Here is a 72,089-nt window from a genome sequence, read left to right as displayed (position 1 = left end):
GACAACATAGACAACAGATAATGGACTCCTCTTTTATGCATAAGCATGTAACAACAATTAATAATTTTCTCATATGAGATTGAGGATATTGTCCAAAACTGAAACTTCCACCATGGATCATGGCTTTAGTTAGCGGCCCAATGTTCTTCTCTAACAATATGCATGCTTAATCATAAAGTGGTAGATCTCTCTTACTTCAGACAAGACGAACATGCATAGCAACTCACATGAAATTCAACAAAGAGTAGTTGATGGCGTCCCCAGTGAACATGGTTATCGCACAACAAGCAACTTAATAAGAGATAAAGTGCATAAGTACATATTCAATACCACAATAGTTTTTAAGCTATTTGTCCCATGAGCTATATATTGCAAAGGTGAATGATGGAATTTTAAAGGTAGCACTCAAGCAATTTACTTTGGAATGGCGGAAAATACCATGTAGTAGGTAGGTATGGTGGACACAAATGGCATAGTAGTTGGCTCAAGTATTTTGGATGCATGAGAGGTATTCCCTCTCGACACAAGGTTTAGGCTAGCAAGGCTTATTTGAAACAAACACAAGGATGAACCGGTGCAGCAAAACTCACATAAAAGACATATTGAAAACATTATAAGACTCTACACCGTCTTCCTTGTTGTTCAAACTCAATACTAGAAATTATCTAGACCTTAGAGAAACCAAATATGCAAACCAAATTTTAGCATGCTCTATGTATTTCTTCATTAATGGGTGCAAAGCATATGATGCAAGAGCTTAAACATGAGCACAACAATTGCCAAGTATCACATTACCCAAGACATTTATAGCAATTACTACATGTATCATTTTCCAATTCCAACCATATAACAATTTAACGAAGGAGAAACTTCGCCATGAATACTATGAGTAGAAACCAAGGACATACTTGTCCATATGCTACAGCGGAGCGTGTATCTCTCCCATAAAGTGAATGCTAGGATCCATTTTATTCAAACAAAACAAAAAACAAAAACAAACCGACGCTCCAAGAAAAAGCACATAAGATGTGATGGAATAAAAATATAGTTTCAGGGGAGGAACCCGATAATGTTGTCGATGAAGAAGGGGATGCCTTGGGCATCCCCAAGCTTAGACGCTTGAGTCTTCTTGATATATGCAGGGGTGAACCACCGGGTGCATCCCCAAGCTTAGAGCTTTCACTCTCCTTAATCATGTTGCATCATACTCCTCTCTTGATCCTTGAAAACTTCCTCCACACCAAACTCGAAACAACTCATTAGAGGGTTAGTGCACAATATAAATTGACATATTCAGAGGTGACACAATCATTCTTAACACTTCTGGACATTGCATAATGCTACTGGACATTAGTGGATCAAAGAAATTCATCCAACATAGCGAAAGAGGCAATGCGAAATAAAAGGCAGAATCTGTCAAAACAGAACAGTTCGTATTGACGAATTTTAAAATGGCACCAGACTTGCTCAAATGAAAATGCTCAAATTGAATGAAAGTTGCGTACATATCTGAGGATCATGCACGTAAATTGGCATAATTTTCTGAGCTACCTACAGGGAGGTGGACCCAGATTCGTGACAGCAAAGAAATCTGGAACTGCGCAGTAATCCAAATCTAGTACTTACTTTTCTATCAACGGCTTAACTTGGCACAACAAAACACGAAACTAAGATAAGGAGAGGTTGCTACAGTAGTAAACAACTTCCAAGACACAAAATAAAAAAAAAGTACTGTAGGTAAAAACATGGGTTGTCTCCCATAAGCGCTTTTCTTTAACGCCTTTCAGCTAGGCGCAGAAAGTGTAACTCAAGTATTATCGAAGGATGGTGCGTCAACCTTACCTTGGGCTTTACCCTTACCTTTCTTACTCTTTGGTCTAGGGAATACATGCCCGCATCCGGGTGTAGAGGTAAAATTTAGAGTGCCTTTCCCAACATCTATGACCGCTCCCATGAGTTTTAGCGAGAGATCTTCCAAACGTGATTTGTCCTGTCCCTACACATTCAATAACGAGATAATCGATGGATACCGTCCTTCCAAGAAAGGTTGTGAAAACACCTTCAGCTATACCCTTAGGAATTACAACAGAGTTATCCGCAAGAGTTATTTCTTCTCCTCCTTCGGTGAGTTCCCATAGTGTCAAAGATTTATAAATATTTTCAGGCATAAGGCAAAACTCGGACATAATATCACAACGAGCATAAAAAATTTCACCACCAATAGTAGTTTTAATGGTGGGCACCCACATTGAAGGTCCGAAGCTTAATGGAACATAATCATAGTATTCGCGAATTCGGTTATACACTTCTTTTAAGCAAGATATATCTCGTTTCAATAGTGTTTAATTTATTATGCATACTAGCATGGGATGGATCAAAATTATTATCGAGTTAAATGATGTAATCAATTTCCTTATAGCATTAAAAGCTTGATCCCCATCACAATGAAGGAAATCTCCTCCCACTACGAGCATCTAAGGCATATCTATAACGAAGAATAAGTCCAAAGTAGAAATTACTAAGGAGCAAGCTTAAGGTCATTTTAGGTTCAGTTTTACTATAAGAATCAAAAATTCTAGACCATGCTTCTTTGAAATTCTCTTCACCTCCTTGTTTAAAAGTGAAGATTGATTCCTCAGGTGATAGAGTACCAACTACGGGGCTAGACATGGTAACAAAAGTAACTAAATTTTTTTTGTATTTTTAATATTGAGTACAAGACAAATAAGCAAACTAGATAAAGTAAATGCAAGTAAACTAATTTTTTTGTGTTTTCGATATAGCAAATAAGATAGCAAATAAAGTAAAGCTAGCAACTAATTTTTTTGTATTTTAATTTAGTGCAGCAAACAAAGTAGTAAATAAAACTAAGCAAGACAAAAACAAAGTAAAGAGATTGAGAAGTGGAGACTCCCCTTGCAGCGTGTCTTGATCTCCCCGGCAACGGCGCCGTGAAAATATGCTTGATGGCGTGTATTTCACACGTTCGTTGGGCAACCCCAAGAGGAAGGTATGATGCGCACAGCAGCAAGTTTTCCCTCGGAAAGAAACCAAGGTTTATCGAACCAGGAGGAGCCAAGAAGCACGTTGAAGGTTGATGGCGGCGAGATGTAGTGCGGCGCAACACCAGGGATTCCGCGCCAACGTGGAACCTCGCACAACACAACCAAAGTACTTTGCCCCAACGAAACAGTGAGGTTGTCAATCTCACCGGCTTGCTGTAACAAAGGATTAACCGTATTGTGTGGAAGATGATTGTTTGCAGAGAAAATAGTAGAACAAGTATTGCAGTAGATTTGTATTTCAGTATTAAAGAATTGGACCGGGGTCCACAGTTCACTAGAGGTGTCTCTCCCATAAGACGAACAGCATGTTGGGTGAACAAATTACAGTTGGGCAATTGACAAATAAAGAGAGCATGACAATGCACATACATATCATGATGAGTATAGTGAGATTTAATTGGGCATTACGACAAAGTACATAGACCGCCATCCAACTGCATCTATGCCTAAAAAGTCCACCTTCGAGGTTATCATCCGAACCCCTCCAGTATTAAGTTGCAAGCAACAGACAATTGCATTAAGTATGGTGCGTAATGTAATCAACAACTACATCCTTAGACATAGCATCAATGTTTTATCCCTAGTGGCAACAAGCACAACACAACCTTAGGGGTTTCGTCACTCCCCAGGTGTCAATGCGGGCATGAACCCACTATCGAGCATAAGTACTCCCTCTTGGAGTTACAAGCATCTACTTGGCCAGAGCATCTACTAGTAACGGAGAGCATGCAAGATCATAAACAACACATAAGCATAACTTTGATAATCAACATAACAAGTATTCTCTATTCATCGGATCCCGACAAACACAACATATAGAATTACAGATATATGATCTTGATCATGTTAGGCAGCTCACAAGATCCGACAATGATAGCACAATGGGGAGAAGACAACCATCTAGCTACTGCTATGGACCCATAGTCCAGGGGTAGACTACTCACACATCACACCGGAGGCGACCATGGCGGCGTAGAGTCCTCCGGGGGATGATTCCCCTCTCCGGCAGGGTGCCGGAGGCGATCTCCTGGATCCCCCGAGATGGGATCGGCGGCGACGGCGTCTCTGGAAGGTTTTCCGTATCGTGGTTCTCGGTACTGGGGGTTTCGTCACGGAGGCTTTAAGTAGGCGGAAGGGCAAGTCAAGAGGCGGCACGGGGGCCCACACCATAGGCCGGCGCGGCCGGGGGTGGGGCCGCGCCGCCCTAGGGTTTGGCCACCCCGTGGCCCCTCTTCGTCTCGTCTTCGGACTTCCGGAAGCTTCGTGGAAAAATAGGCCCCCGGGCTTTGATTTCGTCCAATTCCGAGAATATTTCCTTACTAGGATTTCGAAACCAAAAACAGCAGAAAACAAAGAATCGGCACTTCGGCATCTTGTTAATAGGTTAGTTCCAGAAAATGCACGAATATGACATAAAGTGTGCATAAAACATGTAGATAACATCAATAATGTGGCATGGAACATAAGAAATTATCGATACGTCGGAGACGTATCACTTCCCACCATGGATGTGCATGGATCAATCGAATTACATGATGGCATTGCTAATCCCCGGAAAGTATTCCCCAGGGAAAGATTTTCATGTATTTATGCAGCCACTGATAAAAGATATGATGAAGCTATGGAGTGGTGTGCAGACATTTGATGCATGCACAGAGGAATATTTCCCATTGCATGCTGCGTTTCTTTGGTCTATTCATGATTATCCTGGATATGCCACTATGTCAGGCCGAAGCACAAGAGGATTTCATGCGTGTGTGCATTGCGATGAGAATCCTTGCTATGAATCTTTGAAAAACAAAATTGGATATATTGGGCATCGGCGATTTCTTGATAAAGGTCACCCATACAGGAAAAGTAGACTTTTCAATGGTAAAGCTGAGCCTAGAGATCCACCAAGGAAGTACACACCCAAAGAGGTAGCTGAGAAGGTAGAAAGGGTTAAGGATTTTCAACATGGGAAAAATCCAATAAGTAGAAAGCGGAAGCGTGCAATCGTACCCGGTGAACCAACATGGCACTCGAAAGTCAGCTTATATCATCTACCGTATCGGCCGAACTTAAGTTGGCTCACAACTTAGATGTGATGCATATTGAGAAGAACATATGTGACAATATTGTTGGTACACTACTTGAACTTGAGGGCAGGAATAAGGACACTGTTAGTGCTAGAATTGATTTGAAGAAATTCAAAATCTGGGAGAAGTATTGGTTGAAGAAAATTGTGAAGGATGATGATGATGCAGCAGTAACTTATGCGAAGCCCCCTGCACCGTGGACGCTTTCGAAGGAACAAAAGAGGCATTTGTGTAGGTATTTGGCAAACACTAGGTTCCCAGATGGTTATTGCGCAAACTGGGGAAGATGTGTGAATATTGATGGTTGTAAGGTTACCGGTATGAAGACGCATGATTGCCACATACTTCGCAGCGAGTGTTGCCGACTGGGCTCAAGGGAATTGCATCTAAGGAAATGTATGTGGCTATTGCAGAGCTAGGAAGATTTTTTAGGGAGCTGTGTGCCAAAACCCTGAAAGTTGATGTGTTGAATCGATTGAAGGTTGAAATTGTTGTGATCCTATGCAAACTTGAGAAGCTCTTCTCCCAGCTTTTTTTGATGTAATGGTGCACTTAGCTATTCATCTTCCTGAGGAGGCTCTTTTGAGGGGTCCTGTTCATTATGGTTGGATGTATCCAGTTGAGAGAAGATTAGGTTATCTAAAGTCTACGGTCCGTAACAAAGCAAGGCCGGAAGGTTCTATCGCAGAGGGCTACATTGTTGATGAGTGTTTGATTTTTTGCTCTAGATTTTTCAAGGATGGCACGAAACAAGATTTAACAAAGATGATAGGAACCAAGACATACGGAGAAAACCTGATCGTGACGAGATGGAAGTATTTTCAGTTGGAGCTAAAGGTCTTGGGAAATCCATTTTGAAACATTTTGACAAGGAATTTGACAAAATGGTTTGGTATGTGCTGAACAACTGTGACGATGTAGAACGTTATATCAAGTAAGTAGTTAGCTTCACTTTAATAACTACTTCTCAATGTTGCAAACATAATTGTCCTGTATTTCATATGTGTTTTTCTATGTTTCAGTGAATTCCGACAAGAATTGGGAGGTAGGGGTGTGCGTGACATCGAGGAGACGGTTCAGAGAGAGTTTGCAGGTTGGTTTGCAAACCATGTGAGACAGTTGGACAATGCATCAGAAGATTTGAAGTCTCTGGCTGCTGGGCCAGACCGGCGTATAGTAGTATACGCTGGTTGCAACGTAAAGGGTGCGAGGTTTCGCACACTTACTCGGGATAAAGACCTGAAGACTCAAAATTCGGGCGTAGCGACTAAGGGATCTTTTGGTGATGCAGATGAGACCGAGTTCTATGGTGTTCTGCAAGAAGTTCTTGAACTGCAGTACGGGACTAACAAGCACGGTGACAGGTCCGTGTACTTGTTTCGTTGCGACTGGTTCGACCTTGAGGGCAGGGGTTCCAAGATAAAAGATGATGGTTATTTTAAAAGCATTAACACTTATGTCCTATGGTTCAAGAATTCACCATTCATATTGGCCAGTCAAGCTGAAACATGCTTCTATTTGGAGGATACAAAGTTTGGTGATCCGTGGAAAGTGGTGCAGAAGTTCAGCCATAGACACGTGTACGACGTTCCAGAATTAGAAGATGGTAACGATGATGCATTTGTACGGAATCAAGACGCATACCAGGAGGATGAAGGTTCGATCGACCATACATTTCATGATGTTGTCGACCTAGACGAGGAAGCGAGAGGTGGAAGCAGAGGAGGATGATCATCGTGCTGATGAAGTTGTACATATTCATGATGCTCGTACAATTCGTGAACTAGAGAATGAGGAAGATAGTCCCAATGTTGACATGGATATGAGCGAAGATGAAGTAGAGAATGAGGAAGATAGTCTCATATTGGAAGAGAACATACATGATGACGAGGGAAAAACTTCAGAAGAAGATAGTGATGTAGATTGATAGAAACATGTAATGCATACAACTATATGTTTTGTTCCAAACATTTGAAATGTTCTTATTTAGATGTTTACGATCTCGAACTTGTCATTGAATTATCCGGAAGGGTTTAAGAGCAAATTAATATAAGCTAAAATATGGACAGATATAAGAAAAGCCAACATGTCGGTAACATAACTTTGACAATGGTTTTAATTAATCGACACTTGACACGATTACAAACAACGAGCACGATATGACTAAATATTGTTTTAACACAAGCAAAATCGACAATCGCATAAAGAGTCTTACAACTTAATTTAAACCTAAAGGGGCTGCATAGTTGGACACACGGGCACCATGAATCACTGACTAGCTACTCTAGATCGATTTCAGGCACATGGGTAGCAAACAAGTAAACCCCTGCATTTCCCAGGTAAAGCAAGAACAGCATCTTGTCACCCATCTGAAGGTGCTTTTCCTTGTCCATGAACTCCTTCCACCCACTGACGCGGAGACGACCATCGTCAGAAGAAATTGCGTAGGACGCACGCACCAAAGTACTGGGATGGCACACAATACTGATTGCACCATATTGTTCCATATCTTTAGGAACCAAACGGCTAGGGATTGGGGCAAGATTTGGCACCCTTGTGCACATTGTGATATGACATCTTGGTTGCTATGGGTTTTGATTTTTCGGAGTTGGTGTCATGGTGTCCCCATGGTGGAGATGTGTCGAAAGAGGGTTTTTCGGACGAAAAGAGGGGGAAATGGCCAAAAAATGACCAAACCACGATGGATTGGGGCAAGATTTGGCACCCTTGTGCACATTGTGATATGACACCTTGGTTGCTATGGGTTTTGATTTTTCGGAGTTGGTGTCATGGTGTCCCCATGGTGGAGATGTGTCGAAAGAGGGGTTTTCGGACGAAAAGAGGGGGGAATGGCCAAAAAATGACCAAACCACCATGGATTGGGGCAAGAGTTGGCACCCTTGTGCACATTGTGATATGACACCTTGGTTTCTATGGGTTTTGATTTTTCGGAGTTGGTGGCATGGTGTCCCCATGGTGGAGATGTGTCGAAAGAGGGTTTTCGGACGAAAAGAGGGGAAAATGGCCAAAAAATGACTAAACCACCATGGATTGGGGCAAGATTTGGCACCCTTGTGCACATTGTGATATGACACCTTGGTTGCTATGGGTTTTGATTTTTTGGAGTTGGTGGCATGGTGTCCCTGATACGTCTCCGACGTATCGATAATTTCTTATGTTCCATGCCACATTATTGATGATATCTACATGTTTTATGCATACTTTATGTCATATTTATGCATTTTCTGGCACTAACCTATTAACGAGATGCCGAAGAGCCAGTTGCTGTTTTCTGCTGTTTTTGGTTTCAGAAATCCTACAAAGGAAATATTCTCGGAATTGGACGAAATCAACGCCCAGGGTCCTATTTTGCCACGAAGCTTCCAGAAGACCGAAAGGGATACGAAGTGAGGCGACGAGGCGGCGACACGCCAGGGCGGCGCGGCCCACCTCCCGGCCGCGCGGCCCTGTTGTGTGGGCCCCTCGCGTCGCCTCCCGACCTGCCCTTCCGCCTACTTAAAGCCTCCGTCGCGAAACCCCCGATACCGAGAGCCACGATACGGAAAACCTTCCGGAGACGCCGCCGCCGCCAATCCCATCTCGGGGGATTCGGGAGATCGCCTCCGGCACCCTGCCGGAGAGGGGAATCATCTCCCGGAGGACTCTTCACCGTCATGGTCGCCTCCGGAGTGATGAGTGAGTAGTTCACCCCTGGACTATGGGTCCATAGCAGTAGCTAGATGGTTGTCTTCTCCTTATGTGCTTCATTGTTGGATCTTGTGAGCTGCCTAACATGATCAAGATCATCTATCTGTAATGCTATATGTTGTGTTTGTCGGGATCCGATGGATAGAGAATACTATGTTATGTTGATTATCAATCTATTACCTACGTGTTGTTTATGATCTTGCATGCTCTCAGTTATTAGTAGAGGCTCGGCCAAGTTTTTACTCTTAACTCCAAGAGGGAGTATTTATGCTCGATAGTGGGTTCATGCCTCCATTAAATCTGGGACAGTGACGTGAAAGTTCTAAGGTTGTGGATGTGCTTGTTGCCACTAGGGATAAAACATTGATGCTATGTCCGAGGATGTAGTTATTGATTACATTACGCACCATACTTAATGCAATTGTCTGTTGTTTGCAACTTAATACTGGAAGGGGTTCGGATGATAACCTGAAGGTGGACTTTTTAGGCATAGATGCATGCTGGATCAAGACACGCCATCAAGCTCTTTTTCTGGCGCCGTTGCCGGGGAGATCAAGACACGCTGCAAGGGGAGTCTCCACAATCCAATCTCTTTACTTTGTTTTTGTCTTGCTTTATTTTATTTACTTTGTTTGCTGCATTATATCAAAACACAAAAAAAATTGTTGCTAGCTTTACTTTATTTACTGTCTTGCACTCTATATCAAAAACACAAAAAAATTTAGTTACTTGCATTCGCTTTACTTATTTCAACATGTTTCCTTTTAATTTTACTGTAAAAGATATACCTGTGGAACAAGGGTCTATAATTGGAAGAGATAATATAGAAGAATTTTTCACCCATGTTAGTATGCATGAAGATCTTAAAGATATACCCCTTGCAAAAGCTGTCCCTACTTATAAAGATGCCTCTCGTTTGTTTGGTACGCATGATGGAAGCTAGATTTATTAGTCTCAACCCCATGATACAACACATGTTTCTTACACTTTCCGATATGGAGCGGGGAGAGAAGAGAGATTTTGTTCTAAAAGTCTTAGTGCGAGAATTTGCGGATATAGCTAAAGAAGCTAGAAAAGTTTTTAGTAAGCATGAGAGGCTTGGTACGATCACCGATTTTAAAAGAACACTTGAAAAAATGGATATGGATAGAATTAAGTACACTAATAGTGTTAATAATGGTGGGGAGATTAAAGCACCAATACCATGTAAGCTCCTAGCGATGCATGAAGCTCTAGATGATAATTATGCTTGGCTTGTTCCTGAAAATTTGTTTGATGAGAGTAGCAAGCCCAAGACTAATGAAAAGGGAGCGGCTGAAACTTATGTATCCAAAATACTATGCATGGTTGAGAAAACTCCAAACCCCGCTGTTGATGCTTCATCTCTTGATAACACTTGATACACACTTTCTGCGCCTAGCTGAAAGGCGTTAAAGAAAAGCGCTTATGGGAGACAACCCATGTTTTTACTACAGTACCTTTATTTTATATTTGAGTCTTGGAAGTTGTTTACTACTGTAGCAACCTCTCCTTATCTTAGTTTTGTGCATTGTTGTGCCAAGTAAAGTCGTTGATAGTAAGGTTCATACTAGATTTGGATTACTGCGTAGAAACAGATTTCTTTGCTGTCACGAATCTGAGCCTAATTCTCTGTAGGTAACTCAGAAAATTATGCCAATTTACGTGAGTGATCCTCAGATATGTACGCAACTTTCATTCAATTTGGGAATTTTCATTTGAGCAAGTCTGGTGCCACTTTAAAATTCGTCTTTACGAACTGTTCTGTTTTGACAGATTCTGCCTTTTATTTCGCATTGCCTCTTTTGCTATGTTGGATGAATTTCTTTGATCCATTAATGTCCAGTAGCTTTGTGCAATGTCCAGAAGTGTTAAGAATGATTATGTCACCTCTGAACATGTAAATTTTTTATTGTGCACTAACCCTCTAATGAATTGTTTTGAGTTTGGTGTGGAGGAAGTTTTCAAGGATCAAGAGAGGGAAATGATGCAATATGATCAAGGAGAGTGAAAGCTCTAAGTTTGGGGATGCCCCGGTGGTTCACCCCTGCATATTCTAAGAAGACTCAAGCGTCTAAGCTTGGGGATGCCCAAGGCATCCCCTTCTTCATCGACAACATTATCAGGTTCCTCCCCTGAAACTATATTTTTATTCCATCACATCTTATGTGCTTTGCTTGGAGCGTCGGTTTGTTTTTATTTTTGTTTTTGTTTGAATAAAATGGATCCTAGCATTCATTGTGTGGGAGAGAGACACGCTCCGCTGTTGCATATGGACAAATATGTCCTTAGGCTTTACTCATAGTATTCATGGCGAAGGTTGAATCTTCTTCGTTAAATTGTTATATGGTTGAAATCGGGAAATGCTACATGTAGTAATTCTAAAATGTCTTGAATAATTTGATACTTGGAAATTGTTGTGCTCATGTTTAAGCTCTTGCATCATATACTTTGCACCTATTAATGAAGAAATACATAGAGCTTGCTAAAATTTAGTTTGCATATTTGGTCTCTCTAAAGTCTAGATAATTTCTAGTATTGAGTTTTGAACAACAAGGAAGACGGTGTAGAGTCTTATAATGTTTACAATATGTCTTTTATGTGAGTTTTGCTGCACCGGTTCATCCTTGTGTTTGTTTCAAATAACCTTGCTAGCCTAAACCTTGTATCGAGAGGGAATACTTCTCATGCATCCAAAACCCTTGAGCCAACCACTATGCCATTTGTGTCCACCATACCTACCTACTACATGGTATTTCTCCGCCATTCCAAAGTAAATTGCTTGAGTGCTACCTTTAAATTTCCATCATTCGCCTTTGCAATATATAGCTCATGGGACAAAATAGCCTTAAAAACTATTGTGGTATTGAATATGTACTTATGCACTTTATCTCTTATTAAGTTGCTTGTTGTGCGATAACCATGCTCCTGGGGACGCCATCAACTCTTTGTTGAATATCATGTGAGTTGCTATGCATGTTCGTCTTGTCTGAAGTAAGGGAGATTTACCACTCATTTAATGGTTAGAGCATGCATAATGTTAGAGAAGAACATTGGGCCGCTAACTAAAGCCATGAATCATGGTGGAAGTTTCAGTTTTGGACATATATCCTCAATCTCATATGAGAACATTAATTGTTGCTACATGCTTATGCATTAAAGAGGAGTCCATTATCTGTTGTCTATGTTGTCCCGGTATGGATGTCTAAGTTGAGAATAATCAAAAGCGAGAAATCCAAAGGGAGCTTTCTCCTTAGACCTTTGTACAGGCGGCATAGAGGTACCCCTTTGTGACACTTGGTTGAAACATGTGTATTGCGATGATAATCCTGGTAATCCAAGCTAATTAGGACAAGGTGCGGGCACTACTAGTATACTATGCATGAGGCTTGCAACTTGTAAGATATAATTTACATGATACATATGCTTTATTACTACCGTTGACAAAATTGTTTCATGTTTTCAAAATAAAAGCTCTAGCACAAATATAGCAATCGATGCTTTCCTCTTTGAAGGACCTTTCTTTTACTTTTATGTTGAGTCAGTTCACCTATTTCTCTCCACCTCAAGAAACAAACACTTGTCTGAACTGTGCATTGATTCCTACATACTTGCATATTGCACTTGTTATATTACTTTACATTGACACTATCCATGAGATATACATGTTATAAGTTGAAAGCAACCGCTGAAACTTAATCTTCCTTTGTGTTGCTTCAATACCTTTACTTTGATTTATTGCTTTATGAGTTAACTCTTATGCAAGACTTATTGATGCTTGTCTTGAAGTACTATTCATGAAAAGTCTTTGCTTTATGATTCAGTTGTTTACTCATGTCATTACCATTGTTTTGATTGCTGCATTCATTACATATGCTTACAATAGTATGATCAAGGTTATGAGGGCATGTCACTCCAGAAATTATCTTTGTTATCGTTTACCTGCTCGGGACGAGCAGGAACTAAGCTTGGGGATGCTGATACGTCTCCGACGTATCGATAATTTCTTATGTTCCATGCCACATTATTGATGATATCTACATGTTTTATGCATACTTTATGTCATATTTATGCATTTTCCGGCACTAACCTATTAACGAGATGCCGAAGAGCCGATTCTTGTTTTCTGCTGTTTTTGGTTTCAGAAATCCTACAAAGGAAATATTCTCGGAATTGGACGAAATCAACGCCCAGGTTCCTATTTTGCCACGAAGCTTCCAGAAGACCGAAAGGGATACGAAGTGAGGCGACGAGGCGGCGACACGCCAGGGCGGCGCGGCCCACCTCCTGGCCGCGCGGCCCTGTTGTGTGGGCCCCTCGCGTCGCCTCCTGACCTGCCCTTCCGCCTACTTAAAGCCTCCGTCGCGAAACCCCCAGTACCGAGAGCCACGATACGGAAAACCTTCCAGAGACGCCGCCGCCGCCACTCCCATCTCGGGGGATTCGGGAGATCGCCTCCGGCACCCTGCCGGAGAGGGGAATCATCTCCCGGAGGACTCTTCACCGTCATGGTCGCCTCCGGAGTGATGAGTGAGTAGTTCACCCCTGGACTATGGGTCCATAGCAGTAGCTAGATGGTTGTCTTCTCCTTCTGTGCTTCATTGTTGGATCTTGTGAGCTGCTAACATGATCAAGATCATCTATCTGTAATGCTATATGTTGTGTTTGTCGGGATCCGATGGATAGAGAATACTATGTTATGTTGATTATCAATCTATTACCTACGTGTTGTTTATGATCTTGCATGCTCTCAGTTATTAGTAGAGGCTCTGGCCAAGTTTTTACTCTTAACTCCAAGAGGGAGTATTTATGCTCGATAGTGGGTTCATGCCTCCATTAAATGCGGGACGATGACGGAAAGTTCTAAGGTTGTGGATGTGCTGTTGCCACTAGGGATAAAACATTGATGCTATGTCCGAGGATGTAGTTATTGATTACATTACGCACCATACTTAATGCAATTGATCGTTGTTTGCAACTTAATACTGGAAGGGGTTCGGATGATAACCCTGAAGGTGGACTTTTTAGGCATAGATGCATGCTGGATAGCGGTCTATGTACTTTGTCGTAATGCCCAATTAAGTCTCACTATACTTATCATATCATGTATGTGCATTGTCATGCCCTCTCTATTTGTCAATTGCTCGACTATAATTTGTTCACCCAACATGCTATTTATCTTATGGGAGAGACACCTCTAGTGAACTGTGGACCCCGGTCCATTCTTTTACATCGAATACAATCTACTGCAATACTTGTTCTACTGTTTTCTCGCAAACAATCATCATCCACACTATACATCTAATCCTTTGTTACAGCAAGCCGGTGAGATTGACAACCTCACTATTTCGTTGGGGCAAAGTACTTTGGTTGTGTTGTGCAGGTTCCACGTTGGCGCCGGAATCCCCGGTGTTGCGCCGCACTACATCTCGCCGCCATCAACCTTCAACGTGCTTCTTGGCTCCTCCTGGTTCGATAAACCTTGGTTTCTTTCTGAGGGAAAACTTGCTACTGTGTGCAACATACCTTCCTCTTGGGGTTCCCAACGAACGTGTGTGTTACACGCCATCAGTCCCCATGGTGGAGATGTGTCGAAAGAGGGGTTTTCGGACGAAAAGAGGGGGGAATGGCCAAAAAATGACCAAACCACCATGGATTGGGGCAAGATTTGGCACCCTTGTGCACATTGTGATATGACACCTTGGTTGCTATGGGTTTTGATTTTTCGGAGTTGGTGTCATGGTGTCCCCATGGTGGAGATGTGTCGAAAGAGGGTTTTTCGGACGAAAAGAGGGGGAAATGGCCAAAAAATGACCAAACCACCATGGATTGGGGCAAGATTTGGCACCCTTGTGCACATTGTGATATGACACCTTGGTTGCTATGGGTTTTGATTTTTTGGAGTTGGTTGCGTGGTGTCCCCATGGTGGAGATGTGTCGAAAGAGGGGTTTTCGGACGAAAAGAGGGGGGAATGGCCAAAAAATGACCAAACCACCATGGATTGGGGCAAGATTTGGCACCCTTGTGCACATTGTGATATGACACCTTGGTTGCTATGGGTTTTGATTTTTTTGGAGTTGGTGGCATGGTGTCCCCATGGTGGAGATGTGTCGAAAGAGGGGTTTTCGGACGAAAAGAGGGGGGAATGGCCAAAAACTGACCAAACCACGATGGATTGGGGCAAGATTAGGCACCCTTGTGCACATTGTGATATGACACCTTGGTTGCTATGGGTTTTGATTTTTCGGAGTTGGTGTCATGGTGTCCCCATGGTGGAGATGTGTCGAAAGAGGGTTTTTCGGACGAAAAGAGGGGAAATGGCCAAAAAATGACCAAACCACCATGGATTGGGGCAAGATTTGGCACCCTTGTGCACATTGTGATATGACACCTTGGTTGCTATGGGTTTTGATTTTTTGGAGTTGGTGGCATGGTGTCCCCATGGTGGAGATGTGTCGAAAGAGGGGTTTTCGGACGAAAAGAGGGGGGAATGGCCAAAAACTGACCAAACCACCATGGATTGGGGCAAATGCAGCGTGCATCAACATGAAAAAAGAGATAACATGTGCAGCAGTAATGCTTCTGCAATAGCAAACAACATATAAACATGACATAGTCTTAAACAACTGGGTATGATTGCCCAGCTTCCAAATAACAAAAGTAGAACATCGTCTTTGAAACATGACATAGTTTAACCATGAACCTCCAGGGGAACAACTAAACAGAAACTAAATTTAGTGGAGAACATGAGGGCCAACAGCTGGACCGACGAGCGGGATGAGGCCGGTCCCGACGTAGTCCCCGAGGAACTTGCCAAAGTCGGCGTGCTTCGCCTTGCTAGCAGCCTTGTGCTTGTGCGCGCTACCTTGTCCAACTCCCGTCGCGTGCTTGGATCGGACACTCAATATCGTTCGGGAAAACCCTGCCGCAGAATGGGCAATTAGGCTTTCCGTTCCGACGGAAAGGGATCCGGCCGATCTTCGGCTTCTTCGAACGAAGCGGCTCTTCCGGTCCCGGTCCTCCTTGTCGCTGTCAACGTCCTCAGAGTCTTCCTGCGATTTTGAAAGTAAAGAAGAAGTGAGAGAAGGAAATTAACTGAAATACAATTCAAGCATTAAATATTTTTGTATGAACATTATTAAGAATTAATCATCATGTACAATCAACATTTATGATCCAGATCCAACCATAGATAATTACTTCACTAATATAAATAAGCACCAATTTAAACTGTTGTCACAAATAGTTCATGGGTAGTCCAATCATTATTTGAGTAATATAACTAAGCACCAATTTAAGAGAAAATGGTGATTATAAATTTCATGGATCAGGGATCAATCATTTGTTCCCTGAAGATGTACTGATTCATAAAACAATATGGATTCATGACGTCAATAAGCAGGAATTCAAGAAAAATGGTGGTCATAAATTACATGGATCTGATCATTCATTTGTTCCCTAAATAAAAATGATGTACACACTATGGTTTCATCGTATAAATAAGCACCAGTTAAAGACAAATGGTGATTATAAAATCCATGGATCAGATCAATTAATAGTACCTATAATATAATTCTTGTAATCATAATCACTCTGGTATGATTCATATTCGGATGAATTTAAGTTTGAAATGCAGTGAGCATTACACTAAGCAGGTATGATTCATCACAAAAAAGGAATCATGACCTAATTAAGATAAGTGTCATCTACTAATTTGAAACATGCATGAATATTCATGGTACCATAAATCATTTGGTTGATACTTTGGTACAGTTGAATCAAGATGTGCATCAAATATTACAAATCTAGTAACTACAAACCATAAATCAGATGAGTAAGAACCCAGAATCATCAATTTGTACAAGAAGTAGCAGACAGGGCAAATCAATCTACCCTATGAGCAAACCCTATGGTGAATAGTAAGATCAAGAAAAACAGGGGATCGATTGGAATAGTAGAGTACCTCGCTGCAGTTGTCGGAGGCCTCCTCTTCGAACTCGTCGCACTCTCTGGGGCCATATAGCTCGCGGTACTGCTTGGAGTGGCGGTAGAACGGGTCATTCGGATCGAAGCCCTGGTCATCTGCTTGTGCCACGGGAGCGAGGACGTCTCCCTTGGCCTCATCAGCGACGGCGACCACGGCCGGTTGGGCGGAGCCCTCCACGGTCACGGCGCGGCGAAGAGCGGCTCTAGTTCCGGAAGAAGATCCCGCCTCCGCGGCATCGACTACTACCGGAGCATCGCCTTCACCACTGTCGACGTTGACGACCGCACTCGCCTCCGGCTCGTCTCCGCGAACACGCTTCATCTTCGGGATCTTCGGTGGAAGGGGAGGTCGGTGGTGCGCTGGTGGAGGTGCAAGCAGGGTTTTTCGCCAGAGATTGGGGAATAGAAGTTGCGGGTGGGAGAGACGATGGGGCCGATGGATATACGGTGAGGTGCTGCCGTTTGGGTTCCTCTTGTCTGACGCGTGCGTGTGAAAACGTGGATTCCTGCATGTAGTCAGTCCACTTTCCCATTACTTTGACATGGGTCCCACGCATGACGGATGGGCAGCCACAGAATTTTCAGTATGGGTATTAAAAACTATAAAATATTTGAAATATGAATTAGTGATCACACATAGTGAAGGATATTTGTTTACAAACCTTTCCCACCTTTAACATGGAGTCTCCATACGAAGAAAGTAAGAAAGAAATAAAAAAATGAATCGAGTATGTAAATTCTTTCAAATTTCTAAGAATTTCATACCATGATTAGGGCTGGAATTTTGAGTGTTTGGTCAAACCTAGGTTGACCTCATTGTACTAAGAGGTTGTCAAACTTTTTTCAAAGTGAAACTTCTGTTCTAGGGTAATGTGGTGATGCCAAATCAGACGAACACGTGCTCCCAATTTTCCCAATACCCTAAGATGTACATGCTTCACAAGTGATGCCTCTTCTTGAGTTTAGGGGATGAATTTTTGAAAATTTTCAAACCAAACTACCAAGATAGCATGCTAGCGTCATTACCCACATGGTGATGCACCCTTGTGCCAAATTTCAGTCCATTTCAAGTTAGCTACCTCAAAAAATGGTCAAGAACTACCCGTTCGAGGTAGACGGGCATAATCTTTCACTACGCACCTCACTTTTGTGAGTGCTTTGGTAGGGAAACAATTTTTTTCTAGTTTGTTATTTTCCATGGAAAGTGTTAGCCACACATTGGCCAATACACAAGGTTTGGAAAGATTTCAACAAATTTTCAATTTTATATGAAATTTTGAGTGTTTGGTCAAACCTAGGTTGACCTCATTGCACTAAGAGGTTGTCAAACCTTTTTTGAAGTGATACTTCTGTTGTAGGGTAATCTGGTGACGCCAAATGAGACCAGCACGTGCTCCCAATTTTCCCAATGCCGAAAATGCCCTCACTTGTGTAAATTCACATCAAACTACACCAAACCTCATGAAAAATTTAAATTTGAATTTTTCACATGAATGTCACAACATTTACTCAGTCCCACTAGTTACTGATGACACTACTAGGAAAAGGCCTAGTCGTAAGATTGCTATCAGTGGCGCACCTCTCTTTTGGTGCGCCACTGCTAGCAGTGGCGCACCAAAAAGTGGTGCTCCACTGATACAAATATAGCAGTGGCGCACTGCTTTTGAGGTGCGCCACTACTAAAGATCGGCCAGATTCCACCCCTCCTGCAAACTTAGCAGTGGCGCATCACAAAGTGGTGCGCCATTGCTAACCCACGTAGCAGTGGCGCACCTATGAACGGTAGGCCATTGCTAAGTGTGAGGCTATATTATATATGAGGTCTAAAGCTAGATGTGGCGCATCATTCATACGTGCGCTACTACTAGTTTAAATAGCAGTGGAGCACATCTATATGGTGCGCCACTGTGTGCACGAAATTTCCACCACCATGCCACCTACCGCACATGGCCTGGCAGGCACACCACGCCATGCTCACAGGCACAGGGCACATGCGCGAAAATTCACAGCCCACTGAGTACGCGTAGGGCCCACGCTGGAGCCACAGCTTGCCTCGGTTTCTTCGCACGACCGCACAGCGAGAGGCCGGTCCACAGCCATATTGCTCTGCATCTCGCCCTTCCTCTGCATCTCCCAGTCATTACTCCGGCCGTCTATCTCCCACTACCTCTACCTCCCTCTACCTCCGGCCGCACCCATATTGCCTCCGCATCTCGCCCTTCCTCGCGCCGCCGCCGCTCCTCCTCTTGCCGGCGCCGCGGCCGCTCCTCCTCTGCCGGCGCCGCCGCAGCTCCTCCTCTGCCGGCCCCGCCGCACGCGCACCGGCGCCGCAGCCGCTCCTCCTCTGCCGGCGCCGGCCTCTTCCTCGTGCGCTGCTCCGCCTTCGCCGCGGTCTCCTGGTACGCGCAGCTCCGCGCCCGGCCCTTCGTCGAGGCGCGGCTCCTCCCCGCGGCCTGCGAGCTGCTCAGGGACCACCTCCGGCGGGAGGTCCGCAGCGTCTCGCCGCTCGGGATCACGCTCCACGCCCGCTCCGTCGGCCCGCACGCCCGCGACTTCTCCTGCGCCGAGCTGCCCGTCGACAAGATTAGGATGAGGCCTTTCGCCAGCCTCAGCAGGGGCAGGGTCGTCGTCGACGCCCTGCTACTCTCCCTCGAGCCGCTCCTGCTCCTCTCCATGGGGGCGGCCGCCGGCATCGGCGCAGAGGCAGCACGGGCGGCGGGGCGTAGTCAACCACCTCTAATCCTCTCCCTCGCCTGCGGCCCCTCCCAGTCGCTTCCTGAGGTGCCTCTCCTCGACGGCATGGTCAACCAGCGCCTGGAGCAACGGCCTGGAGCAGCCTCTCCTCCTCGTCGCGCCTTGTTTCGGCGGCTGCACCGACGGCCTGGATCATGGGGTGGACCTCGTCGGACTCCACCGGCGTCCGACAAGATCGAGACGAGCGCGGGGGGCACAGCGCCACGGAGGACTTGATTGATTTTCTTTGTTCTTTTTAGGGTTCCAGATGCAAAGTTTAGAAACTTTAGTTGTATTTTGTCATTTGGATACTGTAATTATAATGGTTTATAATAATAAAATAAATGTGCTTTGTATCGATGCGTCAACTCACCTGCACCGGTACCACAACCAGGTCCCACGTGGCCTTTTTTTATTTTTCAATTTATTCAACAAGTAGTGGCGCACCCCATAACGCTGCAGTGGCGCACTTAGTAGCTTTAGGAGCAGCGCACCCCATAACAATACAGTGGCGCATCTAGTTACTTTAGGAGTGGCGCACCCTTTTGCTTACTAGTGGAGCACCTACTAGTGCGCCATTGCTGTATAACTTAGTAGTGGCGCACCAGTAGTGCGCCACTACTAGGAGTTAGCAGTGGCGTGATAGCAGTGGCGCACCACTAGTGCGCCACTGATGGCTATATGTGGTGCGCCACTGATTGCCTTTTTCCTAGTAGTGTGATTTTATATTGAATTTAGCATTTATTACGAGTTTTACTCGTTTTCTGTCATTTTTTAATTTAAAAAAATAAACAAACACCTAAAATTGTCAGAAAAATCTGAAACTACTCAGGCACACATACCTACCCTTCATGACCACTCACAAAAATTTGCAGCTCAATCTGAGTCTTTGAAGTGCAGCTTGCTTGAAAAAGAGCCCTTCACCGACATGATCGATGTGGGTCCACACATGGATCGACCCACAACCAACATGAGGTTTCACAAGTATTTTCAGACAAAATCTCACATGTGTGAACAATAACATGTATATGTGGGATGTGTTCTCACATATACCTCACATGCAAAAGGTTTTACAACTTCCGGGGTCGACGATTCGACCGTTATGCCTAAAATGCCCTCACTTGTGTAAATTCACATCAAACTACACCAAACCTCATGAAAAATTTAAATTTGAATTTTCCACATGAATGTCACAACATTTACTCAGTCCCACTAGTTACTGATGATTTTACATTGAATTTAGCATTTATTATGAGTTTTACTCGTTTTCTGTCATTTTTTAATTAAAATATACATGTACAGTTCCATTTTCAGAGTAATATTTTTTCTTTCACGGCAAAAACTTGTTCCCTCCAAATTGTAGTATGCCGGCTGCCAAAACGCCCAAATTTTTTGTTCCCTCCACTCCTCCCGCGCACCCCACCTATCAAATATTTTGCCCTCCCTTATATACGTCGTGCCTCTCCCCCATGATTTACGAGCATCTTAACTCCCCACCCCCCGACCTCATCCTCTCGTGCTCACCCCGATCCGGTGTCTTCGCCGGACGTTCTTCCATCTCGCATCTATCTCCCCGGCCGGTGGTCGCCATGGCCGGCAGTCGTCGGAATGTCGGGGGGAAGGAAAATCGCGCACACACGCCGAAGAAGGCGCCCAGCTCGAAGAAACCCCGAGGTAAATCTGTCGGTGATCGGCTTGTTGTTGTGTTTTTCGGATGGTTCGATCGAGAGATCTGTTTTACATGTCTACCACGCCCGTTTGACCTATATCTAGATCTTGCATATTTGATAGATCCAATCCCGACATCATACGTCTAGGGTTTATCGTTTTTATTCCAGAGACAATCATGCCGTGCTATACAATCTTTGCCATCCCGCTGCTATACAATCTTTTGCATAGACAATTGTTTGCCGAAACACTTAACTGAACTAATTCCAGCCGTTGCCGAAAACAGCCTGACGAGCTACAGTGAACAACGACATTGCTTCAGACTTTTATTCCTCAGTTTCAGAGGGAAGCAGAGTTTGATCTAGAACAATTGTTTGCTGTTTTCTATGGATGTAGTTAGTTTGCACGAGTTTCCCAAATCTAAAAGCACATGATGTCCCTTAGCATGGCATATGTCCCCCTCTTATGTTTTGTTCGCCGACATCATACGTAGACTCTTATGTTTTCAATCATTTGCTGCTGTACAATATTTTGCAAAGACAATTATTTGCTGTTTTCTGTGGAATTGGCCCCCTCTTATGTTTTGTTCACGCTCCGCTCTTCCGATTATTTCAGCGCAGACAGAAAACCCCGTCAAGCCGGCATATGAGCTTGTCAAGAAGAAACAAATGCAAGAAAATATAGTACGCATGGAAAAAGTTTTGGCTGAAAGATTTGGACCTGGCCAGAAAAATCAGCAAGATTTCTCTAGTTTTGCACGTTCATTAGTGTATGGTGGGGTACAAATAGGAACTAGTAACAATCTAAAGGACACAGACTGCGAAGAGAAGGAGGTCCAAGAGGACCCTTCGTACGAACCGAATCCAGAAGAGATAGCTACCGCCGATGATGATCTTCATTCGGATGAGGATCGGCGCACTCGTCGGCAAAACTTCAGCTCGTGTCCGTGGAACTATGTCCGAACTATGATAGCAAATACGTACATGCTAAATGTTCCCTACTAATGTAGCCTCTACTTTGCTTGCAGATACTTGCTTCTTCCGCAACAGTTGCACGTAAGAAGCGATCCGGACTCGAAGTTGCACCATCCAACATTGCAACAAGATCAATGGCAACAACTGAACCTGTAGCTGGGTCATCTGATGAGCCGACGGCCACTGCTGCTCAGAACACTGAAGGAGCACCCTCACCTAACCAGATCATGACATCTGGAGGCAGCAACTCATCTCCCGAGGACAATCAAATTGTAAACTTTCAGCGGCAAGGTATGCAAGTTTGTAAAAACTAAACACTGTACCGCATATTTTCATATAAAAGAGAATCATTTCATATCTCTTATTTCAGAGACATTGACAACATCTGGCGGTACTAAGAGAAAGAGAGGTGGACGCAGACCTACCATGGGCCATGGACTACATGAGTACACAAGAAGACATGGTGGCAATAAGATGCCAATTGAATTCTCTGCTGGTGTCAGGAGACCCAAGGATTATATCCAGTCAGCAAAGCTGAGCAGTGAGGTTGGTATTCACATCCGTGAGAAAATGCCGCTTGCAACACACTGGACACAGTACAAGAAAGATGACACTCTCAAACATGTCATTCCTCATGCTATAAATACAGTAGCGGTGAGTCCTGTACAATCTTGGTTTAACCTAATTAGTATGCTACATGATCAACTATCTAAGAATCTACTGATTAATGCATCACTATTTTGCAGGGAAAGTTTAGTATGGACAAAAATGATGAGGTGGCTCAAGATGTGTGCACTGATATGCTGCAAGTTAGTATTCGGCAGGTCCGATATAGGCTTAAAAAGGAGTATTGGCCGAAAATTAAAAATCTCACACTGGAGCAAGCATATCTGAAGAAGCCAGATCATGTAGAAGAGAAAAGCTGGAAAGAACTGGTGAAGAGATGGTTTGATGAGAAGTACCAGGTACATAAACGTTATTCCTTTCAATAACAGCTACTGAATTCTTACATTTCTCTGATCTGGATAAATAAAATGCATGTACTCAACATAGGTAGCGTGTGTAAAAAATGGAAAGAACAGAGAAGCTATGAAACAGTTCCATACCACTGGATCTCGAAGCTATGTTGCTCACTGGGAACTTATAGTAAGTGTTCTGAATTTTCCCATACAGTTCATACTTCTGTCATACACAGTGTACAATGGTAATGTGCATTCTACATTTTTTCAAGCATAAGGCTAAGCAGCAGGAAGAAGAAACCTCTCCAATTGAATTTTTTAGAATCACACACACTAACAAGGATAACATTATGAGTGCTGAAGCAAAAAGTGCATATATAAGAAATATTTCATATTAGCACAATATAATATAATCCAGTTTTGTATGTTGTCCATGCAATGATTGTAATCTTTATGCAGGATAAAATGGTGGCAAAAAAAGCGGCGCCACGCAATGAAGATGAACCTGATTTGACTGATTTGCAAATTGTTCAGCAAGTTCTGAGCGAGAAAAGCCCATCCACCACTTGCAACAGCACATTCTTACCAAGATTGGGCGTCGCAACAAGTTCCAGGAAGTCTTCTGTCTCAGCTACACGCATCCGAGAGCTACAACAAAGACTGGCAGATCAAGAGCAGAACTCCATACAGGCAGCTGAAAGTTACCACAGTGAGATGCAGGCAAGACTGCAAGAACAAGATCAAAAATTTGAAGAGATCAGGAAGAAGCAGGAGGAAGAACTTGAAGCTGTGAAGAAAGCCCAAGAAGAAAAGACTCGGCTTATGAAAAGAGGCGAGAGAGAATTGGATGCCGTGCTTAATTTGCTCTTGAGGACATCCCAGCCACCATCCATGTCCGAATCCCGTGGCAACCGATCTATTGCACCACCGTCCTACAACATTATTAATCATAGGTCTTTTAATTTCTTTGTGTTCCAATTGTAATTTTTCTTATGAATCTTTCGGTCCGTGAGAGACATATATACTTCTTGTGCCACCATTTATGCATGATATTTATTGTCTATTTTTTGATATTTCGCCGCTTTTTTGTTTACCAAATTTCGCAAATAATTCAAATGCTCTCAAATTTTGTCAAATTCAAAAGGTGACGGAAAATGTCACAACGTCACTATTAAATGAAACCACGTGGCACCAATTTCTGGTCCCACTTGTCAGAATTTATGGGTCCCACCGATCAGCATTATTGGGACCCATATGTCGGCAACAACCTGGTCCCACTTGTCTGAATTTTGTGGATCCCACCGGTCGAATATTGTGGGTCCAGCTTGTCATAATATTTTGTGGGTCCCACCAGTCAGCACCATGCCGGTCCCACATGACAGATATCCATGTCAGCGCCGTCGGACCATGTTGTCAGAAGCCAAATGGGACCCACATGTAAGGCCACGTATGCTTTTTTTGGACCAATCGGAAACTTCCCAAGATTTAGATATTGACGAAAGTTGCAATTTTTCGTGACAAACCTGTCTGTCAACAATCAACCTTCGATGTTGACAAATTTGCAGGTCGTCACCATCAAACATTTGACGTTGACGACAAATGCATACCGTCACCCCCGATATTTTATGACGGAGCTTCCTTGACGAACCCCATGACGATCAAATTTCGTCACCGCGAAGTAATCCTTGACGAAAACTGGCCTTCAAATGACGAAAGTGATTTGTCAAAAAAAAGGTTTTCCTTTGTAGTGACCTACTTGCTCCTTTCCTGTTTTCCAAGATAGCAGCATTAGCTTTGGGATAATACAGGTAGAATAATGGATCATACAACGAGTTCTGTAACAATTGTTTGGTATTTAGTTAGTTCCGTCATCGACCCGGACGTTTGGAACACGGGGACGCGCGAGGATGACATCGAGACCAATGATTCACTCTTTGAGATCTGAATTTAATATAGCGTTCACTTAATACGAAAGAGCTACAAATTCTATACGTGCAAAATACAAACGGCAATTAATAGGAGATGTTTAATGCACGGACACCTTTGCATGCGTTGCTGAACAACCTGATTGCTACATTAATTGGGGGCAGTGAGATTACATGTTAATGATGCATTAATTTCTTGTTGCATGCATCCACTTCGCCCGTGCTACGGTTACATGAATCAAGATAAAACTCAAGGAATTTCAGATTTTTTTCTTCGAGGAATTCTTAAGAAATAATATGCTGATTACTCTGCTGGGAACAAATTCGATTTGTACATTAAATTATATTTTCTGAAAATGAGCCATTTTTACACGTTCTTAAAAATTTATCGAGTTAATTTTATAATTAGAAAATGAGCCATTTTTTGGCATCGAACATAGGCGTACATAACTTTTACATGCCTAAACAAAAGTGGTTAGGGAAATTAAAGTGAGTGACTAGTTTAACAAATTATGTAGTAGTACTACTCATTAGAGAGTACTCCCCCTCATCAAATTTAATGGCTGGGCATTAAATGGTGATATTTAGACCGGGTGTGATAGCTAGTACTACTACTCATGACTAGTGGATTCCACCTGACACATCTTTATTGTTTGGAAAAACACTAAACACTTGTTCTAATCGATGTTAATTGAAGCTTGAAAATTGTATTGTTCTAATCATATGGTCTAAAAAAAATCCTTAACAAGAAAATATTATTACTATTCATGACCATCTTATTGTTTGATAAGTTTAAACTAGAAGCATCAATAAGATGAAGCACATGCATGAAAAATGCATTATTATGTTCATACTTAAGAAAAAATATTTGCTTACCAAAAAATAGTCCTTACTGTTCATGACCAAATTATTGTTCGATAAGATCTGAATTAGAGGCATCAATTTGATCAAGCATCAACTTTTGCTGGGCAGGTTGTCCTCTGAAGTTAATGGGGTATGTCGGGTGTCAGCTTGTCTGCCTGCATTAATTTCTGAACTTATGGAATACGGCAAATACAAGGTTTGCTAATGTCTGATACTTAATTAAAATACATGTGACGTTAGACACGTGGTGGTCTTTAATTGGATGTGTTTTCATCCTTGGGAGGACCCGGGTTCCGTTTGGTGTTTCCGGTTCCGTCATATATTATTGTCAACTAACACCTTTGCGCGCGGCAGAAGTAGCTCAAGCTTTACAAATTTGATATTTTCATTATTTTTTTCGAAATGGGAAAATATCGCCCCAGCTTCTGCATCCAAAGGATGCACACAACTTTTTTTATTAGATTATTCACAACACCTTACAAGAGCAATACAAAAGATCAAACTCGAAGCCACCTCGCTAAACCTATAGAGGGATGAAGGGGGTGACAATTCACCAGCATATCATCCAAAAACCAAATGCCTTCCCAGGCCGCCCAATAACAGATGAGAAGCACATCCAGTCAAACAGACTCTCAGCATACGCCAACGCACACGCCATAGAAGTTGCTACCGCCGTCTTCCTCGACTCCATCTTCAAGAGAGATCATCGCATTGACCATGCCATGCCTTCCATCGATGCCGCCACGGCGCCACACGACTCCACCATCTTGTGCATGTCCATCACACTGCATCCGTTCCGAGACACCAATGCACCATGCCGCGGCGACTCGACGACGCCGACACAGCAAAAGCACACCGCTCCACCTCAGCACCACCACCATCCGTTGTTTGCTTCGAAAACGATACCCCCAACAGGGAGAACGGCGTTGCATGCCGCTATCGTCCGATCCGGGAGACCCGGGTCTAGGGTTTCCCCTGTAGCAGCCCAGGCGAAGAAACGCAGACTGCAGAGACAATGCCTTCAACAAGGTAACGACGAAAGGCGCCGCCATCATCCGCCATGACCGAAGTCCGGGCCGGCTTTCACCGGCAGCTGCGCCTCGCCAACGGGAGCTAGGCGACGGATCGCAAGATCCGCCACGGCTAGCCACACAACTAGCCGATCTCCTCCGGTGAGAGAGAAGACCACCACCGCGGTGCCACGGTCAGCGGCACCTGACGCCCGCCACCTGCCACCAGGTCGGCGCCGTCACCACCATCGCCATCCAGGGCCGCCGCCCTTGGTGCCGTGATCCCAGCTCTTGAGGAGGAGCAGCACGAGATCCACCCCCATCCCCACCCGCCCGGCCATGCCAAGGCGAGGAAGGAGGAGAGGACCGCGCCAGGGTCCGGGGCCGCGCCGCCGCCCCCATCACCGCCCTCCCGGCGAGGCCACGGCGAGGAACGGCGGAGAGGGATGCGCCGCTATGGCCAGGGCCGCGCCGCTGCCCCCAACACCGCCCGCGCCACCATCAACCTGAACCGGGACTATCCCCCCGGCGCGGAGGCGTGCCTCCTACCGCCGCACCAGGGGACCACGTCATTCCATGCTTTGTACTATTTTCCGGAAGACAGTCGAAAGGCTTAGGCCAATGGTTGCTACATGAATATGTATGTTTATACGTAGGTTCTCTCAGCAATTAAATTTTGTTTGGGTCCAAACTGAGGTTTATCTTGATTTTACATTGACATGGATGCTTTTTGGTTGGAAAACAAGAAAGCAAAGTTACTAGCATGGTCGATATCGAAATTACCAACTGCCTATATATTGTGCTGTGAAACAAGGTTGACCCTTGTTACAGCCCCCCGCCCTCTCCCATGGCGGCCTATAGTGATTTGCTCGTTGCACATTACGTGTATGCCTGTAATCAAATAATCGCATATTGTTGTTACCTTAATCTATTATTAGATGGTGCGAGCTATGTAAAGTCTACTATTTAATATCATCCTTAGTTGTGTCTTCTAACAAATGCAATGGTGAACATGAGCTATTGCAATTTTCTTCTGCATATGAAATATTTAATTGAATTTCTCCCAACACGTTGTAGCGTTTATATTCACCACATTTCTAGCAGATACCATTTGTATGCATAGGAGGACAAATCTTGCTGACTTTTCTCCATTGCTTATGCGTATTGCTACACCCAATGATGGTTTTCTGGTCTAATTCCGACATGTCAATTTTCATTGAACATATTTACCATTGTTTTATTTATAACGATGTATAGTAATTTTAAATGCTCAATTTTTATATAATATTTCTACTGTCAAAGTGTTTTATGTTTCTAAATTTATCATCTTTGATTACTGACCAGGATGTAAATCATTATTGCAAGTTCTTACCATTACTATCGTAAAAATAGGCGGGCGTGGTCATGGTCTAGTTTATACTACAACAGGGTGTAGTTACACCCATATTGTATTTATCCTATGCAAACATAACATATTGTATTCAACATGAACTCGTAGATTAAGTGTTGTTTCAAAGGCAGTGATATGTTCGTTATGAAATAAAAATAACAAACATTTTAGAAGGGTCAAGGTTTTGTTTACTCTAGCTTGGCTTCCACACTTTTCGGAGGATCAGGAAACTTACAGACTGGAGTGTCTACGGTTAAATCGTTTTATCTTGACTTGGTGAATGTTCATACAAGATTTCTCAGTAAATATTTATGAAAGCTTAAAATCCCTGTTAAAATTAAAATATTTATGTGGTTTCTTAACAATAAAGTGTCGTTAACCAAAAATCTGGCTAGAAGAAATTGGAAATTTGGAATGGATGTCAAAAGTGTGCTTTTGTGATTCTGTTGGTGCAGCACCTCAGCTGCACCTTCCTCTTCCTCACTCGTACGAACGAACGGAGGAAAACAATGGAGTGAAGAAACAGAACTTTCCGGGCCGGTGCACGAACGCTTCCGTGGGCACACAGACGCCCTACTCTTATTTCTCTCTAGCTCACCTTACAAACGAGCAGTACATGAGATTTTATAGCTAGTCTGATGCTAGGAGCACGAACTCCACGCTGCAGCTTGATCCGCATGCGCCAGCCGCGTGCACGTGTTGCCTGCCAAAACACATCGGCGAGCAGTGGTTAAGCAACACGAAGAGCCGGGAGGCTCCCAAGGCCGCTTAGTGGACCCTGGCACCTCGCGTCGTCCCGCAAGTTTCCAGCACACGTCCTGGCGGTTGCAAGGGCGTGCCACCTGACCTAGACCCGATCAGGAAGGTGTTAGATTGCTTCGATTATTCTCCTGCATGGTAGACACGTAAACATTAAATACGAGCCCTATCGGCTCTCAGGTTGCCCTGTGGATCGGCTCAAAGAGCCGATCGCCCCATGGTTCACGTTGGATTTTCAATGACATGGGGATCCTGCTTGATCAAAACAAAGCTAAACCAATCTACGATAGTTTAGGGTTTTCACTGCATAACCGGAACATCCTACGCGTAGTTGGGCCTAGCAGATACGAAAGATGATGAAAACTATCCCTAGAAGAGGCCTAAAAACCAACATTACGTCAATTCCCGGAACATCCCTTATAGGAACGGTAAACAACACCTAACGCACTACCGGATCATCCAACCCCAGCATAAGGCCTAATCATGCAGATGTTAAACTAATCCTTGAAGAACAAGGAGCAACTATAACAGATCGGATCTACTAAGCAACGAACAAGCAAGATGCTGCCCTTACACCCAGATAGGTGTAAGGGCAGCTAGGTGTCGAGGGACGGCATTGCTAAGCAAATATGCATAAGAAAAGCATCAATGCAAGCCCCAAAACACCTAAGATAAGTAGTGCTACTCGCCATCAACAACGCTTCAGCACGAGTAACACAAGGTAGACGAATAAACGTATACTGCCTAGATCGCAAGATGCGATCTAGGCAGCATGATGCTTACCCGGAAGAAACCCTCGAAACAAGGGGTGGCGATGCGCCTGGTTTGTGTTTGTTGTGAACGTGATTGTTGTTTATTTCATAAACCCTAGATACATATTTATAGTCCGTAGACTTTCTAACGTGGGAATAATCCCAACCGGACACGAGCCCAAACTCTATCCAACCGACACGTATCCTACTATGTTACAGATACACGGGCAAACTAGCCCAAACTTTGTATGCAAGGCCGATTCATGTATTCCCTCCATGTAGATTCTTCAAGCCCATCTCCAATCGCGGCCCACCTCCGATCCGGTCAAATTCTGGTGATAACACATGCCCCCCTGGTTTTGGAAATGACAATTCCAAAATCATTATGCTTCTCCTTCGTCGGGTCATGTCGTGGCAGAGCAGAACCGCCGCAGTATCCTTCATCATGATGCCTTGCCTTCTTGACTTCTATGCGCGATTCGACAATTCTTTGGCACCACTTCCTCGGAAACTGCGGTAACATTAATTCTCCCCAATATCCCATTATTTAACCGCGTCGAGCAGCTCGCCCCTTCACCCTCCTGCTCCGTACTAGCCATCGGCAAAAAACCCCCATTCTTCCATAGCCATGTCTTCTTCCTCCTCCTCCTCTTCTGCCTCCTCAAACCTCTCCTACGTATCATCTCCCTTCCGTGAGCCGACGCCAGAGTGGGGCTCATTGGCGGCGCACGACATCCTCGCCCCGACGACGTGGGACAAGGAGGAACACGATTCCTCCATCTGGTCTGAGGATGACAAATCCTTGACCGACGGAGAGGACGATCTTCAATTCCTTGTCGACGGGGAGGAGGAGGCGGAGAGCGAGGACGACCGCTTCTCCTGGGACGACTTCACCTCCTCCGAGGAAGAGGCGGAAGAGGACAACGACGACTCCCTCGAAGGTTACCCACCGGCGAAGCGCCTCCGCGCCTGGTGGGACGATGACAGTGATGACGATGATGAAGAAGACGAGGCTCCCGTAGAAGGCTACGAGAGCAGTGATGAGGAGCCCATCGGCAGCAGTGCCGATGAGAGCTCCGAGGACGACGACGAGGGCAGCGATGGCCCGTAGACTAGGATCTACTAGTATAGGCCTAGCAGTAGTAGATTGGTCAACAGACCCTTCTTTTGTTCTTCCTTCCTTGAGTAATCGGCTCTTTCTTTGTAAGAAATCCCACTATTAATGAAGAAAACATTCCCCAATTAATTTCGCTTTCTTGTCAGTTTTGCCGATCGTCAAACGAAGTCGCTGTTCAGAGAGCCGATGGCAGGGCATCGGCTTGCACTATAAACGCAATTTGAGGCCAAGCAGTTGCCTATTCACACGGTCCAACAGGTCCAGCTCACGTCCAAACCTTCCTCCAACCTTAAACGAGCAGATTGAATTCCTCAGTAACCCACTAGGAGATTCTTCTCAAACATCATGATCTCTGGTCCGAAACCAATCTGTTAACCTGCTCAATTGAGCTTGTTCCTCTAGAGCCGATAGCAGTACATCGGCTTTTATTATTCTGAAGTCGACGTCCGTGCATCGGCTGTACTCGCATACTGTTGTCTTCGTATGTTTTCTTAAGTCGATGTCTGCGCATCGGCTTTTTTTTTACTGGCCGATTCTAAATCGGCCTCCATATCTCACTGCCCATCATCATCACAGAATATATCTTGAGCTGCTGGGCATTTGACAGCCCCTTCAAACTTCGTATCCTCGTGTCTTATCCATCTAAGTGCCCCCCCGAGCCGATTCTTTCAAGTAATTGAGGGTATCGGCTCTTCAGGCATCCCCTGTTAGATCAATGCTGAACCCGTGCAAAAACGTATGTCGAGGATAATTTTGGCCGATTGCTAGAATCGGCCTCCTTCTTCATTGCAATGCTTAGTGAAGGTTTACCACGTCTTGGTTTTTTACTGTAGCTACGTGACATGCTTGAGATGAGATTTTTGCTTTCCATTTTTTGGGGCCGATCGCAGGGATCGGCCTCGCCACGTACGTCCATTGTCTTGGATCTTGCTACTCTGTCAGGCCGGTAGATAAGACCAGCCTCACCCCATTTTTCGAAGCTTCGATGCGCTCACAACCTTCCAAACTGATTCCAGAGAGCGGCTCTTGGTCATCTGCCTCCCAAATATTCATGGCAGCTAGTGATATCTCGATTGAGTCATCTCGCTCGAACGACCTCCACTTCATCTCCATCCCACCGTATGATGCATTGGTGCATTGTGGATGGAATGCAACGATTAGCGTGAATCCAATCCCTTCCTAGTAGGACAGCGTAATTGCTTTTGCTGTCGACGATGAAGAACGCGGTAGGTATGGTTTTCCGGCCTACAGTAAGATCTACATTCAGAACACCTTTTGCTTCTGATGCTTGGCCGTTGAAATCGCTTAGTGTGACGTTGGTCTTCATCAGATCATCATTGGAGTGTCCCAAACGTCGTAGCATGGAATACGACATTATGTTGACTGCCGCTCCGGTGTCAACCAACATCTTGCTGACAGGCTGCCCATTGATATAACCTCTCAGGTATAGGGCCTTCAAATGCCTGTAGCTTCTATCTCGTGGCTTCTCAAAGATAACTGGCCGTGGACCGCAGTCGAATTGAGCCACCGATACTTCCTCGTCGTTTGGAGCGCGAAACTCTGACGGGAGTACGAACACCATGTTTGTATCAGCCGATGCCTCTGCATCGGCTTTTGTCTGTTTAGGGCGCCACACTTTCTTCGGTGGGCGCGCCTCCGTCTCCAATGTTTGCTGAATTTTCACGGCCAAATCGGGCCGTGCCTTCCTCAATGTGTACAGGTACTGTGCCTCAGCTTTCTCCAGGTTTCGTAGCCGCTGCACCCTACGCTTCTGAGAATGGCTGAGTCCATCAGGGCACCACCTTGGCCGGTGATACCTATCTTCTTCACCATCTGACTCCTCAAAGTCTTCTTCTTGAGATGACTCAGCTCGCTTGTTCTGAGGTGGGAGAGGCCCTAGACGCTCGAACACTGAAACCTCGTTTGTTCTCTTCCTTTGCTGTCTGCATTCTGGGCAGTTCTCGATTGTTGGCAATCGGCTCATTCCTGAGTCCCAGCAATGTTTAAAGAAAGGACAGTCCCAGTGCCTATCCATGTCATCTTGCTCCCTTGACCTCCCTCTAGCGTGACGCTCGTACCCGTTGTTGTTTCTATCATGCCGACGATACCTCCCATCATCTACGTCGTAGCGCCGACATCGGTCATACTGCTGTTCATATTTGTTAAGGAGATGTGCGGAGAGTGGACGTTGATACCGCACGCTTCTCACTTCCTCCTCGGTTAGGTACCGTCTATCATCATCATAGGGCCGGTCGCGTGGATTGGCCTCCTCTTTATCCTTGCCACGGGAGTGGCTGCTCTCTCGCTTTATCTTTGCCATGGCGGCTCACAAGCCCTGCCATGTTGACACTAAAAGAGAACTCTGGCTCGCACCTTATGGAGTGGCTAAGATCCACCATGTTGACGCCAGGAAACGGACGTGTGTCAACCTTCATGGCAAATTGTCCGAAAGTTAATCGGCCTGATTCTATCGCCATTTGAATCTGTGCGCGCAATACTTTGCAGTCGTTGGTGGCGTGAGTGAACGTGTGATGCCATTTGCAGTATGGCCTACCGTTCATCTCTTGTGACGTAGGGATTTTGTGGCCTTCGGGTAACTTCAACTGTTTCTCCTTCAGCAGCAAATCAAAAATCTGCTCAGCTTTGCTCAAATCAAAGTCAAACCCTCTTGGAGGCCCTGGTTGATTCACCCATTTGCAGGACACAGGTACTGCCGTCCGAGCCCATTCAGCCACCGCGACTTCCTGATCTTCCGAAGGATCTTCATCCTCATCAGCATCGACCAGGCCTATCGTGCGCTTGTACTTGTCTTGGTACAGTTCTGGGTGGCGCTGTTCATACAAAGTTAGTCTCTGGACCATGTGCGCCAACGAATTGTACTCCACTTGGAACGTCAGATCCTTGAGTGGCGCTGCGAGGCTCGCCACGGCCAGCTCGATCGCTTCTTTCTCGGACAAATGAACCGAATAACATCGGTTCTTGACAGCTTCTGAAACGCTGAATGTATTCGGACACTCGTCTCTCCTCGCCTTTGCCGAACCTCGGGTCAGATCGGCAATGCCAGCTTCGAGTGGCTTCGAATGATATTGTGTGTGAAACTGCTCTTCCAGCTGCTTCCATGATCGAACTGAATCTGGCTGCAACGAGGTGTACCACCCAAAAGCTGGACCGGTGAGAGATTGCGCAAAAAACCTCACACGTAGCTGATCCGATGCTGAAACCATGCCTAGCTGGGCCAAGTATCGGCTCACGTGCTCGATGGAGCTAGATCCTTCGATCCACTGAATTTTGTGAAGTCGTGGAGCCGATACTTAGGTGGCAGCGGGATCAGGTCAAACTCGTTGGGGTACGGCTTGGCATAGCCGATTATTTTCTTCTTCGGCAGGATACCGAACTGGTCTCTCAAGACTGCACTGATCTGATCCACGGTGGAAGCTGTAGCAGTTGAGTTTTCATGACTTGGTGTAGTGGCGTATTTAGCTAGCCACGCCTGTTTCTCAGCGTCTGCTCCCAAACTCCCTGCTGCTCCAGCCATCCCTCCTGCCGTAACAATCGCTCCTGCTCCGGCAATCCCTCCCGTTGGAGTCCGGATCGCTTGCGTCCAGCTTGTTGCGATCCGGCACGTATGTGCACACGTATCCATGTGGGATCTCCTTGGGCGGCTCATATAAGAATTGATAGTCGCCAGGATCACCTCCAACCTTGTAGACAACGTATGCTCGGTGAACCTTGTTGCTCGTGGAGCTGCCATCGCGTACGGCAATGGTGGCCTGGTGTGGAGTTGCATCTCTCCCTGGTGAGTCCCTAGAGCAGGCCCCGAGGGGGAGTACTGATGCTTCATGATTTCTTGGACCACATGAAGCGCAATGCACTCCAAAGTATTCACCAGGCTCTCGGAATGCCGATGTAGCGAATGAGCCACAACGTAGTTGATTTCCTGACGCAGGGCTCTGGTACGTTCTTCCGAAGGGAGAGACAGATCCAAACCCTCGAGTACGCCTTGGGGAGTGAATCCTTTAAACCTGATACCGTGCGAACGGGTCTTCTCAAAGGAGCCGATGAGTTCGGCTTCACAGATGGCCTTCAGCTCATCGTATTTCTTCTTATGCTCTGCAGGGAGATCCTCGTACTTGATCGGTTCGTCCGCCATCTCGGATGCAGGTGTTGACGTGGATGTTGTAGAAGATGGTCCCACCGGGCGTGCCGTAATGTGTTGCTCGCCAAAACTCACCGGCGAGCAGTGGTTAAGCAACACGAAGAGCCGGGAGGCTCCCAAGGCCGCTTAGTGGACCCCGGCACCTCGCGTCGTCCCGCAAGTTTCCAGCACACGTCCCGGCGGTTGCAAGGGTGTGCCACCCGACCTAGACCCGATCGGGAAGGTGTTAGATTGCTTCGATTATTCTCCCGCATGGTAGACACGTAAACATTAAATACGAGCCCTATCGGCTCTCGAGGTTGCCTCGTGGATCGGCTCAAAGAGCCGATCGCCCCATGGTTCACGTTGGATTTGCAATGACATGGGGATCCTGCTTGGTCAAAACAAAGCTAAACCAATCTACGACAGTTTAGGGTTTTCACTGCATAACCGGAACATCCTACGCGTAGTTGGGCCTAGAAGATACGAAAGATGATGAAAACTATCCCTAGAAGAGGCCTAAAAACCAACATTACGTCAATTCCCGGAACATCCCTTATAGGAACGGTAAACAACACCTAACGCACTACCGGATCATCCAACCCCAGCATAAGGCCTAATCATGCGGATGTTAAACTAATCCTTGAAGAACAAGGAGCAACTATAACAGATCGGATCTACTAAGCAACGAACAAGCAAGATGCTGCCCTTACACCCAGATAGGTGTAAGGGCAGCTAGGTGTCGAGGGACGGCATTGCTAAGCAAATATGCATAAGAAAAGCATCAATGCAAGCCCCAAAACACCTAAGATAAGTAGTGCTACTCGCCATCAACAACGCTTCAACGACGAGTAACACAAGGTAGACGAATAAACGTATATCGCCTAGATCGCAAGATGCGATCTAGGCAGCATGATGCTTACCCGGAAGAAACCCTCGAAACAAGGGGTGGCGATGCGCCTGGTTTGTGTTTGTTGTGAACGTGATTGTTGTTTATTTCATAAACCCTAGATACATATTTATAGTCCGTAGACTTTCTAACGTGGGAATAATCCCAACCGGGCACGAGCCCAAACTCTATCCAACCGACACGTATCCTACTATGTTACAGATACACGGGCAAACTAGCCCAAACTTTGTATGCAAGGCCGATTCATGTATTCCCTCCATGTAGATTCTTCAAGCCCATCTCCAATCGCGGCCCACCTCCGATCCGGTCAAATTCTGGTGATAACAGCACGACACGCACAAACGCGTACCATCACTGGTAGAAAAACGGCCATTGGTCGCGGTTCGCAACTGCCATTAGTCGCGGTTGCGCAACCGCGACCAATTAAGCGCGACTAAAGGCCCCCCTTTAGTCGCGGTTCCTTACGAACCGCGACTAAAGGCACGTCCACGTGGCCGCCAGCAGTCCGTCGGGACGGAGGACCTTTAGTCGCGGTTCTCCTGGCCAACCGCGACTAAAGGCTGCCGCAGGTTTAGGGTTTTAGCCCCCCCCCCCCTAAACCAGGTTTCTTTTTAATTTGTATTGTTTTATTTCTTTTGGGTTTTAATTTTGAAGGAGTTTCACATATTCTACGGTACTACATACATGCATATGAATGTACAATTTCAAACAAATTTGAAATTAGAACCAAAAAGAATTCAAGAGGAATATATATACAATATATATTCAATATCGGATGACCAACATATACAATTTTGAACAAGTTTCCATACACAATTTAGTGCATATAAAGTTCTACATCCTCTACATAGTGTTCTCCTTTAGGATCGACGACTTCCCTCACGAACCATCCAGCTAGTTCCTCTTGAAGTGGTCGGAAGCGAGCTTCTGGAGTAAGCATCTTCCGGAGGTTATTCCTCTTGACATTGTTATCACACGGAACCCGCTCAGAGGTGTATCTCCGGATCATCTCACAAACATAGTATCCACATAGATTGGTCCCCGGTGGCTGAATATCCCCAGTCCCACTCTTTGACCGCATAAATGTAGCTCTTTTTTGAACTCACCGACCTTGGCATCTACGAACCGTCTCCAAACCCTACGAGGCAAAGAAAATTAAATGAACAAGATAATTATTAGTTACTTGATATTAGGAAATGAACGAAATAGGCCGATCGATATAGAGCAAATGAATGAAAATAATTACTTCTGCATCATTTTTCTCATGTCGGTCCAAAGCTTTGCATCCATATTCAGAGAGTCGTGGATGAGAACTGTGGAGTCGTGAAATTTAATTACTAGCAGAATCCAGTGGAACCTGCGGACACGATACATGCACAATCATGCATAACTCATCGATTAGCCACATACCATGCATGGAGTAAACAAAAGAGAATGTGCTCAAGACAGAAACACTCACCCAAAATGGTAAGGAAATAGAATATCACTTTTGAGTTCCCGCTTATCAAGAAACCGCCACAGGTCTTCCTCCACGTCGGCGGGGTGATGTTTTAACACATATCCATTAACGATGTGTGGGTCAATGAACCCAACATCATGGATGTTCCTTACTTCGCATTCCTTGATCTTCATTCTGCATTATAGAGTACAGAACAATATAGTTAGGACATATATATAGTGCAGGCAATGAACGAGATGGGGTAGAAATAAATCACTTACAGAACGTAGCAACTGATGATAGATTTGTCGAGCTCGCGCAGATTGAGAAGCTGGAACAATTCACTCGGATGAATTGTTACATAGTAATGTTTGAAGTGATGCTCATGTCTAACTTCCGCATAAATATATTCTTTGGCGTTTTTATTTTTTATGTGACGCTTGTACCAATTTAGCAGATTTTTCATTTGTTGAGGTAGATCCTCTTCCTGCGCAGGCTCGACGAGGGGCCCATTCCGCACATATGCAATTACTGGTTTACTCATTGGCGCCTCCTCAAGGCCTAACACTGCACGAAGAGTCATGCCTAAGTTGGCCGCTTATTCTCTGGCACTCGTTACAGTCAATCCCAGTGCTGCCGCAGCTGCTATGATATAGGGGGCATCCGGACCGGCGGCTTTCACTATGAGCGGGGCAATCGATTGTTTACTTTGTTCCCCGAGCTGGGCAACTCGTTTCCCGCTTTTTGTACTTGCTAATTCTTTCTCGGCCTCCTCCAAGGCTTTCTTCTCCTGCTTCTCCGCCCGCTCTTTCTTATCCTTCAACATGAGTGCCTGCCTACGAAGTTCACGTGCATAGTCGTCAGGCAGATTCTTCGTGGCTTGGGACGGTGTGCTCAAAAATGACTTAGCCCACTTCTTTTGCTCATCAGAAAATACTGGCTTGGGCTCGGGCTCTCTTTTCTTCTTGCGATCCGCCTTCCATTTCTCATAATCAGCAGTCGCGGCCGCGTTGACTTCCTCGGCACTACGTTCCCAAGGCCTTCCGGGGAGAGGCTTCGGTGATGGCTCCGGTACCTTTGTGGTCTTAGGTACATAAGGGTCCGGGTTGATAGTCCAGGACTGCTTCCGCTTCTTCGCCGGAGGTGGATTGGGGGCGGCGTTCGCTTACCCGCCCGGGGCGGACCGGGGGCGGCGGCTGCCGATGTCTACGGGAGCTTCTATTCTTGTAGACGGTGTTGGGCCTCCAAGAGCAGAGGTTTGTAGAACAGCAGCAAGTTTCCCTTAAGTGGATCACCCAAGGTTTATCGAACTCAGGGAGGAAGAGGACAAAGATATCCCTCTCATGCAACCCTGCAACCACAAAGCAAGAAGTCTCTTGTGTCCCCAACACACCTAATAGGTGCACTAGTTCGGCGAAGAGATAGTGAAATACGGGTGGTATGAATATATATGAGCAGTAGCAACGGCACCGGAAAAGTGCTTTGCCCGAGACGAGTAAACAAGCAGTAGTAACGCAGCAGTAGTAACGCAGTAAAACAGTAAACAAGCAGCGATAGCAGTATTTAGGAACAAGGCCTAGGGATTAGACTTTCACTAGTGGACACTCGCAACATTGATCGCATAATAAATAACTCTTTCTCATATGTGCTACATACATTCTTTTGTTGGATGATGAACACATTGCGTAGGATTACACGAACCCTCAATGCCGGAGTTAACAAGCTCCACAATTCAATGTTCATATTTAAATAACCTTAGAGCATAATAGATCATTGCAAAATAAACCAAGAACTAACATAGCGCACACACTCGTCCACATTACACTATGAAGGAGGAATAGATCACATCAATACTATCATAATGATAATTAACTCCACAATCTACAAGAGATCATGATCATAGCCTACGACAAGAACCACACGATGCACACACTAGTCACCTTTACACCATGCAGGAGGAATAGACTACTTTAATAACATCACATGAGTAGCACACAACTAGTAGCGATACAAAGCTCATCATATGGATCTCAATCATGTAAAGCAGCTCATGAGATCATTGTATTGAAGTACATAGGAGAGAGATTAACCACATAGCTACCGGTACAGCCCCGAGCCTCGATGGAGAACTACTCCCTCCTCATGGGAGACAGCAGCATTGATGAAGATGGCGGTGGTGTTGATGGAGAAGCCTTCCGGGGGCACTTCCCCGTCCCGGCGGCGTGCCGGAACAGAGACTCCTGTCCCCCAGATCTTGGCTTCGCGATGGCGGCGGCTCTGGAAGGTTTCTCGTACCGTGGCTCTTCCCGTCTCGAGGTTTTAGGTCGAGGGGCTTCTTATAGGCGAAGAGGCGGCGTCAGAAGGTCAACGGGGCGACGACACCACAGGGGGGCGCGGGCCACCCCTGGGCCGCGCCGGCCTATCATCTGGGGGCCCTGTGGCCCCCCTCTGGCGGCTCTCGGGTGTTCTGGATGCTTCCGGTGAAAATAGGAACCTGGGCGTTGATTTCGTCCAATTCCGAGAATATTTCGTTACTAGGATTTCTGAAACCAAAAACAGCAGAAAACGAGAACTGGCACTTTGGCATCTTGTTAATAGGTTAGTTCCGTAAAATGCACGAATATGACATAAAGTGTGCATAAAACATGTAGATATCATCAATAATGTGGCATGGAACATAAGAAATTATCGATACGTCGGAGACGTATCAGCATCCCCAAGCTTAGTTCCTGCTCGTCCCGAGCAGGTAAACGATAACAAAGATAATTTCTGAAGTGACATGCCATCATAACCTTGATCATACTATTGTAAGCATATGTAATGAATGCAGCGATCAAAACAATGTAAATGACATGAGTAAACAATTGAATCATAAAGCAAAGACTTTTCATGAATAGTACTTCAAGACAAGCATCAATAAGTCTTGCATAAGAGTTAACTCATAAAGCAATAATTTAAAGTAAAGACATTGAAGCAACACAAAAGAAGATTAAGTTTCAGCGGTTGCTTTCAACTTGTAACATGTATATCTCATGGATATTGTCAATGTAAAGTAATATAACAAGTGCAATATGCAAGTATGTAGGAATCAATGCGCAGTTCACACAAGTGTTTGCTTCTTGAGGTGGTGAGAAATAGGTGAACTGACTCAACATAAAAGTAAAAGAATGGTCCTTCAAAGATGAAAGCATCGATTGCTATATTTGTGCTAGAGCTTTTATTTTGAAAACATGAAACAATTTTGTCAACGGTAGTAATAAAGCATATGAGTTATGTACATTATATCTTACAAGTTGCAAGCCTCATGCATAGTATACCAATAGTGCCCGCACCTTGTCCTAATTAGCTTGGGTTAACACGGATTATCATTGCATAACATATGTTTCAACCAAGTGTCACAAAGGGGTACCTCTATGCCGCTCGTACAAGGGTCTAAGGAGAAAGTTCGCATTGGATTTCTCGCTTTTGATCATTCTTCAACTTAGACACCCATACCGGGACAACATAGACAACGAGATAATGGACTCCTCTTTTAATGCTTAAGCATTCAACAACGATTAATATTCTCATAAGAGATTGAGGTTTTATGTCCAAACTGAAACTTCCACCATGATTCGTGGCTTCAGTTAGCGGCCCAATGTTCTTCTCTAACAGTATGCATACTCAAACCATTTGTTTGTGAAAACCGCCCTTACTTCAGACAAGACGAACATGCATAGCAACTCACATGATATTCAACAAAGAGTTGATGGCGTCCCCAGGAACATGGTTATCGCACAACAAGCAAGTTAATAAGAGATAAAGTGCATAAGTACATATTCAATACCACAATAGTTTTTAAGCTATTTGTCCCATGAGCTATATATTGTAAAGGCGAATGATGGAAATTTAAAGGTAGCACTCAAGCAATTTACTTTGGAATGGCGGAGAAATACCATGTAGTAGGTAGGTATGGTGGACACAAATGGCATAGTGGTTGGCTCAAGGATTTTGGATGCATGAGAAGTATTCCCTCTCGATACAAGGCTTAGGCTAGCAAGGTTATTTGAAACAAACACAAGGATGAACCGGTGCAGCAAAACTCACATAAAAGACATATTGTAAACATTATAAGACTCTACACCGTCTTCCTTGTTGTTCAAAACTCAATACTAGAAATTATCTAGACTTTAGAGAGACCAAATATGCAAACCAAATTTTAGCAAGCTCTATGTATTTCTTCATTAATAGGTGCAAAGTATATGATGCAAGAGCTTAAACATGAGCACAACAATTGCCAAGTATCAAATTATCCAAGACACTTTATCAATTACTACATGTAGCATTTCCCGTTTCCAACCATATAACAATTAACGAAGCAGTTTCAACCTTCGGCATGAACATTAAAAGCTAAGAACACATGTGTTCATATGAACCAGCGGAGCGTGTCTCTCTCCCACACAAGCATGAATTTATTCAAACACAAACAAAAACAAAAACAAACAGACGCTCCAAGTAAAGTACATAAGATGTGACCGAATAAAAATATAGTTTCAAGAGAAGAAACCTGATAAGTTGTCGATGAAGAAGGGGATGCCTTGGGCATCCCCAAGCTTAGATGCTTGAGTCTTCTTGAAATATGCAGGGGTGAACCACCGGGGCATCCCCAAGCTTAGACTTTTCACTCTTCTTGATCATAGTATATCATCCTCCTCTCTTGATCCTTGAAAACTTCCTCCACACCAAACTCGAAACAAACTCATTAGAGGGTTAGTGCATAATCAAAAATTCACATGTTCAGAGGTGACACAATCATTCTTAACACTTCTGGACATTGCCCAAAGCTACGGGAAGGTAATGGAACAAAGAAATCCACCCAACACAGCGAAAGAAGCAATGCGAAATAAAAGGCAGAATCTGTCAAAACAGAACAGTCTGTAAAGACGAATTTTAAAATGGCACCAGACTTGCTCAGATGAAAATGCCAAAATTGAATGAAAGTTGCGTACATATCTGAGGATCACTCACGTAAATTGGCATAATTTTCTGAGTTACCTACAGAGAATTAGACCCAGATTCGTGACAGCAAAGAAATCTGTAACTGCGCAGTAATCCAAATCTAGTATTCACTTTACTATCAAAGACTTTACTTGGCACAACAAAACATAAAACTAAGATAAGGAGAGGTTGCTACAGTAGTAAACAACTTCCAAGACTCAAATATAAAACAAAGTACTGTAACAAAATAACACATGGGTTATCTCCCAAGAAGTTCTTTCTTTATAACCATTAAGATGGGCTCAGCAGTTTTTATGATGTACTCGCAAGAAATAGTAGTTGAAGCAAAAGAGAGCATCAAGAAGCAAATTCAAAACACATTTAAGTCTAACATGTTTCCTATGCATAGGAACCTTGTAAATAAACAAGTTCATGAAGAGCAAAGTGACAAGCATTGGAAGATAAAACAAGTGTAGCTTCAAAAATTTCAGCACATAGAGAGGCATTTTAGTAACATGAAAATTTCTACAACCATATTTTCCTCTCTCATAATAACTTTCAGTAGCAACATGAGCAAACTCAACAATATAACTATCACATAAAGCATTCTTATCATGAGTCTCATGCATAAAATTATTACTCTCCACATAAGCATAATCAATTTTATTAGTAATAGTGGGAGCAAATTCAACAAAGTAGCTATCATTATTATTCTCATCAAGTGTAGGAGGCATAGTATAATCACAACAAAATTTACTCTCCATAGTAGGTGGCACCAAAAGACCACTATCATTATAATCATCATAAATAGGAGGCAAAGTATCATCAAAGAAAATTTTCTCCTCAATGCTTGGGGGACTAAAAAGATCATGCTCATCAAAACCAGCTTCCCCAAGCTTAGAACTTTCTATATCATTATCAACAATGGTGTTCAAAGCGTTCATACTAATATTACTACCAAGCATGCAAATAAGATTTCATAGGTTTTTTAATTTTCGCATCAAACAATCCATGTTTTAAATCAGGAAATAGAATAAGAAGCTCATTCTTGTCCATTATGCCAAACTAGTGTAAACAAGAAACAAAAAGATGCAATTGCAGGATCTAAAGGAAATAGCTTCGAGTACTTACAACGGCGAAAATAGCTTAGTAGCTGAGATCCGGAGTGTGAGTACCTTTTACCTTTCCTCCCCGGCAACGGCGCCAGAAAATAGCTTGATGTCTACGGGAGCTTCTATTCTTGTAGACAGTGTTGGGCCTCCAAGAGCAGAGGTTTGTAGAACAACAGCAAGTTTCCCTTAAGTGGATCACCCAAGGTTTATTGAACTCAGGGAGGAAGAGGACAAAGATATCCCTCTCATGCAACCCTGCAACCACAAAGCAAGAAGTCTCTTGTGTCCCCAACACACCTAATAGGTGCACTAGTTCGGCGAAGAGATAGTGAAATACAGGTGGTATGAATATATATGAGCAGTAGCAACGGCACCGGAAAAGTGCTTTGCCCAGGACAGTAAACAAGCAGTAGTAACGCAGCAGTAGTAACGCAGTAAAACAGTAAACAAGCAGCGATAGCAATATTTAGGAACAAGGCCTAGGGATTAGACTTTCACTAGTGGACACTCTCAACATTGATCGCATAATAAATAACTCTTTCTCATATGTGCTACATACACTCTTTTGTTGGATGATGAACACATTGCGTAGGATTACACGAACCCTCAATGCCGGAGTTAACAAGCTCCCCAATTCAATGTTCATATTTAAATAACCTTAGAGCATAATAGATCATTGCAAAATAAACCAAGAACTAACATAGCGCACACACTGTCCACATTACACTATGAAGGAGGAATAGATCACATCAATACTATCATAATGATAATTAACTCCACAATCTACAAGAGATCATGATCATAGCCTACGAGAAGAACCACACGGTGCACACACTAGTCACCTTTACACCATGCAGGAGGAATAGACTACTTTAATAACATCACATGAGTAGCACACAACTAGTAGCGATACAAAGCTCATCATATGGATCTCAATCATGTAAAGCAGCTCATGAGATCATTGTATTGAAGTACATAGGAGAGAGATTAACCACATAGCTACCGGTACAGCCCCGAGCCTCGATGGAGAACTACTCCCTCCTCATGGGAGACAGCAGCGTTGATGAAGATGGCGGTGGTGTTGATGGAGAAGCCTTCCGGGGCACTTCCCCGTCCCGGCGGCGTGCCGGAACGGAGACTCCTGTCCCCCAGATCTTGGCTTCGCGATGGCGGCGGCTCTGGAAGGTTTCTCGTACCGTGGCTCTTCCCGTCTCGAGGTTTTAGGTCGAGGGGCTTCTTATAGGCGAAGAGGCGGCGTCAGAAGGTCAACGGGGCGACGACACCACAGGGGGGCGCGGGCCACCCTCGGGCCGCGCCGGCCTATCATCCGGGGCCCCGTGGCCCCCTCCGGCGGCTCTCGGGTGTTCCGGATGCTTCCGGTGAAAATAGGAACCTGGGCGTTGATTTCGTCCAATTCCGAGAATATTTCGTTACTAGGATTTCTGAAACCAAAAACAGCAGAAAACAGGAACTGGCACTTTGGCATCTTGTTAATAGGTTAGTTCCAGAAAATGCACGAATATGACATAAACTGTGCATAAAACATGTAGATATCATCAATAATGTGGCATGGAACATAAGAAATTATCGATACGTCGGAGACGTATCAGCTGCTTACCCGCCGGAGGTGAATTGGGGGGCGGCGTCGGCTCACGTGAAGGAGGTGTAGGTGAAGCACCACCACCACCACCGCCGCCACCGCCACCACCACCGTAGGGGGGTGGACTTGTTTGCCTTGGCGCCTCGCCTGGAAACTTGATAAACTTCTTTTGCCATAGAATGAAATGGCGCTTGACATCTCCAAGTCTTCTCTCCCCTTCGGGTGTAGCAATGTCAATCTCCGAGGTCCTCAAACCCTGGGACTATGTCCTCCACCGTGACACGAGCATAGCCATCTTGAATGGGCTTGTTGTGGTGGAGTGCTCCAGGTTCACATGGTAAAGCACTGCCGATGGCTACCTTCATGGACATGTTCCCAATTGGATAATACAAATGACATTCTTTCATCTCCTTTACATCGTCCACGGGGTAGCGAGGAGGCTCCGGTGCAGTAATTTCGATCGCCGGAGGCTCCGGTGCAGTAATCTCGATCGTCGGTGCATGTGCACTAGCCGGTGGGGCCTCCGTGGAAGCCACGCTGCTTCTCCGCCGTCGGCTTCCGAGATCCAATGGATAATCTTCATGCTGCGCCCGAGCTGCATCTCTTTCGGCTACTAGTACACTCACGGTTTTCTTCATCACATCCATTTCCGATGCCAACCGCGCCACAACATCTCGCTTCCCGATCCATCTTTCTCTTACGGCTTCGTAACCGTACGGGTCATCGTTCGGGAGAACCCTATTTTCCACGGAATGTGCCCCATGCCTCGTACACGTCCTCCGTGTTCGGGATTCCCGAGGGCTTTTGTCGGCGCGTCGTTCTCTCCGTTGAACTTGATCTTCCCCTCTTGAGCATCCCTCATTGCGTCAATAAGGGCTTGGGTGGGTTTAATTATTTTGCCCCGGTAAACACACTCCCTGTCTCCGGGTTCAGCGTTCCCCCATGCCCGTACCACCAGCTTTTGGCCCTTGGGTCCCATCCCTCCGTACTCGGACGGATTCCTCGCGCCCTCAGCTCGTTCTCCATCTTCTCCCACCTAGGCTCCCAAAGGCGATACCCTCCTGGCCCCATAATATGATTGTACTCCTTCTTAGCCGCATTTTCCTTATTTTTTTCGATATTTGAATGAACTGCTCCGATTTCTTTTGCTTCACAAATTCTGGCCAATCATGTTTCGGTTTCTCATATTGTCCTTTGAAATCCGGAGTCTTGTTCTCGTTGACATAGTCACGGGCTAGATTTTGCTTGAATTTCCGGAATGCGTCGGCCATCTTATGAAGAGCGAACTGTTTGACTAGCCTCCTCCTCTCCTTGTTTTCCTCAATCTTGTTACCCTCCTCATCGAATTTGTTGTATTCCGGAGGTAGAACGAAATGTTCCATAAGCTTTTTGAAGCAATCTTTTTTTGTTCTCTTATCGACAAAAGTGAAACCAATTCGTGCCTTCTTTGGCTCATTCCACTCCCGGACGGTGATCGAGACGTTGTCTCTAACAACGGCTCCGCATTGGTTGATAAACTTGGTGGCGTTCTTGCTGGGCTCCAGCGGCCTGCCGGTTGCACTGTCGACAACCTCGATGGTACATGTTTCTCCTTATTTCATCGTCTTGGTTGCGCCACGCTTTGACGACGTACTCGATTGTTTCGACGATCCGGCCGAGGGCTAAAATAAGAAAGAGAGTCGCGCGCGTTAGTACACACATATTTATTCAAATCAGTTAGTTTGTATCACCAGAGGCTCAATGTATATATATATACCTCGGCGCCGGAGGTGGTTGCTACTTCCATTTGAAGATCGTCGTTTATCGACGTTTGTTCGGCATCATCTTGCTGACGGCGCCCTTCATCTTCACCGTCAAGGTTCAGATAAGAAGAGATATCGTCTTCTTCTTGTTCGGTCGGCACATATATAATATCGCCGTTTATGATGCCGAACATATGGCCTTCAGCGTCCGGATCATAGTTGTCCATAATCGGGTCAGCTCTATCATCCGCCATATGTCAGTCCTGAAAACATGTAGTAAAAACAAATTAATTAAGTGAAGAAGGGGGGCTGTGGCGGTGGCGAAAGGGGGGCGGTGGCGGTGGCGGTGGGTGATATGCGTTCGAGTAACTTAAAAGGGAGGCTGAGGTATATGTAGCCCTTTATTTTTAAATATTCATAAACTGTATTTCAAAGTATTAAAAGAATCTAGGCAAAAACTTAGAGGTACTCATTAGTCAATGATATATATGGTACAAAAAATGCGAGTGTGGCATTTTGACAAACTCAAATAAATTTTGTAGTCAAATAAACTTAGAGATACCGCGGGAACAAATTTTAAGTTACAAATTTTAAGTTACAAATTTTAAGTTATACAAATTTTAAGTTACAAATTTTAGTGAGGCGGCGCGGTAGAGATCGACGAGGCGGCGCGGCAGAGATCGACGGCGCGTGCACATGCGGTGAGAGAGAGGCCGGCGCGTGCGCGTGCGCGGTGAGAGAGAGAGGGCCGGCCGGCGGCGCGCGGGAAGGGGAGAGGAGGAGGGCGGCGAGGAGCACGGACGGTGAGAGAGAGACCGGCGCGGTTTTTTTAGTTTTTTTTGTTTGTAACTAAGTTTTTTTGTTACACTTTAATTATACACTTTAATTAAGTTACAATTTAATTAAGTTACCATTTTAATTAAAAAACTTAGTTACAAATTTACAATTTAAAGTATAGATATAGATTTAGATTTAGATTTACACTTTAATTAATTAGTTACAAATTAGTTACAAATTTAAACTTTAATTAGTTACAAAAACAACTTAATTAGTTATACAAATATTAAGTTATAATTAAATTAATTAATTTTTAGTTTAAAAAAAAGAAAATTTGGCCGGGCCGGCGCGTCGCTCCTCTCTCCTCTCTCTGCTCTCCTCTCGATCTCCGGATGGCCGGCCGCGCCGCCATCTCCTTCGTGGCGACGAACGACGGGCGGCGAGGGGCGCGCGGCGGCGCTTTGGCGAGGGGCGGCGGCGCTTTGACGCGCGGCCGGCGGCGAGGCGATCGAGCAGCGCGGGCCGAGCGCGCGCGGCAGAGAGGGCGAGCGGCGCGCGCGCCCGCCGTGAGAGAGGAGGGCGCGCAGGAAGGGACGAAAGGGGGAGGCGAAGAACTGCGAGGCGACGGGGCGGGCGGCGTGACGGCGAGGACTCCGGGGCGGCGAGGCGGCGGCGTCGCCTGCGAGGACTCCGGGGCGGCGAGGCGACGCGATTCGTTGCAGAGAGACGAAGTGAGGAGAAGAGAAGCGGCCGTTCGCGCGCAGGTATTTAAGGAAGTCGACCTTTAGTCGCGGTTGGTGTCACCAACCGCGACTAAAGGGGTACCTTTAGTCGCGGTTGGTGACACCAACCGCGACTAAAGGGTTTTTCGCCGGAATTTTGGTTCCCGCCAACCGCGACTAAAGGTGATTTTCCAAGTACTTTTGATTTCAAAATCTGAAAAATACAAATAATATATCAATAAAATCAGAAAAATAAAACTAATTCATTTCAAAATCTGAAAAATACAAATAATATATCAAAAAAATCAGAAAAAAAAACTAATTCATTTAAAAATCTTAAAAATACAAATAATATATCAGAAAATAAAGAAAAATAGAACTAATTCATTTCAAAATCTTAAAAATACAAATAATATATCAGAAAATAAAGAAAAATAGAACTAATTCATTTCAAAATCTTAAAAATACAAATAATATATCAAAAAATTCAGAAAAATAAAACTAATTCATTTCAAAATATGCAAAATACAAATAATATATCAAAAAAATCAGAAAAATAAAACTAATTCATTTAAAAATCTTAAAAATACAAATAATATATCAAAAAATAAAGAAAAATATACTAATTCCCGCCTCTTTCTTCCCGCCTCTTTCTTCCCGCCACTTTCTTCCCGCCACTTTCTTCCCGCCTCTTTCTTCCCGCCTCTTTCTTCCCTATCTTCCCGCCACTTTCTTCCCGCCACTTTCTTCCCGCCTCTTTCTTCCCGCCACTTTCTTCCCGCCACTTTCTTCCCGCCTCCTGTCTTCCCGCTCCCATTTTTCCCGCCATTTGTCACTACATATATGTAGCCCGGCTTGGCCAGCATTATCACATCTCTACAATCTCTCATCACTCTCTCATGGCTTCCACCGCACCCACTCTAACCTACCAGCAGGTGGAGGAGCTTTGTGCCTCGAACTACCCTTGCCCATCGGGCTACCGCGTTCCCGTCGGCTGGAGCCTAAGCGCCGGCGGCGTGCCGGTCCCTCCCGTCCCTCAGGGTACTGCGCGCCGGGCGGCCATCACGAACCACTACTACCTCGACTTCACGCCGGAGCAGCGGATGAATCCCCGCTGGCATCCCGATAACCAGCATACTTGGGACGCCTTCTTCATCAATCGGCGTGAGAGGGCGCTCGCCAGGTATGAGGAGGACGGTCTGCCTCCCGGGAACTTCCACGAGGCCGGCCGTCGGCTATGGTGGTACGGCCGGACTCGCGGAGCGTCATGGACTACATCACGGCCGGCGATATCCCCCGCCTGCGCTACCCTCGGTTCGAACCACGAGCGCCGCCCGACGACGGCGACGACAGCGAGCGACGACGACGGCGGCAACTTAGAAGGCGACGACTACCAGTACAACGGCGGCGGCTATGAAGACTACGAGTATGCATATTATACGCCTAGGCAGGAGTATGACTAAATCACTCCAAATTTCATGTATCATCAGTGGTATCTCGAATCATTCGAAAATGGACACCAAACACATCACGGGTAATATAATTCACATGATCCATTCAACAAAGTTTGGTACAATAAATTATTACACATCATTTCTTCCCTTGTGTCCCTGCTTGCTTACGATTGTGCCGTATCCATGGAGCATCCTCATCATTTAACTTAATGCTTGGGTCGGTGTTCACTTTGAAGGGCGGAATTTCAGCAAACATATTATAATTTTCTGCATGTCTGTCTTGTCCTCCACTCCCACGATGTTTCTTTTCCCTGAAAGAACAATGTGGCGCTTTGGATCATCGCATGATGTACTGATCGTTTTCTTATCTTTCCGTTTCCTCGGTTTGCTACTCATGTCCTTCACATAGAAAACCTGAGCGACATCTTTCGCTAGGACGAATGGTTCGTCAAGGTAACCAAGATTGTTGAAATCCACCATTGTCATTCCGTATTGCTGGTCCACCTTTACCCCACCTCCTGTTAGCTTGAACCATTTGCACCGGAACAAAGGGACCTTAAAGGAGGGTCCATAGTCAAGTTCCCATATCTCCTCTATGTAACCATAATATGTGACCTTTTGCCCATTCTCGGTTGTCTGCATCAAAGCGGACACCACTGTTTTGGTTGGTGCTCTTTTTATCTTGGGCGATCGTGTAAAATGTATTCCCATTTATCTCGTACCCTTGGAAAGTCGTTATAGTCGAAGATGGTGTCTTGGCCAACATGTACAGCTGATCTACAACATGATCGTCATTCATTAAATGTTTTCTCAACCAACTGCCGAAAGTCTCCATGTGGGCCTTCCTAATCCTGGATTCAGGCTTCCCCGGGTTGTCCGAGCGTAAAATATTCTTGTGCTTCTCAAAGTACGAAGCCACCAAGCTGGAATTGGTCAGAATTGTGTGGTGTGCTTCACTCAGAGAATGGCCGTCCATACATATCGTTGATTTCCTTCCGATCGTGCCTTTTCCACTTAGTCTCCCCTCGTGCCGCGATCGAGGAAGACCAATCGGCTTAAGGTCAGGAACAAAGTCAACACAAAACTCAATTACCTCCTCATTTCCATAGCCCTTGGCGATGCTTCCTTCCGGCCTAGCACGGTTACGAACATATTTCTTTAATACTCCCATGAACCTCTCGAAGGGGAACATATTGTGTAGAAATACGGGACCGAGAATGGAAATCTCTTCGACTAGGTGAACCAGGAGGTGCGTCATAATATTGAAGAAGGATGGCGGGAACACCAACTCGAAACCGACAAGACATTGGACCACATCGTTCCGTAACCGTGGTAGAACTTCTGGATTGATTACCGTCCGAGAGATTGCATTGAGGAATGCACATAGCTTCACAATGGCTACTCGAACATTTTCCGGCAGAGCCCCTCAAAGCAATCGGAAGCAATTGCGTCATAATCACGTGGCAGTCGTGAGACTTCAGGCTTTGGAACTTTTTCTCCGCCATGTTTATTATTCCCTTTATATTGGACGAGAATCCGGACGGGACCTTCATACTCGCTCGGGCATTCAAAAAAGATGACCTTCTCTTCTTTGGTCGGAGCGTAGCCGGCACGACCTTGAAACCATTCCGGATGCCGGTCATTAGGGTCTTTCAAACGTTGCTCGGTCCCGCCGTGCTTCCTTTGTATCATTTGTCTTCCCATACACGCCCAAGAAGCTTAGGAGGTTCACGCAAATATTCTTCGTAACGTGCATCACGTCGATTGCGGAGCGTACATCTAGGACTTTCCAATATTCTAGCTCCCGAATATAGATTTCTTCTTCCACATGGCTGCGTGCCCGTCGGCTCCCTTCGGAACCGATTGTCCGCCAGGACCCTTTCCAAAGATGACTTTCAAATCCTTGACCATATCAAATACCTCAGCACCAGGTGCGTTCCGCGAGCTTCGGCCGGTGATCTGCCTTGCCGTTGTAATGCTTGCCTTTCTTTCTTACTCGGATGAATTTTCGGAAGAAATCGACGATGCCCAAGGTACACGTTCTTCTTACAATTTGGCAAATGTACACTTTCGGTCTCATGTAAGCAAGTGCGTGCATGCATTGTATCCCTTATTTGACAGTCCCGAAAGGTTACTAAGAGCAGGCCAATCGTTGATGGTTACGAAAAGCAACGCTCGTAGGTCAAATTCCTCTTCTTTGTGCTCATCCCACACACGGACACCGGGTCTGCTCCACAGCTGTAAAAGTTCATCAACTAATGGCCTTAGGTACACATCGATGTCGTTGCCGGGTTGCTTCGGACCTTGGATGAGCACTGGCATCATAATGAACTTCCGCTTCATGCACAACCAAGGAGGAAGGTTGTAGATGCATAGAGTCACGGGCCAGGTGCTATGGCTGGAGCTCGCTCGCCAAAAGGATTCATGCCATCCGTACTTAGACCAAATCTTATGTTCCTTGCGTCAGCTGCAAAATCTTTGAACTCTCTGTCGATCTTTCTCCATTGCGTTCCATCTGCGGGGTGTCTCAACTCCCCGTCCGACTTACGGTCCTCTTTGTGCCATCGCAACAACTTGGCATGCTCTTTGTTCCCGAACGGACGTTTCAACCGTGGTATTATAGGAGCATACCACATCACCTTGGCGGGAACCCTCTTCCCGGGTTTCTCGCCCTCAACATCGTCACCGGGGTCATCGCCTCGATCTTATAACGCAATGCGAGTGCATACCGGGCATTCATTCAAATTCTCGTATTCACCGCGGTAGAGGATGCGATCGTTGATGCATGCATGTATCTTCGTAACCTCTAAACCTAGAGGGCAGACAACCTTCTTTGCTTCGTACGTACCGGCGGGCAACTCGTTATTCTTTGGAAACATATTCTTCAACATTTTCAGCAAGTTTTCAAATGCCGAGTCAGCTACACCTGCCCGTGCCTTCCATTTCAGCAAATCCAAGTATGCAGCCCAGCTTTTTCAGACCATTATCGCATCCGGGGTACAGCGACTTTCCGTGATCCTCTAACATGCGATCCAAATTCTCCCTCTCCTTTTCGGTTTCGCAAGCATCTCCGTGCATCAGCAATGGTCCGACCAAGATCATCAACGGGCTCATCACGTGCCTCTTCTTCACCTTCCCCTTCACCTTCAAGCATCCTCCATGAAAGTATCACCGAAATGAGCAAGATAGTTTTCATCGATGAAATCATCCCCTTCTTCATCTTCTTCCATTATAACCCCCTTTCTCCATGCTTAGTCCAACAATTATAGCTTGGCATGAAACCGTGCCGAAGCAGTGCAGGTGAACTTCTCTTGAGGAAGAGTAACCCTTCCGATTCTTACGATCAACACATGGACAGATAACAAAACCCTTCTGCTTGTTCGCATTAGCCATTACGAGGAAATCTTTCAAACCCGTAGTGAACTCGCCGGAGAGTCGGTTACCGTACATCCATTGCCGATTCATCTGCATTATTATAATATAAAATATATAATTAACCATCATGCATTTGTTAAACTAACTAGCTACAAACAATAGAAATTAAACAATGAACTACACACATGCATATTTTATCAATGACACATATATATGAAAGGTTCAAGTTGCTAACCGCGATCGAGGAGGAAAAAATAAATGAGGAAGCTCAAGTGTTGCTCCGACACTTCATATCATGTTTGTTTCATGCTCTTGGGGCATTTCATCAAACACTTTGTGTGCATAAGAGGAGCCAAAAGCAAACCTACACCCCTTTGTGAAGTTTGTGGCACCAAATGGCTAGTGCTGTGGGCTGAACGGTATATGTAGGGGTGGGGCTTTAGTCGCGGTTGGCCTGCCTCACGTGCACCAGCTGGCCACCGAGCACCCTGGGGGGGCCCAGGCCTTTAGTCGCGGTTCGGGAGGCGAACCGCGACTAAAGACTCCATTAGTCGCGGTTCCTATACTTTCGCGACTAATGGGGCTGGACGGAAGCCTCTTTTTCTACCAGTGCATGGAGATGCCTCCAACAGCTAGCAACTGCCCCTATTGCATGCAGCTCTCCACGCTACGGACGCGGCTGCTAACCGACTGACTAGAAACACAAACGCATACACGCTAGTTCCCAGCCCGACCTGATCTACACGGTGGACACAACGTGAGCTCAGACTCACATGCCACCCACGCGCACACACACATGCGCGCCATGAACATGATCATGGTTTATTTCTAACGGATTCTAATGAAACCGTTGAGCATTTGTTTCTTGTATGTCCTTTTGCAAAAATTGTTTGGCTTATGATTTATTTAGTTTACAATATTTCGCCTCCTAATAATATTACTAATATGTTTGATAATTAGTTGAATGGTGTAAACAAAACTGATAAAGCTAGGATACAGATTGGTGTTTCAGCTTTATGTTGGGCTATTTGGACAAGCTGAAATGATAATTTTTTAATAAACATAAGAGAACAAATTTTTTGCAGGTTATTCGACGGGCTGTGCACTGGATTCAGCTGTGGGCATTTATTCTCCCGGGGGATCAACGGGAGGACATGGTTACTGGATGCAGCCGGCTGCTAATGGTTGCTCATGACTTATTTTTCCAGGCTACTGGATGGTGCCATCTTATTAGAATCACAAATGTTTAGCTTTTTTGATGCTTCTCTTCTTTCTATGGTTTGCGTCATCTTTTTAGACTCACAAATCTTTAGCGTTTTGATGCTTCACATTTTTCTTTGTTTGATACTTGTCTCAACCTTATCTGATCCATGGTTGTAATAATAGAATGATATATTAGTACATTCGAATAAATTAAAAGCCATATGCATTTATTGATGCAGAGGCTGGATTGCTCCCATTTAAAAAAAATTGGTTCCTCCCTGCACATCAAAGTTTATACACCGCCACCATAAAAACTTCAATGTGGTGCTGGTTAGGAAACAATTATTCACGTTCAGAGATTCCTCCATAGACGATTAGTGGTACCACAAGACGAAGAGATCTCCGACACCTGTGCCAAGAACGCAGGGGCGCATCAATAAACTCTATGAACAAACAGTCAAGACGACAAAACAGTAAGCATCCCTGATTTAGGAATCATTGAGTGTAGTCAGGAGAGGTAAGCTAGGGTTACACACCCAAGGTAGTACAATTTTACCACCTCATTTTTTCACTTGCTTTTAGAACAAATACAATAAATCCTAGTCAGCTAGCTACAAGGATTAAAATAACATATTTGTTAGAGAAAATGTAAGTAGGCTCTCACTAGTAGGAAAACCATTGTAGATAGAAATAACATCTGTGACGCACTAAAATGTGCATGCGCCACAAAATAATTTTTGTGGCGCATGCAGAATAATGCTCCACAAAATTTCATCAAACTCTATGGCGCACCTGCAGCATATGCGCCACAGAAAGTGGACATTCTGTGGCGCACGTACGCTGGTGCGCCACAGAAAGTTTGTGGGGCCCACGCAAGGTCCACCACTGCACATGGGCGAAGGATATATGCATGATGTACTAATATGATATACTAATATGCCTTGTCAATAGAGATGCCGACGTACGTTGTGTACAAGGGTCGGGCTCCAGGTGTCTACGAGGAGTGGCAGGACTGTCTCGAACAGGTGCATAAGTTCAGCGGGAACAGCTACAAGGGATACGCGAATAGAGAGGAGGCGGTAGCACAATGGAGGGCACATGTGGGGAAGAAGAAGAACCGGCTGAAGTTCTTGATCCCCCTCTTACTCACTGCCATTGCGGTTGTACTCTACTTTACTTTAGTCTAGGTGATCAGTGACTAAACATGCATGTGTATGCGATGATGAACATTTGTACTTGTGTAATAATTTGGATCTAAATGATGTAATGATGAAGATTTGTGTGTATCATGTCATTTGTGTGTCATTTGTGAGTATTCATGTTATTTCTGGATAGTGCTATGTATTTCCTGTATATACCTGTATATTTCCTGTGTAATACCTGTATATTTTGCAGAAATGGAAAATTTTCAAAAATTCAAAAACAAATACGGTGGCACATATAAGGGTAGTGCGCCATAAAATATGGTGAACATTTTGTGGCACATCCACAGATATGCGCCACAGAATCTGGTGCAAAATTCTGTGGCGCATGTCGGTAGATGCGCCACATAATTATCTGACTTTCTGTGGCGCATATGGCAAAATGCGCCACAGAACTCCAAACTTTTGTGGCGCATCCAGTGGTGCGCCACAGAATCCAAATACTAGTCGCGTGGCAACAGTGGCGACGTGTATATGCGCCAGAGAAACCAAATTTGGTACGCCACAGTTAGCCCATTTTCCACTAGTGTCTTCTGCAAAAGCTAGCTCTAGCATGCGGTCCGGTGGGCTATTCATTGAGAAAGTAGTATATTTTTATAGCCAACTATTATATTTATTGGTTACATGTTAGCTACAGATGGCATGTCATCTTATAGCGAACAACTCGCTATAGTATTGGAGTTGCTCTTAGGGTCTCATACTTAAAGAATGAGTTAACTATCCCTCATTTATTATTTATCGGCCATCTACTAGCATTTCTTATTTATGCAAGTACTCCCTTTCTTTCCGTCACTCCGATCTCTTACCACCTTGGTAACTAAAGTATACAAATACTTTAGTTACTCGGCCTATGAGCCTAGCTTGATTGCCAACCAAGATGATGTGACTAGCATTTTCTTCGACGGCTACTTGCTATATTATATCCATTAGTATATTAGTATGGCTTGGTAGGCATCAGGACAAACAGATCTACAGAACTGCTAGTGCAGCCTTAGCCGGGAGAACAGATATGTATGCGGATTCTTGTCAGTAGAGGTCTTAGGCACATAAATTGCACGAAGCACCTCGGTGCATGAGAGCATCTCTAACCATTGGCGCTCTCCACAGTCTAATCCGGGATGAAGTACCGCTGAATTGGATGAAAGTTTGGTGTGGGGAGCACCGAACTTCCAGCCCTCCCCCACCCCCAACTAGGCGCTCGACGGTCGGCGTATTTGGCTTTATTTTCACAAATAAACTCACAGTTCAGCGTATTTGATAAATTTTGCGGCGGGGTGGTGCCGATGGCGAGAGAGCTACAAGGAGGGAGGGGATATAAAAGCAACACAGTAGAAGGAAAGATTGGTTTATGCCGTGTCAAAATACATCGGCCAGGATCGATATATATATATAGCTCGTGGGAGCTAGGGCTTACAAGTTTGTTAAGATTACAACATGGCTAACAACCTACGTAGTTATCTAGTCATCTGTCATGTTTATCTGTACAAGGAGGATCGCATCCTCTACGATTGTCATCGTTTAACAGCCCCTCTCGATCCGAACGTGTACTGGCTAGACAAAGATCAAATTTCAATCTGTCAAACGTATCTCGACTTAGGGCCTTAGTGAATATATCTGCCAGTTGATCTTGCGATGAAATGAACTGAACTTTCAGTGCACCAGCTGAGACTTTCTCTCGACGAAATGAAAGTCTATCTCTATATGTTTCATCCTCGCATGAAATATAGGATTCGCTGTGAGGAAGGTCGCACCCAAGTTATCACACCACAACGTAGGTGCCTGTCCTTGGAACACTCCTAGTTCTCTAAGGACTGACTGCAGCCAAGACACCTCTGCAGTCCCGTTTGCTATTGCCTTGTACTCTGCTTCGTACTCGAACGACTTACTCGTTGGCTGTTTCCGAGAGCTCCAGGACACCAAGTTGGGTCCATAGAACACAGCATAACCACCGGTCGACCTCCGATCATCCGGGCATCCAGCCCGGTCCGCATCTGTGTAGACACTAAGCTCGGTAGATGACGATCTCTCGAAACTGAAGTCCAAGGTTAATCGTACCCTTCACATATCTCAGTATCCGCTTTACTGCTGACCAATGCACATCAGTTGGAGTAGCCAGAAATTGGCAAACTCGATTTACTGCGAAGGAAATGTCCGGCCTGGTCAAGCACAGATACTGTAAAGCTCCTACGGTGCTTCTGTAACTGAATGCCATATCATCAGTGAGACTTGTTCCAGAGAATTTACTGAGCCTTTCTGTCGGGGACATTGGAGTGCCTATGTCCTTGCAGTTATGCATATTCACTCGTCGGAGAATATCTGATGCATATTTAGTCTGAGTTAGAGCAATTCCACTAGGTGTGTCCATTACCTCAACTCCAAGAAAGTATGACAACTTCCCCAGATCTTTCACAGCAAAAGATCTACATAGCTTCGCCATCAGTATGTCCACAGCTGGCTTGCACGATCCAGTAATGATTATATCATCTACATAGATCAAAATATAGATCACTACCCTCTTGTCAATGAAGATGAACAGAGAGGTGTCTGCCTGAGAAGGAACAAAACCCAAAGACTGAAGTTTGGAGCTCAACTTAGAATACCACGCCCGGGGTGATTGTTTCAGTCCATACAGCGATTTCTGAAGACGGCACACCCGATTAGGATGATTTTTGTCGACATAACCTGGAGGCTGATACATATACACCTCCTCCTGGATATCGCCGTGGAGAAAAGCGTTCTGGACATCAACTTGCCGCAGCTGCCATCCTCTCGACACAGCGATAGACAATATCAGACGAACAGTAGTGGGCTTGACGACAGGCGAGAAAGTGTCAGTATAATCAATACCCTGACGTTGAGTGAACCCCTTTGCGACTAACCTGGCTTTGTATCGATCGATAGATCCATCAGACTTCTGCTTGATCTTAAACACCCACTTACATCCAACAATGTGGCGGCCTGGTGGGGGATCGACGAGTCGCCAGGTATTATTGAGACGCAAGGCACGATACTCATCATCCATTGCTGACTTCCAAGCTGGATCGGCAAGTGCATCGACATGGGATGTGGGTTCAGCTGCAAAAGCTCTTTTCTTGGAGTCATACCGAATGATTCCGTCAAACAACTTCACTGGCTTGATCGTTCTGCGAGCAGGAAGAGCTGGAGTGCGAGCTAGGGTGCCATGATCATCGGTTGCACTCGACGCAGGCGAACTGTCAGAGGGTTGCGCCGAGACAGACGGGGTTTCTGGTGCCGGTCCATGGGCCGTAGGCGATGGTGTCCGCGGAGGGGACTCGCCGGAGGGTGCATCTCCGCCTGGCCCATCATGATCCGGTTCCTCCTGATCGTGATCGTCAAGAGGTGGTGCATGTGTGGCGATGTGATCTGGACCGACGTGAAGTTCTGGATGAGTACCTGAAACAAGAGGAGGAATACCGTCAGTAGCATTTGCCGCATCAGTACATAGCGGATCATCTGTATCCGGTTCGGGAAGAAGTATCGCAGCTTCTGTGGGAGGAATGTGCTGTGTGGAATCTCGAGCGAATGGAAAGACGTGTTCATCAAACACTACGTCCCGAGATACATATATGCGCCCTGTCGAGCGATCTAGACATCGGAAGCCAAGGTGATTGGAGCTGTATCCAAGAAATACACATAGTCGAGACCTAAAACTGAGTTTATGGTTGTTGTATGGTCGTAAGTGTTAAACATAGTTGTACCCAAACACACATATGTGCCAGGCAACACGTATGGTGTAGTACACCAACGGCTAGTTGACCCCAACGGCTACATAGAGTGATTGGCTCATTCCTTTTCATCTCCTTCCTTCTTTGTAATCCTCTTGCCCTCTTTGTAATCTGCTTTATATCTTTCCATGTATGTGCCACAGATGGGGCTTTTCCATCTACTATATAACACGTAACCGAGGCCAGGTAGAGGTCATCGTTTCCACCAACATGGTATCAGACCATCCTCTTCCCACGACATCCATCTAACCAACGATCGCTACAAAAAAAAAAAACAAGAGAAGAAAAAAGGACCGTGCGGCTTGGGTCGCCTCTAGCGATTCTTCATCGCTATTTCCCTCCCTCCCTCCCGATGGCATCATCCTCCTCTACGGCGTCGTCCTTGGCGGCCGCCCTTGGAGCACCGCCGTCCGACAAGCTTTCCCGCGAGAATCATCTCTTGTGGAAGGCGCAAGTGCTGCCCGCCTTGCGGGGAGCGCAGGTCATGGGGCTGCTCGACGGCTCCGACCCGGCGCCCGAAAAAACATTGGAGGTTGAAGATGAGAACAATAAAAAGATCATCGTCCCCAATCCGGCCTATGGCGTCTGGATTTCGAGGGACCAACAGGTTGTAAGTTATTTACTAAAAACTTTATCTCCTGACGTGCTCGCCGATGTACTTGGTTTAGAGCATGCAGCTGAGATATGGAAGACGATTGGGGATATTTTCTCCGCCCAATCCGAGGCAAGGGTTGGGATGCTACGCGCAGCCCTCACCAACACAAAAAAGAGAGACCTCACCGCCGGCGTCTACATCGCCAAGATGAAGGGATTCGCCTCCGAGCTTGCAGCTGCGGGGCGGGTCATCTCCGACATCGAGCTCAAGGAATATCTCCTCGCGGGTTTGGCAGGGGAATACAACGCCCTTGTCGCCTCCATCAACGCCAACCCCGCCACCTCTTCCGCTGGTGTCTGCAATCAGCTCATGGCCTACGACTACCGCCAACAGATGCTCTCCGAGTCCGAGCATCCCACCGGTGTCTTCACTTCCTCGGCAAACGCTGCGGCTCGCGGCCGTGGCTCGCGCCCCGGGCACGGAGGTGGCTATCGTCACGGCAACAACAACTACGGCAACAACAACTACAGCAACAACAACTACGGCAACAACAACTACGGCAACAACAACTACGGCAACAACAACAACTATGGCGGTGGCTACCACAACTATGGTGGTGGCCGCAACCAACAACGTGGGCGCCCTCCTCGTCGCCAAGATGCTCCGGATCATGCTCGTCGTCCGCCTTCCAATGGGGGACGTGGTCGTGGTCGTGGTCGTGGCCACCGCACGCCCTCACCTTATCAAGACGTCATGTGCCAAATTTGCAAGAAGGACGGACATCCCGCGACCGAGTGTTGGTGGCGCTATGGAGATGATGATGACGACTCCCACGGTAATGAAAAAGGTGCACACATGGCCTCCTATGGTGTTGATACAAATTGGTACATGGACACGGGCGCCACAGATCATATCACTAGTGAGTTGAGCAAATTATCCACTCATGAGCACTACAAGGGGCATGATCAAGTCCACAATGCTAGTGGTCAAGGTATGGCAATTAAACATATTGGTCATTCGGTTTTGCATACCCCGCACAATTCCATTCATCTTCGAAATATTTTACATGTGCCTAGTGCTTCCAAAAATTTATTGTCCGCTCACAAAATCGCTCTTGATAATAATGCTTTTGTTGAATTTCACCCATTCTTTTTCTTGATAAAGGATCAGGCCACGAAGCAAATCGTTTTTAAAGGTCCATGTCACGGCGGCTTATATCCTCTCGTGCCTATCGCCACCGGGTCCTCCAAGCACGCCTTCGTCACACTCAAGCCGTCTTCGTCTACGTGGCATCGCCGACTAGGACACCCTTCTTCGTTTGTTGTTCAACAAATCCTTCGTCGTAATAATCTACCCCATTCTCATGAAATAAATCCATATATTTGTGACCCATGTCAACAAGCGAAGAGCCACCAATTGCCATATCCCACTTCTACTAGTGTCTCCCTTGTTCCTTTGGAACAAATTTTCTCTGATGTATGGGGACCGGCGCCCACTTCGGTTGGTAAACATTCGTACTATGTAAGCTTTATTGATGATTTTAGCAAGTTCACATGGATTTATTTGCTTAAGAAACGTTCCGATGTTTATCAAGTCTTTCTTAATTTCCAACAATATGTTGAGCGCAAATTTAATCGCAAAATTGTCACTATGCAAACTGATTGGGGTGGCGAATATGAGAAACTTAACTCTTTCTTTCAAAAAATAGGCATAACTCACCATGTTTCATGCCCTCATGCCCATCAGCAAAATGGCTCCGCGGAGCGCAAACATCGCCACATTGTTGAAGTTGGTCTCTCCTTACTTGCCAATGCATCTATGCCACTTAAATTTTGGGACGAAGCTTTCCTCACCGCGACATTCCTCATCAACCTTCGCCCTACAAAAGTGCTCAACCATGCCACACCCACCGAAAAACTCCTCAATGTTACACCCACCTACACATCTCTTCGCATTTTTGGATGTGCTTGCTGGCCAAACCTCCGCCCCTACAACAAACGCAAACTTGCTTTCCGTTCCAAACGGTGTGTTTTTCTCGGATATAGTCCGCTTCACAAAGGTGTCAAGTGCCTCGACGTCTCTACCGGGCGAGTCTATATTTCTCGTGATGTAGTTTTTGATGAAAACATATTTCCTTTTGCTTCTCTTCATCCCAACGCAGGTCAAAGACTTAGTGCCGAAATTTTGCTTCTTCCACCTGACACATCATCTCCACCTTCCTCTAGTGCGGGTGTGCCTAACCATGATCATATGCATGTTTTGCCTCTCACTGACCCTACGCAGGACGTACCAAGTGGTGTCTCAAATACAGCAACAAATTTTCAAGATACTGCTGAAGAAATCAGTGACAATAGTGCTGAAACGGAGTCAAATGGAGCAAATACAGAAAGTTCAGCAAAAACAGCAACAAACACCATCAGCGCCAATCCAGGAATTAATTTCCATGCACAAGAATCAGCCTCCGATCACGCGCGGGCCTCAAATCGCGCTGTCGCGAACCAAGGGCATGCAGACGCTCCGTATCGGGCGCGCGTGACTGGCTCCGCCCCGGTCACGTCACCAGGCCATCCGGGATCTTCTGCGGCCGACCCTTCTTCGCCAACGGTCACATGCGGCCGCACCGGATCCTCCGCGTCGCCTGGGCCCCGCCATGACGGATCTTCCGCGTCACATGGGGACGGCCACACGGGATTTTCTGCGCCCGATTCTTCTCCAACGACAAACACACACGCGCCCGCAGGATCCCCTGTGACCGATTCGCCTGCCACAGGCAGTGCGTCAGCGGGCAACACTGGATCTTCTGCTTCGCCGGGGTCAGCGCCAGATACTTCTGCCACAGCCGGATCTACTGTGGCGCCTGATCCTGTACCACCTTCTGCGCCAGGTCCTCGCACACGACTTCAAAAAGGTATTTCTAATCCGAAAATTTATACAGATGGCACTATACGATATGGCATGCTAACATCTACAGGAGAACCAAGAAATATTTCTGAAGCTTTGGGTGATACTAAATGGCACCAAGCAATGCAAGATGAATATGACGCCTTAATTCACAACAAGACATGGCACCTTGTGCCACCTAGTTCAAACAAGAATTTGATTGACTGTAAGTGGGTTTATCGCATAAAGAAAAATGCAGATGGCACCATTGAACGGTATAAAGCACGCCTCGTTGCCAAGGGTTTCAAACAACGCTATGGTATTGACTATGAAGACACCTTCAGCCCTGTCGTCAAAGCTGCTACAATTCGCCTTGTCCTTGCACTCTCGGTCTCTCGTGGGTGGAGTCTTCGTCAATTGGATGTCAAGAATGCGTTCCTTCATGGCGTTCTGGAAGAGGAAGTATACATGAAACAACCTCCTGGTTTTGAAAATCCTAACCTTCCGCATCATATTTGCAAACTTGACAAGGCACTGTATGGTCTCAAACAAGCTCCTCGGGCATGGTTCTCCAAGCTCAGCTCCAAGCTCCTTGCTCTTGGATTTATGTCCTCCAAGGCCGACACCTCGCTCTTTATCTACCATAACTCAGGTATCACCATGTTTGTTTTGATTTATGTTGATGATATTATTGTGTCCAGCTCTTCAGATCAAGCTATTTCGGCTCTCCTTCATGATTTGGGTAAGGATTTTGCCCTCAAAGACCTTGGCGACTTACACTTCTTCTTGGGCATCGAAGTCAAGAAAACACCTGATGGCTTGCTTCTCTCTCAAGAAAAATATGCCACTGATTTACTCTCTCGAGTTGGCATGACTAAATGTACCACATGCCCCACACCGCTCTCTAGTATTGATAAATTGTCTCTCACTGATGGTACACTCCTTGGCGCCGAAGATAGCACTCAGTACAGGAGTATTGTTGGGGCCCTCCAATATTTGACTCTTACACGCCCAGACTTGTCCTTCGCGGTCAACAAGATTTGCCAATTTCTTCATGCTCCTACTACCACTCATTGGACAGCGGCTAAAAGGATCTTGCGCTATGTTCAAGGTACGCTCAAAGTTGGTATTACCTTTCAAAAATCTAACTCTACTCTCCTTAGTGCCTTTTCAGATGCAGATTGGGCCGGTTGTCTCGATGACAGACGCTCCACGGGTGGCTTTGCAATATTTTTTGGCCCCAACCTCATTTCTTGGAGCGCTCGAAAACAAGCCACTGTTTCCCGCTCAAGCACCGAAGCAGAATACAAAGCACTAGCAAATGCAACAGCCGAATTAATTTGGGTTCAAGCCTTGCTTCGTGAATTACGGGTGTCTCTTCGTGCCCCTCCTTGTCTTTGGTGTGACAACCTTGGCGCCACCTACTTGTCTGCAAATCCAATTTTTCATGCACGCACAAAACACATTGAAATTGATTTCCATTTCGTGAGAGAAAGAGTTGCAAGAAAACAGATTGAGATCAAATTTATATCAAGCAAAGATCAGGTCGCCGATGGCTTTACAAAGGCTCTTCCGGTCAAGACTTTTGAAGAATTCAAGCGTAATCTCAACCTCTCCATTTCATCTGCGGTTTAGATTAAGGGGGGGTGTTAAACATAGTTGTACCCAAACACACATATGTGCCAGGCAACACGTATGGTGTAGTACACCAACGGCTAGTTGACCCCAACGGCTACATAGAGTGATTGGCTCATTCCTTTTCATCTCCTTCCTTCTTTGTAATCCTCTTGCCCTCTTTGTAATCTGCTTTATATCTTTCCATGTATGTGCCACAGATGGGGCTTTTCCATCTACTATATAACACGTAACCGAGGCCAGGTAGAGGTCATCGTTTCCACCAACAGTAAGTTGGGCCAACACGCGCATCCGAAGACGCGAAGGAAACTGTAATCAACATTTTTCTTGAAGAGTTTGGTCACTGGGATGGAGTTTTGAATGACACGACTAGGCATGCGATTTATTAGGTAACAAGCTGTAAGAACTGCATCATCCCAGAAACGAAGTGGAGCAGAAGACTGAGCGAGAAGTGCTAACGCAGTCTCAACCAGATGCCTATGCTTCCGTTCAATCGCCCCATTTTGTTGATGTGTGTGTGGGCAAGAGATGCGATGTGAGATACCGGTGGAATTAAAATACTGATGCAATTTTTGATATTCCCCTCCCCAATCAGATTGTACCGAGAGGATTTTCGTTCCAAGAGAGAGTTCAACGCGTTTTTGAAACTGATAAAACACATGTTCGACATCCGATTTATATTTCAGCAGATACACCCAGGTAAACTTACTAAAATCATCAAGAAAACTAACATAATAACGGAACGCGCCAGCTGATCTGATTGCTGTACCCCATACATCTGTATGGACAAGTTCTAAGGGAGAGGTTGAAACACGACTAGAAACTGCATATGGCAGCTGGTGGAGTTTTGCCTGCTGACACGCATCACACACGTGTGGCACTCCATTATTTTGTAGAGGACCTAATTTATTTGATTGAAGAATTGCTTGAACGATAGGTGGAGCAGGGTGTCCGAGGCGGCGGTGCCACAGTTCCTTGGAGAGAGCGATGGAGTGTGCTTGCGGAAGACATCGTCGGTGATGGGGCTGATGTGGTGGAACTGGGTACAGACCGCCGTGCGCTCTACCTCTGAGCAGGGTTGCCCTCGTTTTGAGATCCTTAACACAAAAAGATGAAGGATGAATCTCCACAAAACAATCATTGTCATTAGCAAGTTTATGAGTGGAAAGTAAATTCTTGCTGATATACGGAGAGTGCAGAACATTGGATAGGTGGAGATTGCGAGTTGAACCGGATAAGCTAGAATCACCAATATGTAAGATGGGTATATGCTTACCGTTGGCAACCTGAATTTGCTCATTGCCTCTGTAGTTCTCGTGGACATGGAGTCGCTCCAGATCGTTCGTCATATGATCGGTGGCACCCGAGTCCAGGTACCAGTTGGCGTCGCTGTTGAAGCCGCCGTCGCTGGTGTTGGAGTAGTGGGCGGCGGCGCGATTTGAGGTCTCGGGTTGGATGGCGTGGTTGAAGCGCGAGTAGCACCTCAGAGCGTCGTGGCCATAGATGCCACAGATCTGGCACGTCGACTTGTTGCCACCACGTCCTCGTCCTCCGCCCTAGGCATTGCCGTCGCGCCCAGAGCCATCGCCACGGCCTCCGCCGTGGCCGCCACCGTTGTAGCCACCGCCATTATAGCCACCGCCGTTGTAGCCGCCGCCATTGTAGCCGCCGTAGCGGCCTCCTCCATTGCCGCGGCCTCCGTCACCGCGGCCACCTCCTCCACGCTGAAAGCCTCTTCCGCCGCCGCGGTAGGTGTTGTTGGCGGAGTGCTGAAAAGCAGCGTCGTTGTGCCCACCGGAGGAGCGCCCGCCTGTCCGCGCCTCGTACGCGGTCAGATGCCCGTACAGGTCACTCAGAGTGAAGTCTTCATTGGCGGCGATCACGGTCATTGACGTGGTGAAGTTCTCGTGGTCTTCGCCCAGACCAGCCAGGATGTAGGAGACGATCTCGTCGTCCCCGAGTGGGTTGCCGATGGTCGCCATCGTGTCGGCGATCTTCTTGGTGTGATGGAAGTAAGCGGACATCGACGTGCCCCTCTTCTTCGGCTTCACCAGCGCGGTGCGGAGCTGCACGATCCGCGCCTTGGACCTGGACGCGAAAGTCCGATCCAACGCCTCCCAAACCTGCGCCGACGTCTTGAGAAGTTGGACGTGGCCGAGGACGGCAGGGGTGAGGGAGGTGAGCAGGCCACTAAGGACCTGCTGATCCTGCTTGTGCCAGGCTGCATACTCGGGGTTGTCGACCTGGTCAGAGCTCCCAACGGTGGCGGCGATGCGTTTTGGCGGAGCAGAGTTGGAGCCATCGACGAACCCGAACAGATCGTTGCCGTAGAGAGCCGGCAAAGCCTGAGCCTTCCAAAGCAGGTAGTTCTCCTGATCAAGCTTGATGGAGATGGCGGCGCTCAGCGTGGCCGCGATGTTGATCGGCATGGTGGACGGCGTAGTGGTCGGAGCCATGGCCGTCGTGTGGAAGTATCGGCTCTGATACCATATAAAAGCAACACAGTAGAAGGAAAGATTGGTTTATGCCGTGTCAAAATACATCGGCCAGGATCGATATATATATAGCTCGTGGGAGCTAGGGCTTACAAGTTTGTTAAGATTACAACATGGCTAACAACCTACGTAGTTATCTAGTCATCTGTCATGTTTATCTGTACAAGGAGGATCGCATCCTCTACGATTGTCATCGTTTAACAGGGGAATTTGCGGCAAGAAAGTGGTGGGTTCTCTTGTTTTCTCGCCGACAGAGCAGGCCTGTCTCTGCTTCTCTCTCGTCCGCACTCCCAGAGAACACCCCCGGAGGCCGGGATGGTCTGGATTCTCCGGATGGATTTAGGCCCTTTTCCGGGGGGAAACGAGAAACCGGGACGCGACTGGGGCGAAAAACACCGTCCGGATGAAAAAAAAAAAAGGTGCTAAGGGCCGCGTCTTAGACGGCTAGAGGTGCTCTAAAGATGCAAGCCACCATCTATATGTAACACCGCTTGGCATCTCCTTCAACTGCATTATAATGGACAGCGATATAAAGAAGTCGCATTATTTCATTTGTGGTGATTCTTTTTAGATAACAGGCATTAAAGTCCAACTTTAAATTAATAACACATGGTAGTTTAAGACAAGGTCATACACTGTGGCGGCGTACATCTTAGCTAAATGTAAGAAACAACTAACGAGGATACGACGGCTTTTTATCAGGACCGTCGGAACAGGTCCCGAACAGAACAGGCCGCAAAGAAAGTCGTTGGCACATGAAAGTTTGTGTCGGCGATCACCATCGGCACAAGGGTCTCCACCATGACGGTGAGGCGACGCCGTGAATTTTTTCCCCTCTTAAGCCCTGAACTTTTTTTCCCTCCACGCACCCTCGGATCACCTTTTTAAGTTTCAAATGAATGGCGGAAAATGATAAAAAAAAAAAAATTTAGATTCATGTATGTTACTTAACCTACTATCAGGAAAATTAACAAATTCGAATTTTGATTTCTTTGCCAAAAAAGTTTATTTCTCGGTAAAATAAAGAAACCTATTATCTTTTGCATACGACGTCAGAAAAATGTATAATCTATCAAAATGATCGCTTAAAAAGTTACATCCGATTTCAACCACCTTCGGCCGTTTGCAATTTTTTAAGATTGTTAAAATTCCAAAGGAAAATATGAAAGCAGGAAGATTTTATTTTTTGCCAAAAATTCTTTATTTTGTATTATTTATTTTCTAAAATATAAAATTAATAATTGATTCTGCATAAATATTATTATTACTTAATCATTGATGTTTATTTAAATAATTATTTAAAATTCAAAATAATATAGAGTTGTGGTATCATGGCCTAAGGGTTAATAGGATTAAAATGGTAGTATTATTAACAAGAATTCGCTTCTTTAATGGAAGCTCAACTAGAAGGAACGAAAAAGTTAAACGTGCTAGGGTTGAAATAGTGTGAGGATATGTGACAAATTGTTAAGTTTAACCATGAGCGTAATTTAACCTAAGATTAAGAGTAGTTATAGTTAAAATGATCCAAGTGAAAGATTAAAAAAACTGATTCTTTTTCTTAAATTGCCAAACGGCCGTTAGTTCTATGCCAACGGCTTTGCCGACGGTTAGGCTGTACCAACAGCAAATGAGCATGTGCCGAGTCCATATTGTGCCAACGGACACTGTCGACATAGCTTGTGCCGACGCCTTCTGGTCGTCGGCAACTTGACTGGTTCCGTAATACATTAAGCAAAAGAATTGTAAAACAACAGTTAGTATATCACTATATCCTGCAAAAAAAAATGTTAGTAAATCCTAGTTGTACTTAACTTGCGCAGAAGTCCACATTCACATTATTATACACTATATAATTGCTAAACATTTTAGCACTCTCTAATTGATTGGGCTACTGTAGATGGGATAATTATCCTTTGGTTCTTCCAATGGTTGTGCAACACGTCTTTGCCTCCAGTTTTTCACTCCATCGGTTATTTTCAATTTCTTTTTTTTTACTGGAGGGTTACCGGATTACCGGTTTGTGAGCCATCTCTCTTCCTATTTCGTGTACTTTCATCCGGAAGTCCCGGTTAGTCGGTGTGTGATTTCTCTAGAAATATGTACCACACGTTTAAAGCGGCGTTGCGGTGACAGTGAGGCTTTTCTAGAACGATCCACCCTCCTCTCTCCCAGTCAATCTTCTCCTTTCTCCTCCCATCTCCTGCAACGAAACAACGCCTCTCCCGCTCCTCCCCTTTCCCAAGATCGGTGACCTCCTCTCTCTCTCTCCCTGGCCGGCGCCCTCCTCTCTCTCCATGCCCGGTGAGTTCTTTTCTGGCTACGCCCCTTTCCTCGAGGGTCTTCACGGAAAGCTGCTCGCCTCACTCAACGAGTTAGAGCATCTCCAGCCGCGTCCCCCAAACCGCGCCGGATTGAGCGTTTGGGGGACGTGTTTTGTTCGTGCCGCCTTTGGGGGACGTCGCTCCCCAGCCGCGTCCCCCAAACGCCGCCCCCAAACATTTAAAATACTTTTTTTGGCATTTTTATTTCAATTTCCACAAACTAATACATAATTGGGTACGTGGTTTCCACAAACTAATACATAGTTGGAACCGTGGTGGACACAAATATAAAATATTGCAAATAAACTAAACCTAACTAGGCCGTGCATCGGAGGTTTCCTGTGTTCGCTGCTAAGAAAGAACACTCGAGGGCACACCCAGTCACCTAAACTGGAAAATCCAGCGGGAGGATGGTGCTCTTGTTGGTTCTACCGATGAGGCGAATAGGCAGAAACCTCCGTGCACGTATTCGCTGCGAAGAAACAACACCCAGTCGTCCTCCTCGTCAGTGCTGTCGTCGTGGGAGTCCCTGTCGCCGAGGTAGTCCCGGCGGCAGCGCCTCTCGTCGAAGACCTTGACGCTCATGTCCCTGTTGCCGAAGTAGGAGAACACGAGGATGAAGCCGGCTTCGAGGCTGTGGTGGCGCGCGAACTTCTCCCAGCCGATGTTGAGGTACATCTTGCCGCGTGCGTCGTAGATCGCGTCGACGATCCACCGGTAGTAGCCGCACGAATGCTCCCGCAGATGCATCTTGCGCGGGCGTACGCCGCCGACGTACTCGGCGAAGGAGTCCGGCAGCCTCTGGATGCCGCGCGGGTCGCCCTTGAGGACGAGGACGAACTCGAACAGCACGTCCGGCTCCACGTCCATCTCCGACGATGAAGACGACGGCGTGGGAGGCGACGGCGAGCGTTCAGCTATGCCGCGGCCACGACCACGACCACGACCACGGCCGCGGCCGCGAGGTCGGCCTCCGCCTCTACCAGACATCGTCGAGTCTTGTTGAGAGATGGTGGTGGCTAGGGTTTGGGAGAGAGGCGCTAGGGTTTGTGTGTGAGAGGGACGATGAGAGGCGCCCCTCTTTATAGGCCGGAGGGAGGCGGATGAGCGGTGGCGCTCATTAACGCCGGCACGCAGAGCTAGGCGCGACGGGACGCGTCGCCGCGCCCTCTGTGGGAACTGCACCGTCGCTGCGGGAACTGCACCGTCGCTGCGCGCCAATAACTTCCATCGCGAGGTAGGCGACGGTTAGGTTAAAATTAATTGTGCCGCTGACGGGTCGGCCCCGCCACTCCCCGCCTCGCTTTTCGGTGTGTCCGGCGTCCCCGGTGGGACGGGCTCGGGGCGCCGGACACCGTATCGGGGCGCGCCGGACAAAAATGGGCTTTGGGGGACGCGGCTGGAACGCATTTTTGGTCCGGCGCGCCCCAAATCCCTTTGGGGGACACTTTGGGGGACGCGGCTGGAGATGCTCTTAGTGTTTCTATTGAAGGATGTTCGGCGCGTGCATCCGCGGCATGGACGGCTTGGTGGCGTGCCTTGCCGGATCCTCCCGGAGGTGGTCCTGGTGGCGGGTGCTCCACGCCGATGTGCCCGTGACAGGAAAAAACTTCCGTACATGTTGCCCGGCAAGCAATTCAGGGAGGAGGCGGTTTAGGTTTTTTTTCTTCTTATTCTCTGGATCCGCTTTCCTTGGCCCTTGCAATATATTTGATGGTGGCCAATGGACAGCTTCTCCCCCGCTCCATCTGTTAGGCATCCCATACCCTAGCCCCCTACTGATGCACTCCATTTGCCTGTATCCTGCACCGCTTGACATGTTCTAGACTATCTGCGGTTGTTGCCGTTGCTTCCCTGTACGTACGGCTGCTGGTGGGTGATTTGGGTGAGGTCAGATATTGTCTTCCCTTCGTTCTCCTTTTCCTCTTTTTTCTAATCTTTTTTTTTGAACTTCAATATATAACTTAGACAATCGAGTTTGAGTTACAGGCAGAGTTGCATTCAGCAAGAACTATGTCCATCATGCAGGAAGGAACAGAGTTACAACTTGTACTATTACAGCTCATATTCCTAGCATACTTAGCTAACTCGTGGGCAGCCGAATTGCCCGATCTGTGCACTTTCTTGACAGTAAAACCAGGGAACCAACGTAGTAGATTTTTGGCATCTTTTATTATGAAGCTAAGCTGGGACCTGCTGTTATCCTGCAAGGCAAACTCATTAATAACAGAGGCATTATCACATTCTATGATCGTGTGCGAGTTTGCAAAGGCCATGGTGTTCCTAATGCCGTTCAAAGCAGCCAGCCCTTCAGCCATGAGAGCATTGGGACAGTTTTTAAGAACTCCCCAGGCTGATGCGACTATCTCCCCTCTGTGATTTCTCATAATCGCTCCCCAGGAGCCTTCGTTCCGATCCTGGATGAAACCTGCGTCGATGTTCAACTTCAGCCAATCACGTTTGGGAGGAGTCCAGGGTTTGGGAGGTATTTTATTGATGGTATCCTTGCCGCTGTCAGTAACAACAGCCTTTCCTTTCTCGTCAAAAGGTAGAGATCTGGGTTTTCCGTGGGCGAAGTTTTCGAGGTAAGAAACAATGAAGTTTGCAGATTGTTCGATTCCACATTTTCCATCCCCAAAGATTGAATTGTTCCTCAAATGCCAGGCCCGCCACCAGATGAAAATCAGCTTGGATCTTGTCACTTCGTCACACTGGTTGAGAAGGAGCAGTACCCAGTCACTGCCAGTGTTTCCGAGTTGA

This window comes from Lolium rigidum, chromosome 2 (assembly GCF_022539505.1).
Source record: "Lolium rigidum isolate FL_2022 chromosome 2, APGP_CSIRO_Lrig_0.1, whole genome shotgun sequence".
NCBI classification, from domain to species: domain Eukaryota; kingdom Viridiplantae; phylum Streptophyta; class Magnoliopsida; order Poales; family Poaceae; genus Lolium; species Lolium rigidum.
This window is presented reverse-complemented; position numbering follows the sequence as displayed.